The sequence below is a fragment of the Quercus lobata genome, chromosome 7 (genome assembly GCF_001633185.2).
Source record: "Quercus lobata isolate SW786 chromosome 7, ValleyOak3.0 Primary Assembly, whole genome shotgun sequence".
NCBI classification, from domain to species: domain Eukaryota; kingdom Viridiplantae; phylum Streptophyta; class Magnoliopsida; order Fagales; family Fagaceae; genus Quercus; species Quercus lobata.
Genome location: NC_044910.1, coordinates 20,706,792 through 20,778,880, shown reverse-complemented (window position 1 = coordinate 20,778,880; position 72,089 = coordinate 20,706,792). Strand labels below are relative to the sequence as shown.

The following is a 72,089-nucleotide window of genomic DNA, read 5'->3' as shown; positions in this document are numbered from 1 at the left end:
TGAATAGTAAGGGACATGTCTAACTTTGTGGATTTAATTATCAAGTTAGGGTGAATGTTTTGAGCTATAATTTAATATGCTTATCTTTTGGTATGTTTCGATCATAGATTAATTTTGTGTAACTTGTTTTGAGGTTTAGTACCCAAAGGAAGGGGTTCTAAACCATGAGATGGTTGTATGTATGAAGCTGTTTTGCTCGACGTGTTGTATGTTATCATATGAATCTATATAGTTACATGATCATGCTTAAAAGATTTTATATTTATGCATGCATTATTGCCCTAACCTTAAAGCACCTTTTGAAATAAAGTTGGCTCTTTTAGAGATATGGGATTTATATAAGAATGTTGGTTTCTCTATGATTTTGTACTTGTTGTTGATGAATGTATTTTTGTTTGTGGGAACCTCGTTGAGGTGGGATTAGGACTTCCTTGATTCTAAGAGATAGGCTTTGAGATGAATGTGAAATTTATGATAAGGAATTATGGATAGTAATAAGTTTTGAATTATGGTTTAGGTGTTAGTATCCAAGTCTAAGCTCCTTCGACTTTAGGCTCTCGGTTCCTCTGCTCTCAGGTAAGGGATAAGTTATATGGGCATTTGGTAAGTCATGAGGTTATTTAAAGTATGTTATGCATTAAAATGTTTTTGATTAGAGATATGGCATGTAATCATTATTCTGACAAAGACATGTTCGTGAGCTTTCAAAACTTTATGTATATGATTCAGCATATTGATGCTATTACTGATTCCACGAACATGATGTTTAAAGAAAAGAATGGAAATGTTTTGAATTATGGTTTAGGTGTTACCAGTATCCAAGTCTAAGCTCCTTCGACTTTAGGCTCTCGGTTCCTCTGCTCTCAGGTAAGGGATAAGTTATATGGGCATTTGGTAAGTCATGAGGTTATTTTAAAGTATGTTATGCATTAAAATGTTTTTGATTAGAGATATGGCATGTAATCATTATTCTGACAAAGACATGTTCGTGAGCTTTCGAAACTTTATGTATATGATTCAGCATATTGATGCTATTACTGATTCCACGAACATGATGTTTAAAGAAAAGAATGGAAATGTTATTATTATGAAATGTTATGCAAAATAAGAAATTTCAGTATGATGTAAAGTATGAAATGTTTTCGGGTTATGTCCTCTGATAATTTGAACTCAGCCAGTAGGGGTTAATTATTGGCTTTCCATGGAAAAATGTTATCTGTTTGGCCATTTAAAGTAGAGGAAATGGGGCTGCCCGTAACTCTAGGCCATTTAAAGTAGAGGAAATGGGGTTGCCCGTAAATCTAACCTGACTAAGGCCTTCTCCCCAATGTGTACGGACGGCGGGGAGGAACAAAACCTAGAGGGGATATGCCATCAGGCCTCCCAAAGGGGACAATATCATACACACGGGGGCACCCAAATGTGATGAGGCGTTTTCTGTATAGCTTATCAGACATGGACTAATCAATATGATATGAACAGCTATGTTATGTTATTAATCATGAGAGAATTATTTTTGTTTAAATGCATTATGAAAAGTTAAAAGCTCTCATGAAAATAAGAAGTTTCTAATGAAAAGAAAGCTGTTCATTAAAGATTAAAGTTTCTGAAGTTCTATTGTGGTATAAAGATAAAGTTTCTGATGAAAGTACAAGTTTATGTTTAAAGGTTATCAGATATCTGTTTTTATGAAACGTTAAGTTTTATGATCATGAAAGTTATAGTATTCTATGAGAAGAAGTTTATAACGTAAAGTTTTCTTATTAGTCAAGATGTTTCTAGTTTAATACAAAGTTGCCGATTATCTGATTTGAGTTAAAATAATTATTTTTTAACGAGAATATATATATGGCGACTTTGTAAGAAATGAAAGAACTTTAATCCGAAAGGTTTTGGTAATATTAAACCGATAAGAAAAAGGAGAACAATTATTTTCTATAATGAGCGTATAAGCTGTTATTATGAATAGTATAAAATACTATGCATGAAAAGATGTTCTCCTGTTCGAATATTCATAGAATGAAATGATTTTGTTACATGCATCCTTATTAAATTCTCATATATCTTACCTTTACTGAGCTGTGTAACTCACCCCTTCCACTCTTTCAGTTAGCAGGTTTTATTTTGGAGCAGAGAGAGTCTTAGTCGAGTTTTGGAAGGAACTGGTTTAGTTTTATATGTATAGATCCTAAACTAGCAATTTTATGTTTAGCTTTGTAGTATCGTGTATTTTAGGATCTAAAGAAAGTTGTGTATCTTAAAGTATTAATAGATGTATTATGTGAAAGTGTGGAAATTAAATGATTGGTGGATTATGTTATATTTTGAGTACAGTATAGATGCTCTGACTATCAAGTGAAAAGTGATATCAAGAAGTAAAGAAACAACAAAATTATTCTGAAAATAAAAAGAGAAGCTTTTGGAAAAGTTTTTTTTTTAAAGTTATGTTGGTTCTTGTTAATATTAGGTTTAGGCTTGATATTAGCATGCCGGTCATGGTCACAAATCCAAGTATCGAGTTTGGGGCGTGACAGTTATCTTCTACTACATCCTTTTTTTTTTTTTTCTTGTTATACTATTGAGTATATGTTTCATAATAATTTTGGATTTTTGTCTTAAAGGTATATGCATTTTAGACAAGCATTAGTACAGTATTATATACAATGAACATAAACTAGTGTGTGACTGTGTGTGTATATATATATTACATTAACATTTCTTGAGATTCATCGGAGTGACTTCCCTCCAAATGTACGACACTCCCCTTTGAGGTTTCTATAAATGCAATAGATTAGTTCTTTCTCAATCTTCCACACTATTACTACTTTATTATAATATTCTATCTTTTAAGAAAAGATTCTTACTCATTTGTCAAACCCCAAAAGTGGAATATCATTTATTCGAACCTTAAGATAGAAATATGTCATTTCGTCTATATTATTTTGGGTAGGACTTTTTTGTTTTTTAAAATGGAATATTATGTTAAAAAAATCATGATTTGACTAAATTGTTGCATTTATTGAAACCTTGAGGGGGTGTGTTGTTTATACCAACATTTAGGGGAGAGTCATTTCGATAAAGCTCAAGGGATGGTGACCTATAATTTACCCTATCTTTTTTTAATGGTAAATAACACACGCATATATATATATTAAGACACACATATATATATTAAGACATGCAGACCCATTCAAGCTTTTGTGGCTGCTTTTACTAATAATTATTCTCAAAAGAAGTACACCTTTTTTCTTGAGTCTGTGTATTGTTATCTTCTACTATATCCTTTTTTTTTTTTTTTTTCTTTTTATACTGTCGAGTACTAGTTTCATAATAATTTTGGATTTTTGTCTTACAGGTATAGGCATTTTAAACAAGCATTAGTACAGTATTTTATACAATGAACATAAACTAGTGTGTGTGTGTGTGTGTGTATATATTAAACTAACATTTCTTGAGATTCATCGGGGTGACTTCCCTCCAAATGTATGACACTCCCCTTTGAGGTTTCTATAAATGCAATTGATTAGTTGTTTAACAATCTTTCACACTATTACTACTTTATTATAATATTCTATTTTTTACGAAAAGATTCTTACTCATTTGTCAAACTCCAATAGTGGAATATCATTTATTCAAACCTTAAGATAGAAATATATCATTTCGTCTATAGTTTGGGTAGGACTTTTTTGTTTCTTAAAATGGACTATTATGTTAAAAAAATCATGATTGGACTTAATTGTTGCATTTATTGAAACCTTAAGGGGGTGTGTTGTTTATACCAACATTTAGGGGACAGTCATTTCGATAAAGCTCAAGGGATGGTGACCTATAATTTACCCTCTCTTTTTTTAATAGTAAATAACACACGCGTATCTATATTGAGACACACACATATATATATTAAGACATGCAGACCCATTCAAGTTTTTGTGGCTGCTTTTACTAATAATTATTCTCAAAAGAAGTATACCTTTTTTCTTGAGTCTGTGTATTGTTATCTTCTACTATATCCTTTTTTTTTTTTTTCTTGTTATACTGTCGAGTATTTGTTTCATAATAATTTTGGATTTTTGTCTTAAAGGTATAAGCATTTTAGACAAGTATTAGTACAACATTATATACAATGAACATAAACTAGTGTGTGTGTGTCCATATATATTAAACTAACATTCCTTGAGATTCATCGAAGTGACTTCCCTCCAAATGTATAACACTCCCCTTTGAGGTTTCTATAAATGCAATAGATTAGTTCTTTCTCAATCTCTCACACTATTACTACTTTATTATAATATTCTATTTTTTAAGAAAAGATTCTTACTCATTTGTCAAACCCCAATAGTGGAATATCATTTATTCAAACTTTAAGATAGAAATATATCATTTGGTCCAAAGTTTGGGTAGGACTGTTTTGTTTTTTAAAATGGAATATTATGTTAAAAAAATCATGATTCGACTTAATTGTTGCCTTTATTGAAACCTTAAGGGAGTGTGTTGTTTATACCAACATTTAGGGGACAGTCATTTCGATAAAGCTCAAGGGATGGTGACCTATAATTTACCCTCTCTCTTTTTTTAGTGGTAAATAACACATGCATATATATATTAAGACACACACATATATATATATTAAGACATGCAGACCCATTCAAGTTTTTGTGGCTGCTTTTACTAATAATTATTCTCAAAAGAAGTACACCTTTTTTCTTGAGTCTGTGTATTGTTATCTTCTACAATATCCTTTTTTTTTTCTTCTTATACTATCAAGTACTTGTTTCATAATAATTTTGGATTTTTGTCTTACAGGTATAGGCATTTTAGACAAGCATTAGTACAGTATTATATACAATGAACATAAACTAGTGTGTGTGTGTGTATATATATATTAAACTAACAATCCTTGAGATTCATCGGAGTCACTTCCCTCCAAATGTATGACACTCCCCTTTGAGGTTTCTATAAATGCAATTGATTAGTTCTTTAACAATCTCTCACATTATTACTATTTTATTATAATATTCTATTTTTTACGAAAAGATTCTTACACATTTGTCAAACCCCAATAGTGGAATATCATTTATTCAAACCTTAAGATAGAAATATATCATTTCGACTATAGTTTGGGTAGGAATTTTCTGTTTTTTAAAATGGAATATTATGTTAAAAAAATCATGATTGGACTTAATTGTTGAATTTATTGAAACCTTAAGGGGGTGTGTTGTTTATACCAACACTTAGGGGACAGTCATTTCGATAAAGCACAAGGGATGGTGACCTATAATTTACCCTCTCTCTTTTTTTAGTGGTAAATAACACACGCATATATATATTTAGACACACACATATATATATTAAGACATGCAGACCCATTCAAGCTTTTGTGGCAGCTTTTACTAATAATTATTCTCAAAAGAACTACACCTTTTTTCTTGAGTCTGTGTATTGTTATCTTCTACTATATCCTTTTTTTTTTTCTTGTTATACTATTGAGTACTTGTTTCATAATAATTTTGGATTTTTGACTTTCAGGTATAGTCATTTTAGACAAGCATTAGTACAGTATTATATACAATAAACATAAACTAGTGTGTGTGTGTATATATATATTAAACTAACATTCCTTGAGATTCATCGGAGTGACTTCCCTCCAAATGTATGACACTCCCCTTTGAGGTTTCTACAAATGCAATTGATTAGTTCTTTAACAATCTCTCACATTATTACTACTTTATTATAATATTCTACTTTTTAAGAAAAGATTCATACTCATTTGTCAAACACCAATAGTGGAATATCATTTATTCAAACCTTAAGATAGAAATATATCATTTCGCCTATAGTTTGGGTTGAACTTTTTTGTTTCTTAAAATGGAATCTTATGTTAAAAAAATCATGATTGGGCTTAATTGTTGCATTTATTGAAACCCTAAGGGGGTGTGTTGTTTATACCAACATTTGGGGGACAGTCATTTTGATAAAGCTAAAGGGATGGTGACCTATAATTTACCCTCTCTCTTTTTTTAATGGTAAATAACATACGCATATATATATATATATATTTATATATATTATGACACGCAAACCCATTCAAGCTTTCGTGGCTGCTTTTACTAATAATTATTCCCAAAAGAAGTACACCTTTTTTCTTGAGTCTGTGTATTGTTATCTTCTACTATATCTTTTGTTTTTTTTCTTGTTATACTATTGAGTATTTGTTTCATAATAATTTTGGATTTTTGTCTTAAAGGTATAAGCATTTTAGACAAGCATTAGTACAGTATTATATACAGTGAACATAAACTAGTGTGTGTGTGTATATATATATTAAATTAACATTCCTTGAGATTCATCGGAGTGACTTCCCTCCAAATGTATGACACTCCCCTTTGAGGTGTCTATAAATGTAATAGATTAGTTCTTTAACAATCTCTCACACTATTATTTAAGAAAAGATTCTTACTCATTTCTCAAACACCAATAGTGGAATATCATTTATTCAAACCTTAAGATTGAAATATATCATTTCGTCTATAGTTTGGGTAGGACTTTTTTGTTTTTTAAAATGGAATATTATGTTAAAAAAATCATATTTGGGCTTAATTGTTACATTTATTGAAACCTTAAGAGGCTGTGTTGTTTATACCAACATTTAGGGGAAAGTCATTTTGATAAAGCTCAAGGGATGGTGACCTATAATTTACCCTCTCTCTTTTTTTAATGGTAAATAACACACGCATATATATATTAAGACACACACATATATATATTAAGACATGCAAACCCATTCAAGCTTTTGTGGCTGCTTTTTCTTATAATTATTCTCAAAAGAAGTACACCTTTCTTCTTGAGTCTGTGTATTCTTATTTTCTACTATATCTTTTTTTCTTCTTGTTATACTATTGAGTACTTGTTTTATAATAATTTTGGATTTTTGTCTTACTGGTATAGGCATTTTAGCCAAGCAGTAGTACAGTATTATATACGATGAACATAAACTAGTGTGTGTGTGTGTGTGTATATTAAATTAACATTCCTTGAGATTCATCGGAGTGACTTCCCTCCAAATGTATGACACTCCCCTTTAAGGTTTCTATAAATGCAATAGATTAGTTCTTTCTCAATCTCTCACACTATTACTACTTTATTATAATATTCTATTTTTTACGAAAAGATTCTTACTCATTTGTCAAACCCCAATAGTGCAATATCATTTATTCAAACCTTAGGATAGAAATATGTCATTTCGTCTATAGTTTGGGTAGGAATTTTTTGTTTTTTAAAATGGAATATTATGTTAAAAAAATCATGATTGGACTTAATTGTTGCATTTATTGAAGCCTTAAAGGGGTGTGTTGTTTATACCAACATTTAGGGGACAGTCATTTCGAGAAAGCTCAAGGGATGGTGACCTATAATTTACCCTCTCTCTTTTTTTAGTGGTAAATAACACACTCATATATATATTAAGACACACACACACACACACACACACACACATATATATATATATATATATATATATTAAGACATGCAAACCCATTCAAGCTTTTGTGGCTGCTTTTACTAATAATTATTCTCAAAAGAAGTACACCTTTTTTCTTGAGTCTGTGTATTGTTATCTTCTACTATATCTTTTCTTTTTTCTTGTTATACTATTGAGTACTTGTTTCATAATAATTTTGGATTTTTGTCTTACAGGTATAGTCATTTTAGACAAGAATTAGTACAGTATTATATACAATAAACATAAACTAGTGTGTGTGTGTATATATATATTAAACTAACAATCCTTGAGATTCATCGGAGTGACTTCCCTCCAAATGTATGGCACTCCCCTTTGAGGTTTCTATAAATGCAATTGAATAGTTCTTTAACAATCTCTCACACTATTACTACTTTATTATAATATTCTATTTTTTACGAAAAGATTCTTACTCATTTGTCAAACCCCAATAGTGGAATATCATTTATTCAAACCTTAAGATAGAAATATATCATTTCGTCTATAGTTTGGGTAGGACTTTTTTGTTTTTTAAAATGGAATATTATGTTAAAAAAATCATGATTGGACTTAATTGTTGCATTTATTGAAACCTTAAGGGGGTGTGTTGTTTATACCAACATTTAGGGGACAGTCATTTCGATAAAGCTCAAGGGATGGTGACCTATAATTTACCCTCTCTCTTTTTTTAGTGGTAAATAACACACGCATATATATATTAAAACACACATATATATATATATTAAGACATGCAGACCCATTCAAGCTTTTGTGGCTACTTTTACTAATAATTATTCTCAAAAGAAGTACACCTTTTTTCTTGAGTCTGTGTATTGTTATCTTCTACTATATCCTTTTTTTTTTTCTTGTTATAGTATTGAGTACTTGTTTCATAATAATTTTGGATTTTTGTCTTACAGGTATAGGGCATTTTTGACAAGCATTAGTACAGTATTATATACAATGAACATAAACTAGTGTGTGTGTGTGTATATATATATTAAACTAACATTCCTTGAGATTCATCGGAGTGACTTCCCTCCAAATGTATGACACTCCCCTTTAAGGTTTCTATAAATGCAATAGATTAGTTCTTTCTCAATCTCTCACACTATTACTACTTTATTATAATATTCTATTTTTTACGAAAAGATTCTTACTCATTTGTCAAACCCCAATAGTGGAATATCATTTATTCAAACCTTAAGATAGAAATATATCATTTCGTCTATAGTTTGGGTAGGAATTTTTTGTTTTTTAAAATGGAATATTATGTTAAAAAAATCATGATTGGACTTAATTGTTGCATTTATTGAAACCTTAAGGGGGTGTGTTGTTTATACCAACATTTAGGGGACAGTCATTTCGATAAAGCTCAAGGGATGGTGACCTATAATTTACCCTCTCTCTTTTTTTAGTGGTAAATAACACACTCATATATATATTAAGACACACACATATATATATTAAGACATGCAAACCCATTCAAGCTTTTGTGGCTGCTTTTACTAATAATTATTCTCAAAAGAAGTACACCTTTTTTCTTGAGTCTGTGTATTGTTATCTTCTACTATATCTTTTCTTTTTTCTTGTTATACTATTGAGTACTTGTTTCATAATAATTTTGGATTTTTGTCTTACAGGTATAGTCATTTTAGACAAGAATTAGTACAGTATTATATACAATAAACATAAACTAGTGTGTGTGTGTATATATATATTAAACTAACAATCCTTGAGATTCATCGGAGTGACTTCCCTCCAAATGTATGACACTCCCCTTTGAGGTTTCTATAAATGCAATTGATTAGTTCTTTAACAATCTCTCACACTATTACTACTTTATTATAATATTCTATTTTTTAAGAAAAGATTCTTACTCATTTGTCAAACCCCAATAGTGGAATATCATTTATTCAAACCTTAAGATAGAAATATATCATTTCGTCTATAGTTTGGGTAGGAACTTTTTTGTTTCTTTAAAATCGAATATTATGTTAAAAAAATCATGATTGGACTTAATTGTTGCATTTATTGAAACCTTAAGGGGGTGTGTTGTTTATACCAACATTTAGGGGACAGTCATTTCGATAAAGCTCAAGGGATGGTGACCTATAATTTACCCTCTCTCTTTTTTTAGTGGTAAATAACACACGCATATATATATTAAAACACACATATATATATATATTAAGACATGCAGACCCATTCAAGCTTTTGTGGCTACTTTTACTAATAATTATTCTCAAAAGAAGTACACCTTTTTTCTTGAGTCTGTGTATTGTTATCTTCTACTATATCCTTTTTTTTTTTCTTGTTATAGTATTGAGTACTTGTTTCATAATAATTTTGGATTTTTGTCTTACAGGTATAGGGCATTTTTGACAAGCATTAGTACAGTATTATATACAATGAACATAAACTAGTGTGTGTGTGTGTGTGTATATTAAACTAACATTCCTTGAGATTCATCGGAGTGACTTCCCTCCAAATGTATGACACTCCCCTTTAAGGTTTCTATAAATGCAATAGATTAGTTCTTTCTCAATCTCTCACACTATTACTACTTTATTATAATATTCTATTTTTTACGAAAAGATTCTTACTCATTTGTCAAACCCCAATAGTGCAATATCATTTATTCAAACCTTAGGATAGAAATATGTCATTTCGTCTATAGTTTGGGTAGGAATTTTTTGTTTTTTAAAATGGAATATTATGTTAAAAAAATCATGATTGGACTTAATTGTTGCATTTATTGAAGCCTTAAAGGGGTGTGTTGTTTATACCAACATTTAGGGGACAGTCATTTCGAGAAAGCTCAAGGGATGGTGACCTATAATTTACCCTCTCTCTTTTTTTAGTGGTAAATAACACACTCATATATATATTAAGACACACACACACACACACACACACACACATATATATATATATATATATATATATTAAGACATGCAAACCCATTCAAGCTTTTGTGGCTGCTTTTACTAATAATTATTCTCAAAAGAAGTACACCTTTTTTCTTGAGTCTGTGTATTGTTATCTTCTACTATATCTTTTCTTTTTTCTTGTTATACTATTGAGTACTTGTTTCATAATAATTTTGGATTTTTGTCTTACAGGTATAGTCATTTTAGACAAGAATTAGTACAGTATTATATACAATAAACATACACTAGTGTGTGTGTGTATATATATATTAAACTAACAATCCTTGAGATTCATCGGAGTGACTTCCCTCCAAATGTATGGCACTCCCCTTTGAGGTTTCTATAAATGCAATTGAATAGTTCTTTAACAATCTCTCACACTATTACTACTTTATTATAATATTCTATTTTTTACGAAAAGATTCTTACTCATTTGTCAAACCCCAATAGTGGAATATCATTTATTCAATCCTTAAGATAGAAATATATCATTTCGTCTATAGTTTGGGTAGGAATTTTTTGTTTTTTAAAATCGAATATTATGTTAAAAAAATCATGATTGGACTTAATTGTTGCATTTATTGAAACCTTAAGGGGGTGTGTTGTTTATACCAACATTTAGGGGACAGTCATTTCGATAAAGCTCAAGGGATGGTGACCTATAATTTACCCTCTCTCTTTTTTTAGTGGTAAATAACACACGCATATATATATTAAAACACACATATATATATATATTAAGACATGCAGACCCATTCAAGCTTTTGTGGCTACTTTTACTAATAATTATTCTCAAAAGAAGTACACCTTTTTTCTTGAGTCTGTGTATTGTTATCTTCTACTATATCCTTTTTTTTTTTCTTGTTATAGTATTGAGTACTTGTTTCATAATAATTTTGGATTTTTGTCTTATAGGTATAGGGCATTTTTGACAAGCATTAGTACAGTATTATATACAATGAACATAAACTAGTGTGTGTGTGTGTATATATATTAAACTAACATTCCTTGAGATTCATCGGAGTGACTTCCCTCCAAATGTATGACACTCCCCTTTAAGGTTTCTATAAATGCAATTGATTAGTTCTTTAACAATCTCTCGCAATATTACTACTTTATTATAATATTCTACTTTTTAAGAAAAGATTCTTACTCATTTGTCAAACACCAAAAGTGGAATATCATTTATTCAAACCTTAAGATAGAAATATATCATTCCGCCTATAGTTTGGGTAGGACTTTTTTGTTTCTTAAAATGGAATCTTATGTTAAAAAAATCATGATTGGGCTTAATTGTTGCATTTATTGAAACCCTAAGGGGGTGTGTTGTTTATACCATCATTTAGGGGACAGTCATTTCGATAAAGCTCAAGGGATGGTGACCTATAATTTACCCTCTCTCTTTTTTTAATGGTAAATAACATACGCATATATATATATTAAGACACGCAGACCCATTCAAGCTTTTGTGGCTGCTTTTACTAATAATTATTCTCAAAAGAAGTACACCTTTTTTCTTGAGTCTATATATTGTTATCTTCTACTATATTCTTTTTTTTTTTTCCTTGTTATACTATTGAGTATTTGTTTCATAATAATTTTGGATTTTTGTCTTAAAGGTATAAGCATTTTAGACAAGCATTAGTACAGTATTATATACAATGAACATAAACTAGTGTGTGTGTGTATATATACATTAAACTAACATTCCTTGAGATTCATCGGAGTGACTTCCCTCCAAATGTATGACACTCCCCTTTGAGGTTTCTATAAATGCAATAGATTAGCTCTTTCTCAATCTATCACACTATTACTACTTTATTATTATATTCTATTTTTTAAGAAAAGATTCTTACTCATTTGTCAATCCGCAATAGTGGAATATCGTTTATTCAAACCTTAAGATAGAAATATATCATTTCGTCTATAGTTTGGGTAGGACTTTTTTGTTTCTCAAAATGGAATATTATGTTAAAAAAATCATGATTGGACTTAATTTTTGCATTTATTGAAACCTTAAGGGGGTGTGTTGTTTATACCAACATTTAGGGGATAGTCATTTCGATAAAGCTCAAGGGATGGTGACCTATAATTTACCCTCTCTCTTTTTTTAATGGTAAATAACAAATGCATATATATATTAAGACACACACATATATATATTAAGACATGCAGACCCATTCAAGCTTTTGTGGCTGCTTTTATTAATAATTATTCTCAAAAGAAGTACACCTTTTTTCTTGAGTCTGTATATTGTTATCTTCTACTATATCCTTCTTTTTTTTTCTTGTTATACTATTGAGTATTTGTTTCATAATAATTTTTTATTTTTGCCTTAATGGTATAAGCATTTTAGACAAGCATTAGTACAGTATTATATATAATGAACATAAACTAGTGTGTGTGTGTGTATATATATTAAACTAACAATCCTTGAGATTCATCGGAGTGACTTCCCTCCAAATGTGTGACACTCCCCTTTGAGGTTTCTATAAATGCAATAGATTAGTTCTTTCTCAATCTGTCACACTATTACTACTTTATTATAATATTCTATTTTTTAAGAAAAGATTCTTACTCATTTGTCAAACCCCAATAGTGGAATATCATTTACTCAAACCTTAAGATAGAAATATATCATTTCGTCTATAGTTTGGGTAGGACTTTTTTGTTTCTTAAATTGGAATATTATGATAAAAAAATCATGATTGGACTGAATTGTTGCATTAATTGAAACCTTAAGGGGGTCTGTTTTTTATACCAACATTTAGGGGACAGTCATTTCGATAAAGCTCAAGGGATGATGACCTATAATTTCCCCTCTCTCTTTTTTAATGGTAAATAACACACGCATATATATATATTAAGACACACACATATATATATTAAGACATGCAGACCCATTCAAGCTTTTGTTACTGCTTTTACTAATAATTATTCTCAAAAGAAGTACACCTTTTTTCTTGAGTCTGTGTATTGTTATCTTCTACTATATCCTTTTTTTTTCTTGTTATACTATTGAGTATTTGTTTCATAATAATTTTGGATTTTTGTCTTAAAGGTATAAGCATTTTAGACAAGCATTAGTACAGTGTTATATACAATGAACATAACCTACTGTGTGTGTGTGTATATATTAAACTAACATTTCTTGAGATTCATCAGAGTGACTTCCCCCCAAATGTATGACACTCCCCTTTGAGGTTTCTATAAATGCAATAGATTAGTTCTTTCTCAATCTCTCACATTATTACTACTTTATTATAATATTCCATTTTTTAAGAAAAGATTCTTACTCATTGGTCAAACCCAAATAGTGGAATATCATTTATTCAAACCTTAAGATAGAAATATGTCATTTCGTCTATAGTTTCGGTAGGACTTTTTTGTTTTTTAAAATGGAATATTATGTTAAAAAAATCATGATTGGACTTAATTGTTGCATTTATTGAAACCTTAAGGGGGGTGTGTTGTTTATACCAACATTTAGGGGACAGACATTTCCGTAAAGCTCAAGGGATGGTGACCTATAATTTACCCTCTCTCTTTTTTTAATGGTAAATAGCACACGCATATATATATTAAGACACACACATATATATATTAAGACATGCAGACCCATTCAAGCTTTTGTGGCTGCTTTTACTAATAATTATTCTCAAAAGAAGTACACCTTTTTTCTTGAGTCTGTGTATTGTTATCTTCTACTATATCTTTTTTTTTTTTTTTTTTCTTGTTATATTTGTTTCATAATAATTTCGGATTTTTGTCTTAAAGGTATAAGCATTTTAGACAAGCATTAGTACAGTATTATATACAATGAACATAAATTAGTGTGTGTGTGTGTGTATATATATTAAACTAACATTCCTTGAGATTCATCGGAGTGACTTCCCTCCAAATGTATGACACTCCCCTTTGAGGTTTCTATAAAGGCAATAGATTAGTTCTTTCTCAATCTCTCACACTATTACTACTTTATTATAATATTCTATTTTTTAAGAATAGATTCTTACTCATTTGTCAAACCCCAATAGTGGAATATCATTTATTCAAACCTTAAAATAGAAATATATCATTTCGTCTATAGTTTGGGTAGGACTTTTTTGTTTCTTAAAATGGGTTATTATGTTAGAAAAATCATGATTGGACTTAATTGTTGCCTTTATTGAAACCTTAAGGGGGTGTGTTGTTTATACCAACATTTAGGGGACAATCATTTCGATAAAGCTCAAGGGATGGTGACCTATTATTTACCCTCTCTCTTTTTTTAATGGTAAATAACACACCCATATATATATATTAGGACACACACATATATATATTAAGACATGCGGACCCATTCAAGCTTTTGTGGCTGCTTTTATTAATAATTATTCTCAAAAGAAGTACACCTTTTTTCTTGAGTCTGTGTATTGTTATCTTCTACTATATCCTTTTTTTTTTTTTTTCTTGTTATACTATTGAGTTTTTGTTTCATTATAATTTTGGATTTTTGTCTTAAATGTATAAGCATTTTCGACAAGCATTAGTACAGTATTATATATAATGAACATAAACTAGTGTGTGTGTGTGTGTGTGTGTATATATATTAAACTAACATTCCTTGAGATTCATCGGAGTGACTTCCCTCCAAATGTATGACACTGCCCTTTGAGGTTTCTATAAATGCAATAGATTAGTTCTTTCTCAATCTCTCACACTATTAGTACTTTAATATAATATTCTATTTTTTAAGAAAAGATTCTGACTCGTTTGTTTAACCCCAATAGTGGAATATAATTCAAATCTTAAGATAGAAATATATCATTTCGTCTATAGTTTGGGTCGGACTTTTTTGTTTCTTAAATTGGGATATTATGTTAAAAAAAATCATGATTGGACTTAATTGTTGCATTTATTGAAACCATAAGGGGGTGTGTTGTTTATACCAACATTTAGGGGACAGTCATTTCGATAAAGCTCAAGGGATGGTGACCTATAATTTACCCTCTCTCTTTTTTTAATGGTAAATAACACACGCACCTAATGAGTTTAGAGCCAATGATCTCACATTTCTCTCATTATTATCAAAGAAAGGGTATTTTAGCTAAAAGCTTAGTGGCAGATGAAAAGTAACTTAGATAATATAACAAATTAGGGTTTATTCCAAGGCCCTTTGATGTCATTGAAAAAGATTCTGTTCTTCTTTTCCTCAAGTATTTTGTCGTAATAGAAAGGAGAGTAGCCCGTGACTTTGGAATAGATTCAGATTAGGCGTAGCTCACTTTCTAATGTCCCAAATGGGAAAACTGATGCATTTAGCATTTGAAACTGGATAAGTACTTAGGTTAGGTGAACTACACGTGGAAAACTACGGGGGTCACAATCAAGAGCATTTTGCAGTTGGGTATTAGATAATAATGCGTGTTCTTCTATGTTAGTCATGCCTTTTGACTAGTCTAATATGTTTGTGCTTTCATCTTTTTCCCATGCTTAGTCAAATTTTCCTAACAAATTGAATGTGACACCAATGTCATCTTGGTTTAGGCTTCGAGTCCACGTTGCCTTTATGATGTTGGGGTGAAAAATGAGATCAGATGTGAGGTAATATCTATCAAAGCTCTGAACTTGTACCCGAAAAAACACAAAAGAAAATGAAGTGAAAAATATAACATGGAGTAGCTGAATGATTATAGAGATACTTTACTTTGTGTAGGTAGACTGGTTGGTTGGTTGGTTGGTTAGTTTTAGCAGTTAATGCTAGTTCTTGTGTTTCCCTGCCAAGCAGGCTATATTTTCTGTGTGGTTTGAATAACATTAATTTTAAGAAAAAAGAAGAAGAATAAGAGGGATCATAATTCATAAAGATGCTTTGGGGTGTTGATTTTCTCTTCTACCTTGTTGTTAGTCTAAAAGCATCTCCAATTATGAGAATGAAAAGTCAAGGCCTCACATGCCTAAGTGGAGATATGCTAGCTTTTGACCCTTTTATTGTCAGCTCGACACATGGACAACATTACACCCGAATTCTCTCACGATTGATTTGATATAACAAGCTTTCTCTTGGAGTGGAAATGAAACAGAAGGGTGATGTAGTACTTGGTCATGGGGCAGTAGTATAATAAAATATTTGATTATTCAAATTTCGACATGTGGGGTATTTGAATTTTAGATGAACAAGTTAACCCGAGAGAGCGAGTATATGTGGGAAAGCAAAGGAGGTGGAGGGAAGAACCTTTGCTTTGCTTTGCTTTGCTTTGCATGTCACAAATGCTTTGTTTTGCGTCACATATGACGTTTCACTCACGCTTTAATTCAACCGATATTTTGTGCATGAAAGTTAAAGTGAAGGCCATTGTGGTCAGAGTAGACCAAACAAAGTGATTTCGAAGTATAATAAAATATCCAAATTCTTTTCAAGTCTTAAAGGAGGAGTTGGGATAATCATCAGCTTTTGGTCTTACTCATTCTTATACTTCCAAGACCTAATTATCTTTACAACCATTTTGTCTTTTCTATCTTTTGTCCTAATCCAAGATTTCACCCATTGCTGAGCTACTTTATTTTCATTTTGCAAGTTTAGTAAATTTTTTTTTGTTTATTAATTATTTGGGAAAGCCATGCCGTGCTCAAAATGACTGCCAACAAGTGTTACAAGAGAAGAAAAGTTGACGGATACTTATATCCTTTTATATAAAGTTGACGGATACTTATATCCTTTTATATATATATATATATTTCCAGTGTCTTTCTTGGCTATTAGTTCAAACCATTTATGCTTTAATATTAATGCTGCTAAAACTTCAACCAAGTTATTTTTGACAATCCACAAACTACGCCATTGGCTGTTGTTTGAAATTGTCAAAGCCCTTTAGCAATAAAATATATATAATTATTGGTCAAAACCCAAAGATTGTATCATGGTAGGGAGGCAAATATGCATTACTGCTTGGTCTTTTTGGTTTGAGATGTTGGGACAAAACGCTGTGCACTAAGATAATAATACCGTGGTTTAGAATGAAGCCTCATAATTTATTGATTATTTGCAGCAAGATCTGGTGAGGGACGTGACTAATATATATATATATATATATATATATATATATTAATTTGTGGTTTAGAGGTTTGAAACTTGTCTTTGTGAGAAACGTTCTTTGTTTGGTGTCTGTTACTATGATGACCAAATCGGAAATGACAAAGTGCACTTTGCTGCTGCTCCTCCACATCCCACGTGTGTGTTTGTTAACATAAAATTAATCCGAGGATTTACTATTGTTATTGTTGTACTTTGTCCTGTTTTCTTCCTACAAGATCCATACGGTGAATGTTAGTTTACAAAGCAGATCATATATTAGTACTGATTAAATTAAATTAATGTAAAGAATGTATTATTCGTGCATGCTTGGAATATTTTGGTCAAAGTTGCAACAAGATAATACCTGCCACGCTTCAATCACTAATTAAGGTTTTAGGTGTGAAAGCTAAGCTGGCCAATTATAGCTTTGATTTCGTAGCTTAGTGCACCAAAACCAAAGAAAAATATCCACTTAATTCCAAAAAGCAACCTCAACGTAAATCTATTGGTTATGAACAACTATGGGATAAAATTTCATGTTTGAGTGGGTCCTAGATGACTTCATTGAGTTTGTGTTTTTCTGTTTTGTTTGTTTTTAAAATTAACCCATCTCCATAACATTAACACCTCAGCAAGAAGATCATAGGCTCGTCCCAAAGAATATGGGACTAAATTGTGAGTAGCAGTATTATATTAACATCCCGTTTTATTACATTGATATTCCAACAAGAAAAGGACTTTTATTTTGTGGACTTAATCAAAAGTAGCATGACATAATTGAGTCGGCAACACGGGAAGGAACATTGTTATTATTATTAGTAAGTGCCAACCATGCCAATTTTTTTTTTTTTTTTGCCAGTATGGTTTGGCAATTGGAACTTGGTAGTATCCTTTCCATACAAAAGTTTGGAATGGTGCACGAATCTCTCCCAGTGGAAAAAAGCATACTATGTTTCCTCTATATGCAAAATCAAACTCATATTATATGCTATCCACCTAATGTGACATGTAGCGGAAACACCTAGTATTGCCTTCTCGTTTATTTTTAAGTTCAAACTATGTATTAAAGATGACTCTTTTTTGTGTCCTACAAGATGGCTAATCAATCTCGACTCTTCTACTAGAGTATCGTGTGTTTTTTTGCTTTTCGCCCATTGATAGGGTGCATACAATAACTCTATATCATCAACAATTTTTACATCACTGCACATTCTTGGCACTATAGTCACTCTATAAATATAAGTTCTTGTGAGATGTAAGGGTCAAGAGCCGAAGTTTAAGTTTCCAGTAAGAAACTTCACACACATATACACTTAGATTATACTCTATAAAAATAAAAAGCAATTTTTACAAAACATTTTACAAACGTCAAGGCAGTGGTAAATTGTTAATAATAAATGATAAATTGATATTAGTGGTGCATTTAAATGAGAAACAATTAACCACGTACTAAGATAAGCAAGGTCAACCCTAGGCCATGGCTTAGGCTTCTTACTAGAGATAGGCCCCAAAATGTGAGGGCCAATAAGAGATTTTTTTTTTTTTTTTTTTAATATGAGCCATACAACTTTTTTTTCCTCCACTTTTTAAGAGGCTCAAAGAATTGATTGATCCTAGAAATATCACAAATTTTATTATATGTCTTACGAATTGTTGTCACTAAGAAGTAATTTAAATAATCATTTATTATCTTGTCGAAGTGTCACTAATGACCAACAACATTCTTTTCCACATCATTTTGTAAATTTTTTGTAATAAAATTTGAAGTAGCTTAGTATTTCCTAAAAATTAATAGAAATCCAACCAAATCACAATTTAAGTAAATGAAAAATGCTTAACCACGTTTCTCAAAAAAAAAAAAAAAAATGCTTTACTACTATAAATTTCACTACAATATACTTACAAATTGATGTGGCAAGAATAGACTGGTGCCACTTAAACAACATAATAAATCAATGTTTGAATCAATTTTTTTTCTAATTGGTGATACTTCGATTTGTAAGACTTATGTGATAAAAATTTTAGCATCTCCAGTATTGCTTGAGTGAATTAGTCATATAAAAAGGTAAGAAGAGTAGATTTAAAAATTTAAAAAAAAAAAATTATAGTACACATAATTAACTAAATTGATGATTAATAAACTAAATATTATTTAAGTGATATTTAAATACACAAAAGATCATTTAAAGTTTTCAGCTGAGAGCCTCAGATTGTATTGGGTCGGCCTTAAAGGCAAAAACCTGAGTATGTGATTGAAGGTGATTAAATACCCGGGGGAAGCCAATTACTAAGAATATGGAAACTAGAAATTGGAAGATAGATGACCCAAAGTGGGTTCAGTAGTGTTTGGTTAAATGGTTCAACTCACATGGATAACTTGTTTTAATTTTTAAAAGCAATATGCCGTGAGGACCCCACGTGGATTGGAATATTCCAAAACATGAATGAAGTGAGTTGAATGATGATCTCAACTCACTAAGTCTCAAAATTTCTAGGATCACGACTTAATCCAAATTTTTGCCACAACCAATTACATAGCAAAATTGTGAGTCGTGAAAAAAAGAAAAAAAAGAAAAAAAAAAAGAAAAAAGAAAGAGTAAGTTTACTACCATAACAATTTTTATAATTTTGGTTATAAATTTTTTATGTTAAGTTGTAATTGGTAGAAAAAAATGATGAATCCATAATTCTACTACTCATAAGTCACCATGTGGATCAATTGTGGCAAAACTGTGAAAATTATTGTAATACTAGATTTATTAGAAAAATATATATATCAAGTTTATGTAAAAATGATAAATAATCTATCACAATTTGTCATATATATAATATAATAACTGTGGCAAAAATTATGACAGTACGCTCACTAAACCTTGTTTCTTGGAGAAAGTTGGGCCCATAGCCATACAGCTTCTGACACACTCTAATCCGGTTGAGTTACACCATCCTTGGTTTCTCCTTTAATTTTATTTTTTGGGGTTTCTCCTTCTCCTTGAGTCCTTGTTGTTGCTTCTCTTCAGTGTCCGCATAAGTAACGCAAATGCTATAACTATTATGGTCATGAGCTCATTGCCGAATGGTAGTAAAATATTTTGTCTATGGTATACTTAACAAGAAAATTGGGCATTTCTCAAATTATTAAAGACAAAGACAAAGATCGTGGACTTGTACTTTATAAATTTTGAAAGAGTTTTTTTTTAGCAAAGAAAGTGGGGTTTACTATTGAATTTTGAAGAGGGTTTTAACCATAAATTTCACATCTCCTAAGTTAACAGTTTATCATTAATTTTCATATGAACCTATCATTGACACTATTATATTAACTATCTCTAGATTTATTGTCTAATTAATAATAAACTGTTAACCTATCATATGAGTGTGAAATTTATTGTCAATTTTAATGTATCTCTAAATTTATTGTTGTATTTGAAAAATCTTATCTTATTTTTTAATAAAATATTATATAAAATAAATAATTTGATATAGAATTTAAAAAAAAAATAAGTATGTAAAATAAAAATAATAAACTCGATCTTACGCTAAAATAGAAAAAAAAAAATAGTTGTATAATATCCCAAGGCTCAAATAGTGTTAAAACCATATAGATCTATCCTTAGACTCTACGGCTCCTATATTAACCTCTAGGTTTCGTCACACAGTAAAGATGTCATCTTCTAAGACTTTAGACTTTAGAGTTTAGACTTTATATTGTGAACATGCATGATGCATCAAACTGAACCGACGTTACCACAAGTAAAGCACTAAAAATAAAATAAATAAAAAAATCAATAACGGTTGTCAAACATAAACTGAGGACACGATGATGATGAGGACGAGGACGAGGACGAGGACTAGAACAGTAGTACAGTAGCACGCATGCGCTTTGCCAAAAACTAGGTTTGTGGGGGCCCACTGCCGAGAGTAGGTGTCATGTTTTCATACGAAGAAGATGAATAAATTAACCCTCATTTCATCATCAACCAACTTTTTGTGTTGTCCTCAGCCGCCATATCTTTCTTTTCCATACTAATCTACTCCTAATACGTGAACGTGAACAACAATAAATAATAATGCAAAATAAACGACAAAGGAGTTGGACTCAATTTAAACCAATGGCTTAGCATTAGCCAGCAGACTAAACTCTTCCTTACTTCTCTTCCTTCCTCAAACTCGTTAATAAGGCATTCACATTTTTTTTCTTTCCTTTATTCAAACTGGTTATTAAGGCATCAATTTATACAAAAAAAATCATGTCTATTTTTGTATAAAACAAGAGTGTACAGAAAACCCATCGACCCGTCAAACCCGACTCAATCCAACCCGACCTGTCGGGTTGGGTCGGTTTTTAAGACTTGGTGGGTTGGGTTGGGTTACAAAAAAAAATTTTATGGTGGGTTGGGTTGGGTTTGTGTCATAAAATTACAAACCCGCCAAACCCAACCCGACCCACCCATATTTAATATATATTTAAAATATATTTTTATATTTAATAATTTTTTTAAAATCAATTGTAGCACTTATATATATAAATATATATTATATATTTAATAATTTAAAAAAAAAAAACAGTTGTAGAGCAGCATTTCCTCAATTCCACCTACTAATACTAATTATATATATATAATATATTATATAATTAATAATTTTTTTTAAATAGCTAGTTCTTCCTATCCTATATAAAAACCAATTAATTCACACAAATCCTAATAAATTACTATTGTTGTTTAGTCATTAGTATTGTTTGCCTTTAAGGAGTTATATTGATACTAATCTTTAAGTTTTTTTTAATATATTAATATTTTTTTTACTCAATTTAATAATAATAATAAAAAATTTCAAACCCATGGGTTCAACCCGACCCATGTGGGTTGAGTTGGGTTGGGTTGGGTTGAACTTTTTTTTACCCACCATGGTGGGTTGGGTCAAAAAATCTCCTCAACCCGACCCAACCCGACCCATGCACACCCCTACTATAAGATAATTTTTTTTTTTTAATTTACACAATCACTTTTCAAAAATACTCACATTAAATTATCTATTCTATATATATACTATTTTATTTAAATGACTTATTTTCATTTTTTTATTATTATCTTCATAACAAGAAAAAAAGTGAGATAGAAAATCTAATGAAAGCAAGAGGTGAGAGGAAAAAAATTTAAAATAATAACTTACAAAACTGTAATAATTATGGATATTGGTTAATGTAGGAGGATTAGGTAAAATGTGGGTTTTATTTATTTATTTATTTTATATAAAATGTTGTTAATCAAACGAGCGTGCGTTAAAACTAAAAACTAAAAAGATGTGTAGTGAGTGTAGTGGTACCCTAGGCTTAGAGTCTCCAGCTGGCAAATTTAAAGGCATACAAAAAACAAACAAAGGCGGGCCCAGGTTGCTTATAAAGTAGTGGGGCCCATTCTGAAAATGCAACTGATCCATATTCCTAACATGACTGACTACATCCCCCCTGGCTTTGGCTTTGGCCTAATCTCTTTTCCACATACCGACAAATTCCCACAACCATAAAACCCCTTCCCCATCTTCACCTCCCAAAAATTTCAATTCTCCTCTCTTTCCCTTCTTTAGAGTTTTGCATAGGCATACTCAATTGTTAACTTACTTGCCTACCCTGCCTTTGGCCTGTTTTTGAGTACTCTCTTTTTTTGTTTCTATTTAATTGTTTGAGTTTTTAATATCACCATAGCATTCAAAGTCCCATTTGGCCTAAACAGAACCATGAAGAACCCACAAACACCTCTGCCACCAGGCTTTAGGTTCCACCCAACAGATGAAGAGCTCATTCTTCATTACCTAAGAAAAAGAGTGGCTTCCACACCCTTGCCAGTCTCCATCATCGCTGAGGTTGATATCTACAAGTTTGATCCATGGGAGTTGCCAGGTATATATTATATTCACCCTTTTCCTTAAATTCATGTTGTAAAATACATCAACTGACACCTTCTAATATTTTCAACGAAACAAAGAAGTTTAGAGTTTAAATTCTTCATCCTCATGTCAAAGTGATAATCTTAATATATATATATATATACACACACTAACATAGAAGGGTCTTGTTTATGTGTTTTTTTTAATCAGAAAAAGCTGCGTTTGGTGACAAAGAGTGGTACTTCTTTAGTCCAAGAGACCGCAAGTACCCAAATGGTGCCAGGCCAAACAGGGCAGCCGCTTCTGGGTATTGGAAAGCAACTGGTACAGATAAAACCATATTAACATCAACAGCAACAGCAACAGCAACAGCTGCAAGAGGAGGAGGAGGAGGGAACCTGCAAAACATTGGTGTGAAGAAGGCCCTTGTGTTCTACAAAGGAAGACCACCAAAGGGAATCAAGACTAACTGGATCATGCATGAATATCGCCTTGCTGAACTCCCCAACTACACTCCCAACAAACCTATCAAGCTCAAAGATACATCCATGAGGGTGAGCTACCCTACTAAATTATTATATATGAAATATATCTTTATTCTCTATAATCATTCAAGCCAGTTTTGGGGCATTCCAGGATGTTCCATCTATTTAAAAAAGATTCTGTTATCTTGATTCGTCACGCTGTAGTTAAGCAAACTCATCTACACATACGACAAAGCACCCGAGCCGCAAAGTTTTATCTCTATCCTTAACTTTGAAAATTTTGATAATACACATAAGCAAAGGTGGCGATAAACTTTACAATATAAGATTTTTTTTTTTTTTTTTTTTGTGATTTCATAATTATTTATATTAAAGTCGTGTGTAAAAAACCCAAAAAGAATAACAGAGAAAATATGAAACTAACGCAAACAAAAGAATCTTACTAATGATGTGATATATCATATATAGCGTGCAGACAAAGTAGTTTTTTTTCTTTTTTTTAAGAGTCTTGAGGGAATGGTAGATGCTAAAGAAAGAGTAGGTTTAAAACAATAGATTCTACATCATCCAATATGGAAATTTTTTACTATTTTGTTAGGTTTGTCCTGTTGAGTTTAGAAATAGTTACATCCTTTCCAATCCTTCCAAATATGAACTCAGTGTTCGGTCTAATATTTCTTGTTGGCTAGTTCTATATATAGGCCTAGCTAGCTAGCCCAGGTGTGAGGCTACAAATGCACCCAATCTGATAAAGCGTGTGGTCTCACCACCAACCAGTTTGAATGAACACGGGACCATTGGCTACATGCAAGTAGTTCTAATTTGAATGGTGACCCTAAGGCCTAATTAATTATAATGGAGTGCATAATTGTGAGGTTTTACTAAGCAGTTTCTAACTATTAAAGTTTGTACTGCAACTAATAAAACTGTTTCATTTGAGGCCTTTCGCAGTTAGACGATTGGGTTCTTTGCCGGATCTACAGGAAGTCCAATGCTTTACCTCCAATGACAGCAGCAGCAAGTGATCAAGATCAAGAAGAAGATGAACAAGAACATGTTATCCAAGATACCACTTTACCAAGCTTGAAAAGTCCTGTTGGTCACAACAGTACTCTCATGCCCCAGAAATCTTCTTCTTTCTCAAACTTATTGGATGCCATGGACTACTCCTTACTAAGTAGTTTATTATCAGACAACCATTGCTGGAACACAACTGGATTCGAATCAACATTCAACAATGGGAGTCTAGACCAGCCTTTCTTCAATAACTCCATAGCATCTGGTAGCAGCAGTGAAAACTATATGTTTCAAAAACTACCTCAACTGAACTCTTTGGCTCCAAACATGGAAAACCAGCTCAAACGCCAGCATTCCAACTTAGATCATGAGGATATGTTATACCCATCAAAAAAATTCATGAGTTCTTGCAGTTTCAGTAACAGCACCAATCAATCCGACATCGCTCAGTACAACATACTCAACCAGTCATTATTCAATCAGCAGTTACTTTTGAGTCCTCATCTCCAATTTCAAAAATAAGGGGGAAAAAGTAATAAACTGGATAGAAGGATGCCAATTGGGTATGGAATCAAAAGAAGAAAAAAGATACATTCTTAAATCTTAAGTCAAAAGATTGTTAAAAACAATTTCAAAGAAGTTATGAAATCATACATGATTTTTGTAGAGGATGTAATGCTTTGATTGGTAGCACGTACGAGTCATACCTGTAATTGTAAATAAGGTATTTGGTTTGATTTTCCATAATTAATATGATTATTTTCTTCTCTCTTTTTTTTGGGACTTTTTCATTATTATCATTATCATTAATAAGTGTAGTGATACAATTTTTCTTGAAGAAAAAAAGTTTAGAGATACAAAAGTCTTACAACTTTAGTGCATAATTAAAATCAAGTTGGTAGTGGATTTAATTGAAATGTACCGCTCTAATAACAACTTGTTAATTTAATAAGTTGTTAAGAACTTGACACTTCTTGGTGTTTATAATATAGAGATTCAGATTCAAATTCCCACAGCACCAACTATCGATTTATCAAAAAAAAAAAAAAAAATTATGAAAAAATTTTATGTTCCCTAACATTGCTTTTTTAGAGTTTCATTGAGCACACATTGGCATATCCGGCTCTAGGCCTAAGCCTCAAATGCCACACTCGCATTACAAAAATACATGTTTTAAAAATAAAAATAAAAGGGTTTTTTGGTATTTTTCTCAACTTCCAGAAGACGTCCAAAATATGAGACAAATATAAAACCAAACTTGATTAAAAACTAAAATATTTGACAAAACAAAAAGTTTTATAAATGTCGAATCATCAGTAATGAATAAATTCCCGTAATATTGTAGCTTTAATTTTATTAACCAATGCCCTAAATGGTAAATTGCTAACGTTAGCCACTTAATTACATACATGATCACATACCAAACAATCTCTATCTTTGTCTCTCAACACCAAAATCATTATTAAAAATTTAGATTACAACTTACTTAATCATGTATCACCTTATCCAAGATAAAATAGACCTTCTTAAAAAATAATAATAATAATAAACTTGCTTCTTCTTTTCTTTTTTTTGGTTAAATTTTATACTTAAACCATGATATTGGAGTCTCTGTATAAAATTACTTAATTTAGTTAGTATTAAATCATCAAATTATTCTTGATTTAGTTAACATTAAATAAATTTATTTAATTGATATATATATATATATATATATATATATATATATTTTAAGTTCTATGTAAAATTCTACCCTTTGGTTCTAACTAATTCAAGTTGACAGTAATTATTGTTCCACTTCAATCGACTAATAGCTTGTTTGGATGGAGGGGGAGTAAAGTAGAGGGAGGGAGAGTAAGTTAAATTATTTTATTTGGATTTTTTTACAGGAGGAGGGAGAGGAGTTTGAAGGGTTCTAACTATTTCTAACCTCTCATTTTTAATTCCCCCAAATTGGAGAGATTTAGAGAGAGAGTGGAGCATAGAAATGCTTAAAAAAATGAATTACCAAATTTACCCTTTTCATATTAACAAAATGACAAACTATGAAAATACTAATTATTCTCTTCCCCCTTATTTAATTTTAAAAATATCAAATAAGGTGTAAGATAACCATTCTCCTCTCCTCTCCTCTACTCCCCTCTACTTTCCTTTCCCTCCAAACTTCCAAACATAGCATAAAAGTTTTGAGTACTAATGATTATTGATATCATTTTAAACTTCGGTTTAATTAAGAAGTTTCAATCTTGACTTTGAATCTTGAAATCATTTGGTGATTTTTCTTTCAGTTATACACTTTACAACCTTTCTCTTCATTATTATTATTATTATTATTATTATTATTATTATTATTATTATTATTATTATTATTATTATTATTTACAACACTCTTAATAATAAGAACAATTATATAATCTCTCCATAATGTGAGGGTGGTTTTAAATTGAATTTTCTATTTTTAAAATATTTAAATAAAATTCTAAACTTTTTAATTGATTGTTTCAATTCGCCTCCTTAATTATTCACTATTAAAATAAATTTATCAAAGTTCAAGTAAACTGTACTTGAAACTTATATTGGGGCTAAGACTTAAGAGATCTGTCACATGATCAATAGGTGAGATATATATATATATATATATATATATATTTTCATGTGAAAGACAACTTCCTAGTAGATATATATATATATATATATATATATATATATATATATATTATATTTTCATGTGAAAGACAACTTCCTAGTAGATATATATATATTTTCATGTGAAAGACAACTTCCTAGTTCTACCTACAAGCACAAATGGATGAGTTTTTACTTTTTAGTTTTAATTAATTCTCCTCGATACTTTTTATATCTTCTTTACTTCTTTTATTTTCAAGCACCGTACATCTCTTTGGCTGGGAAGTATGAACACACACATGGCTACGAATACGACATATTAGGACTCAACATTGTTTGAAAAAAAAGAAGACATAAATAACGGGACACATCTATTAGATATATTTAATTTATATTTTCTAAATATTACTAAGTATTTATTTTAATATAATGTTAATTATATATCAATTTAAAAGCAATAATGGATAATAAAGTGAATTCATAACTATTAAATAATGATTGGAAATTACAATACTTATCTAGAATAAAAATATTTATTAATTTTCAAATGCATTTTTACCATTAGAGTATGAATGTTCTCTTTGTTTTATGAAAGGGTATTCGATTCCTCTTGCTCCTGCGTCCTAACCATGTGCTGCAATTTTTTTTTTAAAGGACATAGCCGAGACATGCATGCAGAAGTATCTTAGGCATATCATGTGTCCGACATGAGTACAACACCCCTAATCAAGGACAGACACAAAATTTTAAGTTAGCGAGGACCAAAGTATAAAGGAAAAAAAAAAAAACTCCAAATAGGTATCCATATAGTATTGAAAAATTATAAAAATTCAAAATCATTGTTTCTAAATATATTAAGATACAATCATTTACTAACAAAGACAAAAAATAAAAAATAATGTCTTTTTTTAATACTAAGCTGGCTAGGATTTATTATTATTATTATTATTATTGAAGAGCATTCATATTGATGGTGCTAAAAATTTTAGCATTTAGTAACTTAAAAAGTTACTTTATCTTTTTTACCACATCACTTTACGATACGTTCAATATCAAATGTTTTTTTTTTTTTTTATAACTTCTTTTAAAATAATACAAACAGTTCATTAAAATAATAATGGAAATGAGAGAATTTGAGTTTTTTTAATGTGGTGCTAAAAATTTTAGCATTTAGCAACTCAAAAAGTTACTTTATCTTTTTTACTACATCACTTTACGATACATCCAATATCAAATGTTCTATTTTTTTTTAATAACTTCATTTAAAATAATACAAACAGTTCATTAAAATAATAAAGGAAATGAGAGAATTTGAGTTTTTTAATTGAAGGAAGAGATATAATTTTAATAAAATAAAATATTTTATTTTTGTAAGGACTCAATTCGTAACGACCCCAAAATGATGTTGGGTTCGTACATTAAAAGGCCCAAACAATAAAATTTGTAGAGCGTGGGCTTGAAAGGCTAGGCCTTGGTCACCGGACGATGGTTGGTCGTGGTGTTCATATGAAAATAAATTACGTTCGCTCGAGAAGTCTCTTTCCTCGGTACGGCCTGAAAGGCTCTGGTTCTTAGCCTTTTTTTCCCAGTCCCTTTCTCTGAATTGCTTACTTCTCCTTTTATATTAGCCTGTACCCCTCATCCAACATCTACGTGTAGGTTCGACTTTCCAAGACTGATACTTGTCCCATCAGCCCATACCCAAAATAGTTGGGGTGGTTGTAAAAACTGAAGAGCATGGTCCTGTCAGGTGCAGAGTGCTTTATTGCAGTATTGGCAGCCTTTTACTTGGGCTACTCCTGCACTGTGCTCGCCCTTTCTTTTAGGGGCACTATGGGATGCCGAGCACAAGATCGTCCTCGGCCATATCCTTAAGCCGTTCTGGACTTCCATTATGCGTCCTCGGCAATATCTCTCCTCAGCCCAGGCCTTGGGCCTTAATATAAAATGGGCCGGGGTCATAAATTATTTGACCCTACAATAGCCCCTCAAAATTCTACTGTCCGACTTCTTGGTCGGAGAGGAGGGTGTTGGTGATGCTAGGCCTTTATCACAGTTTGTCTAGCTTTGCCCTTCATTAATGTCGGTGTCTCTTCATCTGCCTAGGAAATGCGCCAGGTTACGAGACATTCTTTTAGATTTATTCACGATGCGCTCCTGTCGTTTCAGTGTACGAGGAGCGTTTTTAATAAGTTCCCTTCACGAGGCCACTAAAATCCAACGGTTATAGACGGCGTTGGGAGTTGAGTGGATACTATCTCGTTTGCAGCTCCTCTTGGAAATCTGTATAGATTAAATGCCACCAAACCTGCCTTCCATATAAGAAGCAAGGCAGGAGGTCACTTCATTTACGTACAGACCCTTCAGTCTTTCTAAAGTCCTAAACCTTCAATTACGCTCAAAGTTTTCCTTATCAGCATAATCAAACCTTAGAGTGTGATATGTTTGAGGCTAAAGCGAGGGTGAAGAAACCACATCCTTTCCAAAAGCATCGAGTCCCTCCGAAACTTAAGATGGCTCGGTCAGGGCAGGGTAGGCAGAGACTCAAGATATTTTTCCCCTTCCCTCAGCCAAAATTCGAAGCAGGTGTTAATCGCATCAAATTTTTGGTGCAATGGAGCTGGGGTTGCTCATCATCAGTACCATCCGCTCTCTTTCGAGCATAGCTAATATGGCACCTGCGTGATAGGAATTAGGGCTAACGCAGGGATTAAGTATCCCTGATTCTTCCTCTCTTCCTTCACTGGTGCCTTCTTTTGCCTCCCCTTCTTCTTCTTTCCCATCACCGGATCCATCCTGGTACTTTTACTTCTTCCTCTTCTTCTCCTCTTCCATCAAAGGGGGTCACCCTCTCATACATAACCACTACTGGAGCAGAGTTTAGAAAGATTTGTCGTTTCCTTATATCTTTTTATTTTTGCTTTTGTAATTAACTTCCTGTATAGGCTTGTTTAAGCCCCTCATTGTACGCTGTACTACTTCTTTAAATTAATAAAAGTCGACATTATTTTATTCTATGTATTCTTTCTTTTCTGCAATAATTATGCTGTGAATGGATGGGCTATTATATGACCTTTTTTCTTTTTTTTTTCTTTTTTTTTTTTTTTTTTTTTTTTTTTTTTTTTTTTTTTTTTTTTTTTTTTTTTTTTTTTTTTTCTGATCGATACTTAGGGCCGAAACCCTTGTTAAGAAAAAGATATTATTCTGAGCTTGTTGAAACTATTCGGCACAATAATGCCAACATGAAAAAGATTACATACCCCAGACTAACCGAGATGACAGCTGAATGCTCGATACTGTGTAGGAGGTAATCATCCGAGGATGGGTAACCCAAAATGAACTGCCCATGCGGGTCGCCAAGTACTAGGGTGCTTTGCCACCTTCCTACTAACCTTCATAGCCTTAGCCATTTTTGGCATCCGGTCCGAGGACCGAGGTACGACCGTACCGAACTTAAACGCTCGTTTGCCTCAGTTCCCTTAGAACTGAAGATCTGAGGACAGGTCGGGATCTTCATTCCGTCTAGGACTTAATCCGACTTTTAGTAAATAATCTTCCCGTAGGTCTGAGCAATCTAGAATTCTCTTTAAGTGGTTGGCTTCCCTATAGGTTTGAGTCCGAGGACCATGTAATATCTTGGTTTTGTCCAAAACTTGGCTCTTTTAGTAGTTGGTTTCCCCATAGGATTGAGTCTGAGGACCATGCAATACCTTGGTTCTGTCCAAAACTTGGCTTTTTTAGTAGTTGGTTTCCCCATAGGTTTGAGTCCAAGGACCATGCAATACCTTGGTTTTGTCCAAAACTTGGCTTTTTTAGTAGTTGGTTTCCCCATAGGTTTGAGTCCGAGGACCACGCAATACCTTGGTTCTGTCCAAAACTTGGCGTTTTTAGTAGTTGGTTTCCCCATAGGTTTGAGTCCGAGGACCATGCAATACCTTGGTTCTGTCCAAAACTTGGCTTTTTTAGTAGTTGGTTTCCCCATAGGATTGAGTCCGAGAACCATGCAATACCTTGGTTCTGTCCAAAACTTGGCTTTTTTAGTAGTTGGTTTCCCCATAGGTTTGAGTCCGAGGACCATGCAATACCTTGGTTCTGTCCAAAACTTGGCTTTTTTAGTAGTTGGTTTCCCCATAGGTTTGAGTCCGAGAACCACGCAATACCTTGGTTCTGTCCAAAACTTGGCTTTTTTAGTAGTTGGTTTCCCCATAGGTTTGAGTCCGAGGACTATGCAATACCTTGGTTCTGTCCAAAATTTGGCTTTTTTAGTAGTTGGTTTCCCCATAGGTTTGAGTCCGAGGACATGCAATACCTTGGTTCTGTCCAAAACTTAGCTTTTTTAAGTAGTTGGTTTCCTCATAGGTTTAAATCCGAGGACCATACAATACCTTGGTTTTGTCCAAAACTTGGCTTTTTTAAGTAGTTGGTTTCCCCATAGGTTTGAATCCGAGAACCATACAATATCTTGGTTCTGTCCAAAACTTGGCTTTTTTAGTAGTTGGTTTTCCCATAGGTTTGAGTCCGAGGACATGCAATACCTTGGTTTTATCCAAAACTTGGCTTTTTTAGTAGTTGGTTTCCCCATAGGTTTGAGTCCGAGGACCATACAATACTTTGGTTCTGTCCAAAACTTGGCTTTTTTAGTAGTTGGTTTCCCCATAAGTTTGAGTCCGAGGACCATGCAATACCTTGGTTCTATCCAAAACTTAACTTTTTTAGTAGTTGGTTTCCCCATAGGTTTGAGTCCAAGGACCATGCAATACCTTGGTTCTGTCCAAAACTTGGTTTTTTTAGTAGTTGGTTTTTCAATAGGTTTGAGTCCGAGGACCATGCAATACCTTGGTTCTGTCCAAAACTTGGCTTTTTTAGTAGTTGGTTTCCCTATAGGTTTGAGTCCAAGGACCATGCAATACCTTGGTTCTGTCCAAAACTTAGCTTTTTTAGTAGTTGGTTTCCCCATAAGTTTGAGTCCGAGGACCATGCAATACCTTGGTTCTGTCCAAAACTTAGCTTTTTTAAGTAGTTGGTTTCTCCATAGGTTTGAGTCCGAGGACCATACAATACCTTAGTTCTGTCCAAAACTTAGCTTTTTTAAGCAGTTGGGGGGATTAGGCCCCCGGCTAAGGCGTGGGACACTGGTTTGAGGGGATTAGCCCCTCGGCCGAGCCCCTAGAACCATCCGCGCTACTGACACTTCGAAGCGTAGCCCCTAATGGAAAAGCTAGCCTCTAATGGAACTTTATGTTAGGGCACTGCAACGGGCTGTTGGAAGTGATGGGGGGACTTTCTCAACCCACCGCCTGTGCCAACACACAAGCCTTCCCACAGACGGCGCTAATTGTAAGGACTCAATTCGTAAAGACCCCAAAATGATGTTGGGTTTGTACGTTAAAAGGCCCAAATAATAAAATTTGTTGAGCGTGGGCTTGAAAGGCTAGGCCTTGGTCACCGGACGATAGTTGGTTGTGGTGTTCATACGAAAATAAATTACGTTCGCTCGAGAAGTCTCTTTCCTCGATACGGCCTGAGAGGCTCTGGTTCTTAGCCTTTTTTTCCCAGCCCCTTTTTTTGGATTGCTTACTTCTCCTTTTATATTAGCCTATACCCCTCATCCAACGTCCACGTGTAGGTTCGACTTTCCAGGACTGATACTTGTCCCATCAGCCCATACCCAAAGTGGTTGGGGGTGGTTGTAAATGCTGAAGAGCATGGTCCTGTCAGGTGCAGAGTGCTTTGCTGCAGTATTGGCAGCCTTTTACTTGGGCCGCTCCTGCACTGTGCTCGCCTTTTCTTTTAGGGGCACTATGGGATGCCGAGCACAAGATTGTTCTCGGCCATATCCTTAGGCCGTTCTGGACTTCCATTGTGCATCCTCGACAATATCTCTCTTCGGCCCATGCCTTGGGCCTTAATATAAAATGGGCCGGAGTCATAAATTCTCTGACCCCACAATTTTATTTTTAACAACTTACTACAGTCAAATGGTATTTATATCAGTTTACTGTAGTTGCAAAAAAATTAGCTTTAGCTTCTCCAATAACACATAACTTTTTAGTTCTTTAATGGTAAAATAAATTTTTTTTTTTTGCTAAAATACAATCACCATTATGAATATTTTTATTGTTTTTGTTAAATTTTTTGGTTGAATAGTTGCTATTTAGGTAAAGCAAATTAGACTTATTGTGAAAAAAGAGGACATAAAATTTTGGAAATGAACCTAACTACCAAAATAAAAAATATTATAAATAAATAAAAATTGGACCCGGAAGAGGCCCGGGCCCCCTTAGCCCCACCGCCCCGGGGTCCGTCCTTGCCCCAATAAAGTGTCTGCTTCATAGTCCTTTGGTGAGAACGTGGTGATGGACGCCACCATGATATATTATGTTTATTACAATTTTAGATTAATATTTATAAAATGAAAATATGTTACTCCAGTAAAACAATAATATTAATTATATAATTTTTAAAAAATTATACTTGAAAGAATGTTAAAAAAAGTTCTCAAAAAGTGTAAAATATGTAACATTAAATATATATATATATATATATATATATTTATATAACTTTAAAAAAAATATATTGTAGGGGCCAGTTAGTCAGGAGGTATTATTAAAACTGTACGAATTGGGCCTGTGGCCCAATCCGAAGATATTAACTAATTCGAGAATGGCTAAGTGAGGTTATAATGGGAATGGTACAAAGAGAAAAATGAAGATAATACGAGATAAGTCTAACACACGTTCGAGAAGAAAAGCCATCTCGGAAACAATGATCCGAGGTAAGTAAGAGTGTCATATCACCTTAGACCTTCTTCAAAGTTACATCACAACTAGGAGTTGGACATTGGACAAAGGGTAAGTAAAGGGAGGCAACAAATATCCTCAAAAGCTGTTACCTTCACATTAAATGTCTCTCAACTAACTCTCTGGCCACATTAATGTGGAGGTGATACCTGAACAGTGACCAAGCAGCCTTACATCTACTATTTGATAGTTCTGGGAGGTGTTGGATGGGACAAGAAGGAGCTCCTAAAATCCAACCTACACGTATATGGTAGGGATAACACAAGGATTGTAATATATAGCACAGGAAAGATGACACACATAAATCGAGAAAAAATCATAAAATCTAGACAATAACATTGTGGATTCTTGTAACTGTGTTCATCATCAAGATATTATAAGATAAGTTTCTCAGGCTGTGTCGAGGACAGAATTTCTTACTTTACTTGTACTTAACAACCTTAATTCAGCAACTTTTATGATCCATCTTTTAGAGTAGAACTAGTTCTTTTACCCACGCTCTATAAATTAATTGTTTGGGCTTGTTGGGATTAAACCCAAGCCCATACTGGTTCTAATCCAAATACTGTCCTTACAATTGGCGCCGTCTGTGGAGAGAGCTTGATCTATTCTGAAAGAGATTTGAGTGCGTAGTCTAAGATGGAAGAAGCAGGTCCACAACAGGCGGCGACAGGTCCACATCAGGTGGATGCTAATTTATACTAGGCAGAATCAAGGGGATCCCAACATGGCAATCCACGTAGGAGTCTCGAACAGAGAGGAGGTCGTGAGGGAAGTGTGCACACAACTCATACCAATAAAAATCAATCTCGAGGGAAGAGCCATGTTTCCCATGCAAAGGATAATAGAGATATGCAACGTGAAATCGATGAATTGAAGAGGGAGTTGTGTCACGCTCGGCGAAGACATTCGTTGCCCTAGCTCCGAGCCGTCCTCTGAGGAGACAGATGGTGCTAGTTATAGACGGAGGTCCAGAACTCCGCCTAGCGATACTTTCTTCTGTGACGAGGAGTGCCACCACAGACGTAGATACAAGAGCCCGCCTTGCAAAGGCTTGGGGAACGATACCATGAACAAGGCGCTGAGTCAAGTTTCTAAATCACCCTTCACACGAAACATAGAAGGTGCAAGTCTTCCTCAGTGATTCCATCAACCCACGTTCACCATTTATAATGGTCGAACAGATCCGGTAGAACATGTCAACCATTTCAGTCAAATGATGGTCGTTCACTCCAAAGATGAGGCCTTAATGTGTAAGGCCTTTTCATCTAGCTTGGGCCTAATGGCGATGAGGTGGTTCAACGGTTTAAAAGCGAACTCTATTAACTCCTTTAAAAAACTCACCCGGGCCTTTGGTGCTCGCTTTATTACTTGTAGTAGGGTTTCTCGGCCTTTGAGATCCTTATTATCTATGTCCATGCGGGAGAGTGAGACTCTGAAGGCTTACTCAGATAGATACTGGGAGATGTTTAACGAAATAGAAGGAGAGTATGATGATGTGGCCATTAGCACTTTTAAGGCTGGTCTTCCAGCCAAGCATGATTTGAGGAAATCTCTAACTAGTAAACTTGTTACCAGTGTACGTCAACTGATGGATCGGATTGACAAGTACAGAAGGGTAGAAGAAGACCAATAACAGGGAAAAGTAAAGACTAAGGTAATCCCTTAAGAGATGAGAGATTTTATGTCGGACCGGTACAATAATAACCGACCTCGAAAAGACTTTGTTGGGTAGCCAGGATCTGCTAACACCCAGGTGGTTAATGTTGTGTTTCGAGAGCTAGTGCAGCAGGTGTTGGAGAAGATTAAGAATGAGTTGTTCTTCAAATGGCCAAATAAGATGGCAGGAGATCCTATGAGACGCAACCGGAACCTTTATTACCAATATCATCAGGACCATGAGCATACCATCGAAGATTGTAGAAACTTGTGGGACCATTTAGACTAGTTGGTCCAGGAAGGAAAATTGAAGCAACTCCTGCATCATTCCAGTGGACGGGGAAGCCAAACAGGTTCAGAATTTCAAGGAGATGTTTCTTCAAGACTTCCTCTCGGCATAATAAATGTCATATTTGTTGCCCCAGGGAGAACCAGATCATATCCCTCCAGGATAATGTCGGTATCCCGTTACCCAGCCGAGGAGTCTAGTTCAATGCCGAAGAGAATCAAGATGGGTACCCCATTGGTGTTAGGTTTTTCAGATGAGGACAAAATTAGAACCATACAGCCACATGATGATACTTTAGTGGTCACACTCAGGATTGGTGGGTACGATGTGAAAAAAGTGATGATTGACCAAGGCAGCAGAGCTGAGATAATGTATTCCGACCTATATAACGGGCTAAATCTGAAACTTGAAAACTTGTCAGCCGACAGTTCTCCTTTAGTGAGTTTTGAAGGAAAAATGGTCATTCCGAAAGGTCAGATCAGATTACCCGTGCAAACCGGCCCAGATGTGGTAGAGGTGGATTTCATTGTTGTAAATGCTTTCTCTACCTACACGGCCATTATGGGCAGACCCTGGCTTCATACCCTAGGGGCTGTCTCATCTACTCTTCACCAGAAGATGAAGTACCCATCTAGAGGCCAGGTTTTGGAGATAGTAGGAAATCAATCTACCGTCAGACAATGCCTGGTAGTGGATCCAACATCGGCCTGAGGTTGAAATCTCGACCACTGCTGATAACGACTTATAGCAATCAGAAACTTCAGCGTTGTCCATCAATGGACCAGCTGACGAAGCGAAATGTGAAGATCTAGAGAAGGTAGTTGTTGGCGAAGATCTGTAGAGGTTCTTTAAGGTTGGAGCTCAACTGTCTATGCAAGAGAATGATAACTTGGTTGAATTCTTTAGGAAAAATGTTGATGTGTTTGCATGGAGCGCGTATGAAGCCCCGCGTGTAGATCCAAGTTTCATTTGTCATCATCTGAATGTTAACCCTTCTATTACCCCAAAGATACAGCCACCTCGACGTCCATCAAAAGAGCATGTCAAGGCTATCAGAAATGAAGTAACCAAGCTCAAACAAGTAGAGGCTATCAAGGAAGTTTTCTATCTTCAATGGTTAACTAACACAGTGGTGGTGAAAAAGAAAACTGGGAAATGGCGTGTGTGTGTGGATTTCACGGATTTTAATAAGGCTTGTCTCAAAAATTCTTTCCCTATGCCTCGAATAGATTAGTTGGTGGATGCGACGGTAAGTCATCCTCGGATGAGCTTTTTGGATGCCTTTCAAGGATATCACCAAATACTATTAGCGTTGAACGATCAGGAAAAGACAGCTTTTGTCACTCTCATTGGAAACTATCAGTACAAAGTGATGCCCTTTGGTTTGAAAAATACAGGGTCTACTTATCAACGGATGATGACTAAAATGTTTGAACCACAGTTAGGCAGGAGCATCGAAGTCTATATCAATAATATGGTTGTAAAGAGCAAGGTAGCATCAGGGCACGTGGAAGACCTCACAAATGTCTTTGAAGTTCTGAGGAAGCATAAATTACGCCTAAATGCATCCAAGTGTTCGTTTGGTGTAGGTTCAGGAAAGTTTTTGGGTTACATGGTGACTCCCAGGGGAATTGAAGTAAATCCATATCAGATTAAGGCCATTAATGGCTTACGAGCACCTCAGAATCTCAAGGAGGTCCAGAAACTGATCGGGATGACTGCTACTTTGAATCGATTTATATCCAAGTCAGCAGATAGGTGCAGACCCTTTTTCCTTTTACTGCATAATTGGAAAGGATTTAAATGGACCGAGGAGTGTGCTCTAGCCTTTCAACAGCTTAAAGAGTACCTATCTCGGCCACCCATCATATCCAGTCCCGAGGTGGACAAGGTTCTGTTTGCTTACCTGGCGGTAGCCCCTCACACGGTAAGTTTTGTTTTGATATGAGTAGATGGTGTTATCCAAAGACCAGTCTATTACGTAAGTAAGTCGCTTCATGAAGCCGAGGTTCAGTATTTATCACTGGAGAAGGCCATTTTGGCAATAGTACATGTTACACGAAAACTCCCCCATTATTTTGAGGTGCACGCCGTGGCTGTTCCAACTTAATTACTGCTCAAATCAATACCGAGAGGATTGCTAAATGGGGCACGATTCTAGGAGATTTTGACATCAAGTACATGTTTCGTACCTCTGTAAAAGGCCAAGTCCTCGCCGATTTAGTAGCCGAGTTTGCTGAATTTCCTGAAGAAATAGATGCGAAGTAGCATGGAATGGATGAAAAATCAGTTGGTTTAATCTCCGCCCAATACCCCTCACCCTGGAAAGTATATGTGGATGGAGTAGCAAACCAACGAGGATCAGGAGTGGGGTTAGTTCTGGTATCCCCTAAAAAGATCACCATTGAAAATTCCTTGAGGTTGGGATTCTCAACTACAAACAATGAAGCGGAATATGAAGCTTTGTTGATGGGAATGGCGATGGTCTAGAAAATTGGTGGAAAGGCAGTGGAAATGTTTTCAGATTCAAGACTGGTCGTAGGCCAAGTAAAAGAGGAACTGAAAGCCCGGGATACAAGAATGCAAGAATATTTGGGTCAAGTTAGGCGTATACAAACGAAATTTGAATTCTTTGACTTATTGTATGTCCCCAGAAATGGAAATACCCATGCAAACTCTTTGGCTACCCTTGCCACTTCCTTGGCACAGAATTTGCCCCGAGTGATACTTGTCGACTTATGCACCCTTACCCCAACAAAGAAAGATTTGCTCCAGATCCATCAAATCAAGCTAGGGCCGAGCTGGATGGATCCTATATTGCTGTTCCTTGAAAGGGATATATTGCCTGAAGAAAAGTCAGAAGCTGAGAAAATAAGAAGGAAAGCTCCTCGGTTTTGGTTGTCCGAGGATAAAAAGCTGTATAAACGTTCTTTTTCTAGACCATATTTGCTTTGCGTACATCGAGAGGCATCAGATTCACTCTTAGAAGAACTACATGAAGGAATATGCGGAAATCACACAGGGGGAAGATCCTTATCTCATCGAGCCATTTCTCAAGGATACTGGTGGCCAAGCATGCAAAAGGAGGCACAAGAGTATGTTAAAAAGTGTGATCAATATCAGAGATTCGCTCCAAACATCCATCAGCCAGGAGGAGTTCTTAACCCTCTTTCCAACCCTTGGCCGTTTGCTTAGTGGGGTTTGGATATTGTAGATCATTTCCCTAAGACACTAGGAAATAAAAAATATCTGCTGGTCGGCACATACTATTTCACCAAGTGGGTCGAAGCTGAACCTTTAGCTAATATTAGAGACGTGGATGTCAAAAGGTTTATCTGGAAGAATATCGTTACTCGATTTGGGGTTCCCCATACCCTCATCTCGGATAATGGCCTTTAATTTGATAACAAATTCTTCAAGCAGTACTGTTCTGATTTGGGGATAAATAATAAATATTCCACTCCAGCCTATCCACAAGGAAATGGGCAAGCTGAAGTTGTCAACAAGGTTATGGTGAATGGACTTAAAAAGAGGTTGGACGATGCAAAGAGAAAATGGTTGGTGGAATTACCACATGTCCTTTGGACGTATCGAACAACGCCTCAACGGTCAACAGGAGAGACCCCTTTCTCAATGACATATGGAGCCGAGGATGTAATCCCTCTGGAAACGGGTTTCCCGACTTTGAGAACAAATGCATTTACCCCGGACGGTAATGATAGCTTGCTGGAAAAAGGTTTGGACTTGATCAAAGAGCGAAGGGAGAATGCAATGGTCCAATTGGCCTACTACTAACATAAGTTCAAGCAAGGTTACAATACCAATGTAAAGCTGAGGCCGTTGGCCATAGGAAATCTGGTATTGAGGAAAGTTTTGGGAGCCACCAAGAATCCAGCCTGAGGAAAATTGGGGCCTTATTGGAAAGGACCATATTGAATAACTTCGGTGGCAGGAATAGGTGCATATATTTGGAGGATCTAGATGAAAAAACTGTACTCCATCCTTGGAATGTTAACAATCTAAAGAGGTATTATTATTAATAAAAATAGTCCTATTTAGTTTCTCTTTAATTTATTCCAATCATGTATCATGTGTTTCCCCATCTATTGAAGTATTAAACAGAAACTAAGTTATGTCAGGTTTCTCAGACCACAAACTTAGTGGAAATTAATGCCCTTGACATCTATTGAAGCATTAAATAGAAACTAAGTTATGTCAGGTTCCTCGAACCACAAATTTAGTGGAAACTAATGCCCTTTGACATCTATTGAAGTATTAAACAGAAACTAAGTTATGTCAGGTTCCTTGGACCACAAACTTAGTGGAAATTAATGCCCTTTGACATCTATTGAAGTATTAAACAGAAAATAAGTTATGTCAGGTTCTTCAGACCACAAACTTAGTGGAAATTAATGCCCTTTGATATCTATTGAAGTATTAAACAGAAATTAAGTTATGTCAGGTTTCTCGAACCACAAATTTAGTGGAAATTAATACCCTTTGACATCTATTGAAGTATTAAACAGAAACTAAGTTATGTCAGGTTCCTTGGACCACAAACTTAGTGGAAATTAATGCCCTTTGACATCTATTGAAGTATTAAATAGAAACTAAGTTATGTCAGGTTCCTCGGACCACAAACTTAGTGAAAATTAATGCCATTTGACATCTATTGAAGTATTAAATAGAGATTAAGTTATGTCAGGTTTCTCGGATCACAAACTTAGTGGAAATTAATACCCCTTGAACTGAGTTATGACCAAATTTATAAGCCAAAGTAAAATCCATGAGCATCACTTAAAGCATTTTAAGGTATCCTGGACTTGCCTTTTATTTGAACGTTTGGATATTTTCTCAGAGTTGGAAACTTACTAGAATTGATAAATTAGAAGCATGTCTTGACAGTGCTGTGGCTTTTACAGTCATAATCTACTCAGATTCTTAGTAAAAATATGTAAAACTGTATTTTCCTTCATATCAGCAAACTTCGCTTTTCTATGGCATATGGTTATGTATGAACAAAGAACAGTCAGAATGAAAATGGCATAAATAAAAGATAAGATAATAATAACCCATGTGAATTTGGAAAGGTAGAGTGTACATCTCATTAAAACTTGTCTTAAAAAAAAAAAAAAAAAAAAAAGGAGAATTTCATTTCATTAATTGTAACTACCCTATATAAAAATAAAGAGTTATGGTTTTAACTTTATTTGGAGCTTATTCTTGGAGGCTTTGTCAGCTACTTCAAGAGGAACCACTTTTTCTTTTTCCTTAGGGACTTCTCCAGCAGGTATGGTGGTTGAAGTTAGAGCCTGCTCAAAACTTTGGGAAGCTGCCCCATCTTGAGGAACCTCTATGGCCTTTTCTGATGAGGTATCTTTAGGAGTTTCAAACTCTTTAGACTGCTCCTGCTGACTAGGAGGAAGAGGACCCGAGTCTGGACTTCCTCGGTGGGGTCAGCAACTATAAAGGCCGCCTCCTCTTGGTTAGAAGGAAGGTCCGAGGCTCGTATGGCTGGAGGGAAATAGACGTTTTCTGGCCTTCTCAGCTAAGAAGAAGCCTCAACCCCAGCTCGGTTGAGAGCTTCTTCCCAATTCTGAGCATAGTAGGCTCAGCATACGGCAGGGACCTCTGCCCGAAGGGTATCCTTGGTCTCGGCTACGCCGATGTCGTAGCCATGTTGTTCAGCCTCATCCCTTGCCTTCTCGGCCTCTATTTTTGCCTTCTCTACCTCGATTTTTGCTTTTTCGGCCTGATCTTTGAACCTCTGGGCTTCTTCCAATTGTTTCCTAAGAGTTGCCATTTGTTCCCTAGAAGCAGCCAACTAATCATTGGCCTCACGCAGGCGTTTCCTTTGATCCTCGGCTTGTCTTTGTGTGCTCTCCAAAGCCGAATCAGCACTCTTATAGGCATGCTCCTCATCAGCCAGCTTTTTCCTCAACTCTACATTGCTTTGATTAGCAATGTTGAGCTTTTACCCGCCTTTTTCTCTCATCTTCCAGTTGCTGGTAGCAAGAGTTGATTATCTCCTCAAGCCTGAAAGTGGCTTGGACAGCCTAAAAGAAAAAGGTCAATAACATAATAGATAAAAAAAAATATATATTTATAACAATTATAAGTAAAAAAAAAAAAAAAAAAAAAAAAAGGTTAGCATCATACCATGCCTAAATATCTCTTAGCATTGAGGAAAACCTCGTTCTTCCCAATATTCCGCAGCTCGGCCATATCCTTTGGAAGTAACAAAGCTTCCTCCAAGGCCGAAGCAACATGGCACCCAATACCCCCGTTGAAGTCCCTGAGTGATGCATCATCTCTCAAGGGTTCATCACCGGGCATGGGTGCTGGGAGCCAAGCTTGAGACTCCGGAGGCTGAGTATCCACCCTCTCCATGTCTCGTTGTGACGCATGGCTAACTTTTTGCTGCTTCGTAGCTCGTTGAGCCTCGTCTTCACGAGTAGTACGAGATCTCCCGGTCTCCATCACCTCTTTACCTTTCTGCTCCCTCTTCCTCTTCGGATCAGCAGGTTCAGGCTTGAAAGGCAGAGATGGTTAAGGAGGAGGGAGAGGAGATTTGGGAGGAGGAGGAGGAAGTTTGGGCTGAGCGGACTTCCCCGATGCGCCTCTCCCGGGTTGATCTTCTATCAATTCCATCAAACTCCTCTGGGATTTCTTCTAGATACCCATTTCATCTGATATACTCTCGGGGGATAAAGGCTGGTTGAACACTTGAATTCGTCCAAGGAGTCTGACACGTCAATGATCCCCTCTGAATCTTCTTTTTCTTTTTCTTCTTCCTCTTCTTCAAGAACGAGTTGGGATGAGGATGCTCCTACTAAAGGGGTGGCAACAAATAGTGGTTGAGTGCAGGGAGTGCCTTCAGGAAGTGGAATACCCTCTGGAACAATGAACCCTTGGTAGGCAACATTGATACGGTGGAGCCGAGGATCGTTGGCTTTTATCACATACTTTGGGGCTTGGAAGGCAAGAGAAAGGGGTGTATACCCGAGAATCAGGTGTGCTGCTCGCAGTTGACCGTCAGCTTTGTTTACATACACTTCGGCCTGCAAAATCCTATCTAAACTCTCCTTGTTAACTAAACTGAGCTTGGGTTTAGTAGAACTCTTATCTGCAAAATCATTGAATTAGAGTAAAATTTCATCAGAGACAGGGATGTTGGGAAACAAAAGAAAAATGCAAACCAAGACACATGAATCTACGGTTATACCCCCACCTGGTTTTCCCTCCTTAGTTGGACAGGGTAGGCCATCGTGCCATTCCCCAGAAAAGATTAAGAAATCCTCCTTTAAGTTTTTGTTTGAAGTGGGGAGGCATTGGATTAACCTTACTTCGGAATGCCTCGACTTAAGGTAGTATCTCTATCCCTTCAGATGGTGTAAGTTGTATACCCAATTCACGTCGTGGTGGGTCAAATTTAGGTTCATTATCTTGTTTAGAGCTTCTGTACTCCCTAATACCCTAAACATATTTGGTACACACTGGGTGGGAGATAGTCTAAAGAACCTAAGATAGTTCCTAGTAATAGGGCCCATAGGAATGGTCATCCCTCCCTCTATGAAGGCGATCATGGGTATAACCACCTCTCCTATTTTCCTAGCATCTACCCATTTCCCTTGGGCGGCATATCTCATGCCCACTATTGGTGGGATCCTATACTTAGCCCTAAAACTTTCCATACTCTCCTCGAAGTCAACTAAACGTTTGAACGTATCCATTTTTCTAAGAGGTTTTTGAAGAAAAATTAACAAGTTTAAAACGAAAACTAAAAGGGTTTAAGAAAACTTACAGGTTTAAAAAAGGGGTCCTCGGACAAATTTCTAGTATTTGTAGACGCATAGGGAGATGAGAGAGAAAGACAGGTTCAGTGTATGAGCTCTAGGACTGTGTGATTGTTGAAAGTAGGAAAAGGAATTGATTTGAAAAGCTATTTATAGTGGCGCAGAAGTTACAAGCGGGAAAGTTCCCGCTCATAAAACTAGAAAATCCTCCACCGTTCGATTTACATCCTACCGTTGAACATGGGGGACAAGGGTGCTGCCAAAATTTAATGATGGCACGCTCTGGACGCCGAAGTGTCAGGAGCGTATCTTGAGCAAGTAAAAAGGCATTTAGGAAATCAGGAATACAGAATAAAACCATAAACAGGATGGGCTGAGGACGTCAAAATCATCATTTACTCTCAAGGAATCGAAAAGCAAGATTTTGAGGGGTTATTGTGGGGGCCAGTTAGTCAGGAGGTATTATTAAGGCTGTACGAATTGGGCCTGTGGCCCAATCCGAGGACATTAACTAATCCGAGAATGGCCAAGTGAGGTTATAATGGGAATGGTATAAAGAGAAAAATGAAGATAGTACGAGAGAAGTCCAACACACATCCGAGGAGAAAAGCCATCTTGGGAACAATGATCTGAGGTCAGTAAGAGTGTCATATCACCCTAGACCTTCTTCAAAGTTACATTACAACTAGGAGTTGGACGTTGGACAAAGGGTAAGTAAAGGGAGGCAACAAATATCCTCAAAAGCTGCTACTTCCACATTAAATGCCTCACAACTAACTCTCTGGTCGTATTAATGTGGAGGTGATACATAAACAGTGACCAAGCAACCTTACAGCTACTATTTAATAGTTCTGGGATGTGTTAGATGGGACAAGAAGGAGCTCCTAGAACCCAACCTACATGTGTATGGTAAGGATGACACCAAGATTGTAATATATAGCACAGGAAGGATGACACGCATAAATCGAGAAAAAATCATAAAATCTAAGCAATAACATTGTGGATTCTTGTAACTGTGTTCATCATCAAGATATTATAAGATAAGTTTCTCAAGTTGTGCCGAGGACAGAATTTCTTACTTTACTTGTGCTTAACAACCTTAATTCAGCAACTTTTATGGTCTATCTTTTAGAGTATAACTAGTTCTTTCACCCACGCTTTATAAATTCATTGTTTGGGCTTGTTGGGCTTAAACTCAATCTCATACTGGGTCTATTCCAAATATTGTCCTTACATATATATTTTAGGAAATTTGACTAAAATATGATGTCATTCTACAACCTTATCATGTGTTGCCACCAAACAAATAAAAATAAATAACTATTCCATTCTAGCTTATTGTATTCTTTTCAATACTTATTCCTATTACACTATAATCACTACATGCCCTTAGTATAAAAAAAATTGCAAAATTATTGTTTCTTCATTAAAATTGTGTTTACCTATTAGAGTGTATTTTTTTTTTTTTAGTAATCTGGAAAATTATACATATTAATGCCAAATATATCACATGCCAATGAAAAGATTTTTTATTTATTTTTTTTATTTTTTTTAAGAAGGCTTGATTGTAACAATTTTAATGTCATAGGGTTGAGATTGATGCAATTTAAATTTAATATTTTAATTTGAAATAGAGGTAAAATATTGTGAGTTCTTTTTAATGTAATTACCTCAAATAAAAATAAAAATAAGAATAAAGTATATCAACCTCTCTCTTTATGCTTCACAAATGGCATTCCTCCCAAAACTATTGACAAAATGACTCTTTTTTGAGTTTGTATAAATTAATACAAAAAATAAGTATTTATCCTTTCATATAATGACTATCTTTACAGAATATTTCATTTGAAAAAGATAGGGTTATTCCATCAACATTTTGTAAGATTTGGGCTAATGTTTAATTAGATCCAAAATTTTTAAATATGACCAATTTAGTCCCTAAATCCAACTTAAAGCAATCGCACCAGTCCGTGTAAAATATTTTGTCTATTTTAGTATAAGAACCTACTTTTTCTATTTTACACAGCTACTTTTCCAAAACACCCACATTAATTTATCTATTTTAGAAGATATTTCAATAAAATATTCATTCTTCATTAATTTTTTTATTATTTTTTCTAATTGCCATACTTTTTTAATTGAAACCTTTTTTTTAGAAGATTTTTTTTTTAATTGAAACTTATATTTAATTTGAGCCTTCATTGTAATTTGAAATTTGCTAAGTTTAATATAGAGTAAAATTTCCAAATTGCATTCCTTTTCAGTAGCCATATGTCATAATAACAATTATTTTTTGGGAAATATCCTTTACACACTTATTTTAGGGGTTTTCAGCAAAAAAAGAAGGGTTATAACAGTTAAATTTAAGTGTATTAGAGTGCAGGAAGTGGAACTCTAGATGATTTTATGAATTGCTTTCAGCTTTCTGAATACTACCTTCGAGAATCTGCACTTCTTGGGCAAATTAAAAGTAAAACTACAGGCAACAAATGCAGCACTCATTGAGGATTGTATTGTCTGCCCAAATCGAAGGAAGGTACATGTAAGATAATATTAAAAGAAGATTTGCAAAAGCTATATGCACGGTTATTGTAGCAAATGTGGATATATGCAAAGTTATGCAAGCATTGATGCAGGTCTATTTTATGCTATATTGTGTAAATTTTTACACATTTTGCATTTTATACCTACTGATGCAATTGCTCTAAGACAGTTAATAAAATTGTCTAAAAAGCCTAACAGCGTTTAATTAGGGACTAAGTTGGGTTTTGGGAAAAAAAATTTTTATTTTGAAAAATCTTGGTCCTAGTTAATATTAGCCCAAATCTCAGAGTACGTTAATAGAATTTACCCTAAAAAATATGTCTACTCATTTATACAAATTTTTAGCAAGGGTCTTGTTTGTCCACAAAACACAAGGCCACAAAGAGAGTTTCACTGTGAATACGCTGCGTAGAACATAAATATCATTGCTTCAAATTAGGGGTTTGATGTGTTATTTTAGAGATAAAAACTTTATATTCAAATCTTATATAATTTCCCTCAAAATAGTAAAATCATTACAACTCTATGGATATAGGTAAATTACCAAATCACATAATTTCTTATGTCGTAATATTGCATTTATTTTTATGTTATTTTTCTTCTGTCTTTTGCATCTTACATATATGAGAATTCATATATATTATTATTCCCAACAATTTCTGCCCATCACAATTAGTTATAAGGACCATGATGTGATGGTCCGGTAGATGTAGCAGCTAATTAACTCATAAATTATACAACCAAAAATCGTCATAGAGCCTTTTGCCTTGGCTTTTGTTTAAGATGCAAGCCTCCGCTGGAAAAAAAAAAAAGAAAAAAAAAAGAAAAAGAAAAAGAAAAAAGATGCCAGATATTTTGTTTAGACTCCACGGTGGACCCTAGATTTCGTGAGTTCTGTTCACATCGCAACAGCCAAAATTCACTCCGTTGAATCCATCATGGGGGAGTGAATATAAAACGTTCGATTTTAAAACATGAACACTTTACCGTTTTCCTATTTGGAAAAATAGTAACGGTAACGAGTGAGAAAAATCTTTCTAAAGTCCAAACATCTTGCGATCAATTTTAAAATAAATAAATAAAAGTCTAAACATGTTAATATGTTAGATCCTGTCCATTTCAAACCCATCTAGATTTTCCGGATTTCATTTTAGTGATGTCATATGCGTTACAGCTTTTACACTAAATTAAAGAATAATAATCCTTATAAAAAAAATAATCATTAAATCTCCCATAAAAAAAATTATCACTAAATACATAATATAATTTATATATATATGGCTTCAAAAAATATATATATATATATATTGTAAGGTCACGTTTTTCAAGCCAAGCCTAAAATGAATGGGACTTTAGACCTATGAGCCCGGTACAATGAATTTGTAGAGAGTGGGCAAAAGAGTTAGGTTTTAGTGTATGAACAACGGTCATCATGGTACTCTTTACGATCAGGTTAAGGCGGACCGAATTCATCAGAGAGGATCGGTCCTTGCCACGGTCTGGGGAGCCTTTTCTTTTCGGTGCCTCTGGTGTGTTGGGGGGTCTCCCCCCTCCCCCCCCTTCTGTCTCACTTTACTCCATTTTTATAGTAGTTTCCTTCCTCCTGAATAGGGCCCCTAGGGTAGGTACTTGTCCCATCAACCCTTCCTTCCAGTTGTTGGGAGTGGTTGTAAGGACAGAGAGGTATGGCCGTGTCAGTCACAAGGCACCGAATGTGATAATGACAGCCTTTCCTTTTAACACTTTCATTGTCCTTTTCTGCTTTAGTACTTTTCCCGCTCCGTGAGATGATAGGGAGTGTCACTACTGGTGGCAGCTTACCTCCTCTATCCTCGACTACATTATGCCGAGGAGGACTCTCCCCGCGGCCGAGGAGAGATTTTTCCCTTGGGCTGGACCTTTGGCCCAATGTAGTCATCGACATGGGCCTACTGGTCTTTTACCCCACACAATAGCCCTTCAAAATCCTGTTGTCCGGCTCTTCGGGCGAAGAGGAGGGTTTTGGTGATATTAGGCCTCTATTTCGGCTTGCCACGTCAGGCCCTCCATTAAAGGCCAGAGCCTCTTCGTTTGCCCAAGGCGTGCTCCCGGCTGCGAGACATTCTTTTAATCTATCCAAGCCGCGTCCCTGTTGCTTCGGTATACGAGGCGTGCTTTAATGAGGGTTCCTTCACAAGGTAACATAAATTCAACGGTTGAAGATCACTTTGGAAATTAAGCGAGATTTATTTCGCTTGTAATTTCTTTTTGGAGATTTGGGGGAATTGATTGCCACCAAATTTGCCTCCCATATAAGAAGCATGGTGGGAGATCATACCCTTTATTTGCAGACCCTTTAAGTTTTTCAAATTCCTAACTCTCCAATTGTGCCCAAAGTCCTCATTACCAGTGTGACTGAGCCTTAGGAGGTGAAATGGTCAAGGCTAGGGTGAGGGTGAAGGAACCATACCCTCTTCAGAAGCCTTGGTTATCCTCAAGATTCAGAATGGCCCGGTCAGGGCAAGGGAGACAAAGGTTCAAGACATTTTTTCTCCTCAACAAGGCAAGAAAGGAGCCTTTTCTTCCTTCAGCCAAAATCCGAAGCGGGTGGGGGTCGTATCAGATTTTTGGTGCGACAGCACTAGGACCTCCATCCGGTGCCGTATGTTATGCAAGTGAGGGCTTGGATTTCCCATCATCGGTACCATCCGTGCTTGCTCGATTGCTACTAGAACGATACTTGCTCAGTTGCTGCTAGAGCAAGTATGGGGATTGGGCATCCCCGCTTCTTCCTTTCTTCCATCATTGGTGCCACCTAGGCTTGCCTAGTCACTGCTAAAGTAAGGTTGCGGACCAGGTGCCTCTGCCTCTTCTTCTCTTCCCTCACTGGTGCCATCCAGACTTGCCTAGTCGCTGCTAAAGCAAGATTGTGGACCAGGTGCCTCTGCTTCTTCTTCTCTTCCACCACTGGTGCCATCCAGACTTGCTTAGTCGTTGTTAGAGCAAAATTGAAGGATTTATCGTATCCGTGTATTCCTTTTTTTTTTTTTTCTTAGTTAGCTTATGATTATAGGCTTGTCTAAGCCCTTTTATGTATTTTGTACTATCTCTTTATCTAATAAAAGATGATTTTATCGTATTTTATGTATCCTTTCTTTTTTGCAATAATCAGTTTGTGAATGAATGTGCTGGTGTCTTTTCTTTTGAACCGCACTTAGAACCGATGCCCTTATCGGTAAAGAGTTATTACTTTAAACTTATCGGAACCCACGGGCACAACAATGCCGACTTTAAATAGGTTAACTATATAAGATTAACCGAGATAACAACCGTACATTCTGTATTGCGAACGAGGTGACTACCTGAGGACGTGTAATCTAAAATAAACTGTCCGAAGGGATCGCTGGGTTCTAGGGTTCTTTCCCGCTTTTCCAATGATATCCGTAGCTTTAACTCGTTTTTGGTTTCTGGTCCGAGGATCGAGGCATGACTGTACCTAGTCTAAACACTCAGAAAGGCACCCCCGTGTGTTAGCCTTCACAAGGCCAAGGGGCTGAGGACCACATGAGACCTCCATTCCACCTAGGACTTAGGCCTTTCTTGAAGTTGCTAGTTTCCCGTAGGTTTGAGTCCGAGGACCATGCAAGACCTTGTTTCTGTCTAGTACTTAGGCTCTTAGAGTGTCTAGTTTCCCCATAGGTTTGAGTCCGAAAACCATGCAAGACCTTAGTTCCATCTAGCACTTAGACTCTTGGAGTGTCTAGTTTCCCCATAGGTTTGAGTCTGATGACCATGCAAGACCTTGGTTCTGACTAGCACTTAGGCTCTTGGAGTGTCTAGTTTCCCCATAGGTTTGAGTCTGATGACCATGTAAGGCCTTAGTTCTGTCTAGCACTTAGGCTCTTGGAGTGTCTAGTTTCCCTATAGGTTTGAGTCCGAGGACCATGCAAGACCTTGTTTCTGTCTAGCACTTAGACTCTTGGAGTGTCTAGTTTCCCCATAGGTTTGAGTCTGAGGACCATGCAAGACCTTGTTTCTGTCTAGCACTTAGGCTCTTGGAGTGTCTAGTTTCCTCATAGGTTTGAGTCTGAGGACCATGCAAGATCTTGATTCTATCTAGCACCTAGGCTCTTGGAGTGTCTAGTTTCCCCATAGGTTTGAGTCCGAGGACCATGTAAGACCTTAGTTTTGTCTAGCACCTAGGCTCTTGGAGTGTCTAGTTTCCCCATAGGTTTGAGTCTGAGGACCATGCAAGACCTTGGTTTTGTCTAACACTTAGGCTCTTGGAGTGTCTAGTTTCCCCATAGGTTTGAGTCCGAGGACCATGCAAGACCTTGGTTCTGTCTAGCACCTAGGCTCTTGGAGTGTCTAGTTTCCCTATAGGTTTGAGTCCGAGGACCATGCAAGACCTTGGTTTTGTCTAGCACTTAGGCTCTTGGAGTGTCTAGTTTCCCCATAGGTTTAAGTCCGAAGACCATGCAAGACCTTGGTTCTTCAAGAGATTCCGATTTAGCCCTCGGTTCCCTTGTCTGTAGGGGATTCAACGGACCGGAATATTATGAGTCTCAAGAGCTAGCCCCTTAACAAGTGCATGGGGGCGCATATCTGATGTCCAAAGCCCCTTGAACTGCGCTGTCTAGTGATCCTCCCCTCATAATGAATCATTTCAAAGCGTGACCCAAAATGGAGGTTGAGCTATGATGATGGCGGTGTGTTCTTGGAAATGATGAGGGGCTTCAGTGCAGCTCACACCACTGCCAAAACTGTCCTCCCGAGGGATTTTTGTAGTTTGACCATGACTAACCGTTATATTCGCCAACGCACAAGCTTCCCTACAAACGGCACCAATTGTAGGGCCACATTTTTCAGGCAAAGCCTAAAATGAATGGGACTTTAAACCTGTGAGCCCGGTACAATAAATTTGTAGAGAGTGGGCCAACAAGCTAGGCTTTAGCGTATAAATAACGGTCATCATGGTACTCTTTACAATCAGGTTGAGGTGGACCAGATTCATCAAAGAGGATCGGTCCTTGTCACGGTCTGGGGAGCCTTTTCTTTTCGGTGCCGCCCCCCCCCCCCCCTTTCTGTCTCACTTTACTTCCTTTTTATAATAGTTTCCTTCCTCCTAAATGGGGCCCCTAGGGTAGGTACTTATCCCATCAGCCCTTCCTTCCAGTTGTTGGGAGTGGTTGTAAGGACAGAGAGGTATGGCCGTGTAAGGCACAAGGCACCGAATGTGATAATGGTAGCCTTTCCTTTCAACACTTTGATTGTCCTTTTCTGCTTTAGTATTTTTCCCGCTCCGTGAGATGATAGGGAGTGTCACTACCGGTGGCAGGTTACCTCCTCCATCCTCGGCTACATTGTGCCGAGGAGGACTCTCCCCACAGCCGAGGAGAGATTTTTCCCTTGGGCTGGGCCTTTGGCCCAATGTAGTCATCAACATGGGCCTACTGGTCTTTTACCCCACATATATATATATATATATATTAATAGTTGGGTGGAAGGATTTGAAACTTAGATGTCTTCGTTGAAAACACCATAAGATACCATGAGCAACAAGACTCTTAGCAATAAGAAAAATTAAATTATGTATACCATGTTGTCACTTTGTTTTAACATTATTTAAACACTTAATGAATGAATAATTGGTATGATCGCACCTAATTATTCAATTATTTATTGAGAAATGTTACGTCCACAATATTTTCACAATATTTTTACAATAAATCTTAGGTGACACAAATTGTAACTAGCTATTATCGTTGAGTAAGAAAGTAATTTTAATGGTGGATTCAAATTAAATACCTACAATAATTTGTCATTTACGATTTGTAGTGAAAATGTTGTGGATGTAGGACTTCTCTTATTCATTTTTCAGCATCTTGGAGCCACCCCGTGGGATTCCTCCCTGTAATAACCAAATGCGTGTGGAATAGAGGGACTGCATACACCCAAGAGAATAGTCAAATACTCAAAAATGTCTGGATACCCTCATTTGTTAAAAAAAAAAAAAAAGAATAATTGGTAAATGATCCTAAGCAAAAAATAAAGAGAAATAAAGGTAAATTATAAATTTTAAATTAAATTTTCTATTTTTGAAATCCTTGAATAAACTTTTTAAATTGCTTCAATTCGTCTCCTCAATTATTCACTACTAAAATGTAGCTCATCTTTTCGCACGAGAATGATGAATTGTAATGGTACTATTGATGTTAGTTTGTGTTATTTAACATATAAGACATAGTTCGACTAGGACACTTGGAGGTACAAAAATAGTTTTTCTTTGCAATTTTCATGATATTGGTTATGCCAAGTTTATCATTATATTGATATTACGTATATAATTTTGAAAATCACTATTGGATACTACATATACAATATCAATTTGCAATTATTGTCCATGAAATTCTACTAAATACAACACAAAATAAATAATAAATTGGTCAAATAGTATTTCCTAAATTAAATGAGGATAGGTGCATGGGAACGTTCAACTCAATTACAATATGTTCATTCAATATCTTCGCATACAATATATATGAATAGAAACAATATAAAAAAAAATGCTCATTAGTTCAAAGAAAAAATAACAACAAAAATCGAAACAATTTAATTTGTATGAAAAGTTAACAAAAGCAAAATCCAATTTTGATTCTAATTGAATTTTCTCTAAACTTTGGTTTAAAAAAGCAAATATATATATATATATATATATATATATAGTTAGTAATGGACGGTACATAATCATGGTATATTACATAAATAACTTATAAATTTGAATTGTTTCTGGCTATACATAAAAATAAAAATAAAAACAAAAAAAAAGCTCATAAATATAAAATCATTCAAAATATCTCTTCCTCTAATTTTATATATAGAGTTAGATATATGATTAGGTCTTTTATGGTTTATTTATATTGGACTCTTCGTTTTCTACACTTTTTTTTTTTAGAAACAAGCCAAAAAACAGGCCCAATTATTTTATTGCTAGGAAATCCAAAACAAAAACCTTATAAATGTCAGGAGGAATAACTCCATCCAAATTATAACAGGAAAAAAAAGTCTCGCTCTCCGGGTTAGAGCATGTACCAGAGCGTTGCCTTGCCGACATGTATGAGAGAAAGAGAAATACTGGAAAGAATTCACTGAAGACATGATGTCTTTTATTAAATGGCCCATAGTTGGGTGATGAAAACACTGATTTTTAATCACCAAAATCGATGTTTCTAAATCTCCTTCCAAAGTTGCACCATGCAGGTTGAGTTCTTGGAGGAAAAGGACTGCCCTTCGAGCTGCAATAGTTTCCAAAGCCACTATGGAGGATGGCATAGGAATGATCTCGGATAGGGCTACTAGAACTTCACCGGAGGAATAACGAACCACAACACCAATGCCTGCTGCTCCCAAACCTTCAAAAACAGCACCATCGAAGTTAGTTTTCAAGGTACCAGCATCAGGTGATACAAAAATTAACTCATTTGGCACAAAATTTTAAAAACTTAGATTAAATGGGACACGTGGCACAAAATTAAACTCAAATTGAAATCCAATTTTTACACTAAATTAACGCAATTGATACAAAAATTTAAAAACTAAGATTAGATGGGACACGTGGCACAAAATTAGACTCTAATTAAATTTCAATTTGAAATCTAATTGGATTTTCTCTCAACTTTCTCTATTAATATATATATGTTGAGTTCAAGTTACACTTGATGTAATTTTAAGTATTGTTACATGACTCAATATTTTTTAATTGAATATGAATTTTAACAATTCAACCGTTGTATTATATTATCTTTGTGCATTATTCATACTTGCAAAATTTCAAAATGATTAACGTAGGGTCACAATTCAGGGCCCAGGCCCAACAGGTATGGGGTTCTGGCCCAAGGAGCCCGAAACAATGAATTTATATAGAGTGGGCTACAGAACTAGGTCATAACAAAGTGTATTCTAGCTAAACTTGGGCCATGCAACAATTGAAAGTAAGAAAATCCCCTTCACGTCTGTTAGATATTCAGTCCGAGGAGACGTGGAGGATGTATACCGATCCCTGCTTATAGGCTATGGTTCTTGCACCGTTCTTCTGTTCTAAGTTCCTTTTTTCTCCATCCCCTTCTTCATGGGGACTCCCCTTTCTTATATAGCCTTTTTGAGGTCATCAGGGCCTTACACTTGTTGATCATCTCAATCTTCACTTAAGTACCTGTCCCATCGGACATTCCCCCCATCTTTCTGTGAGTTGTGGTAGCCAAGGCAACATTGTTCATAAGTCCTCTCCACATTAATGTGGCCAGAAAAGTAGCTGCCATGCATTTAATGTGGCAGTTGCAGCCTCACCCTTTGCATCCTACACTTTCTTCCTTCTTACGAGCTTGTGGGACTCATCCTTGTTACTAATGCTCGTTGGGGTGGGTCCTTCTAGCAGGCAGAGTGCATGTTTGAATCATATTTGGTACGTCCAAGGAGACATTTCTCCTCAGACCGCCTTTTAAACATCTTCAGGCCCACAAGAATTGGGCCGGGAGCCCTTTTGGCACCCACGTCTTCTCCTCGGACATGGTCGAATTTCCCATACAGGATCCAAGGCCCATTGTATGATCTTGGGCCTTTGCCCCTACAATAGCCCCTCAAAATTCCGAGTTTTCCCTCTTATCCGAGGAGAAAAGGTGGGATTTTGATATTTATGGGATAACTTATTATAATTTCTCGACTCATGCGTGTGGAAGTACAGCTTCACATGCCTCATTATTGCTACTGGCGTTTTGTAACCCACAAGGCGCTATTAATTGCGCCAGGCGGCTTTATGTCCCCCGCATCCAACGGTGGGGCGCCTAATCAACGGTTGATATTTCCCCAATTCTTTGGACGGGAGTAATCCGGTTCAGTTTCTCCTTTCTATATAAGGCTTCTGAGGGGAATTACTTCCTCTTTTTAGAAAAAGCACTCAAACTCCCCAGAGCATTCCAGTATTTCCTCTTGCAAAACATTCAAAAGTCCATAGCCACTTCTGTGAGGATTTCCGGTGAGTTCTTCGAAAGCTCGAGAGGTTTAGGATCTTCGCTCCTGTAAGTGTTCATTTCCCGGTATTCCTTAGTTTTTCTTCTCTGTTGTTCTTCTCAGCTTCCTTCTCTTAGTGAACCTTCTTCGTACCACCTAGGGTTAGTAAGATGGGTAAGTTCCAGAAAATGGTAGATTCTCCGGTCGGTATGGAAGGTTTCAGGGCCAAATACCGTATCTCGCCAGGAGTGGGTCTAGAATACTGCTCCTCGGACCAAATCTTAACCAAGAGAGGGACGGGACAGGTCGCCATTCCTATGATTGCTTTCATAGAAGGAGGAATGACGATCCCTATAGGAAGGATAACTAGGGATTATTTGCACGGTTATAGGCTGGCCTCCCACCAGTGCGCCGCTAACATGTTCTGGATCCTAGGGTGCGTAGACGCTCTAAAAGAACAGATGAACCTCGACCTCTCATGGCACAATGTAGTTCACTTGTACGAGTGTCATTGCCTCAATGAGTCGTATTACCTGAAATCCAGGTCCAACGAGGTGAGGCTGATATCCTACCTTCCCAAGTCCAACAAAGGCTTGAAGGACGACCATTTGATTGTCTCTAGAGCATGGCACGACGGTCTTCACTGCCTAGTTAGGGTAGGAACACCAGGTGGGGCACTATAAGGTCAGATCCCCCGGTGGGGATCTTAGTTTTAAGCTTTCCTTTCACTTATTTCGGTTTTGGTTCTAATTATTTGCCTTCTCGGACTGACATAACCCTCCCTTTGGGTATTTTGCAAACAAAGAACAAACAACTCCGAGGATAAGTTTGGTCAACGTCCAAGCCCTCAACTACCTTCTAAGGTCCGAGATCTTTGTGAGCGAGGATGGGTAACTACGTGCCGCTCCCCTTATCTTAGACTACGAGCCCCTTTCTCGCACTTTTGTGGACGTGGGTCAAGCAATAAGGGCCGGAAGTCCCTGATTAGCCTGTATCAACGTCTCCAAACCAGGGTTCCTTGCTCGAAGAGACCTACCACCAGTCTAACTGCCCATTCAATGCGTTCTCCAAGAGGTAGCCGTCCCGGGAGAGGGAGTTGACTCCTCGCATTCATCTCTCGAGGCTGAAATCGACCAATTCCATTTCTCCGAGAAGGGCGAGGTGTCAACTAGGCCTGTGGAGCTCTCAAATTCCGACTCGGATCTTGACCGCTTCTAGGCGGCTCACTCCCCTAGTCTAGTAATTGCTTGGATTGACTCGAGCCAAGAAGGTGAGGAGGAAGATATGGACTTGAAGCCCAGGTCCGATCTGAGGGGGCTCTTGTCCAATAGGAACAAGGGGCAGTCTTCCAAAGATGCCCCCAAAGAGCAAGTTCCAACTAAGCTTCCCCATCCTCTTCCTCCTTCCACTGACCCCGCATTACAACCCCTTCCTAATTTGAGGCAGAAGAGGCCAGTGGAAGAGTTGGAAGAAGGTGAGGTCGGCCTTGAAAAGGCTAAACAACAGAAGAAGGACAAAGAGCCCAAGGACAAAAGGACAAGGTCCATTGATAGCCGAGAGGAGGCGGCTATTAGGAGGGAGCAGCACACCTAGTCCCCTCACCTAGAGTTGGAAGGCGCCCCTATTTTGTGGGACGCTACTCTTTGGGAGTCCCAATGAGGACAGGTGTCTTATCTCGCCAAGGCCCTGCAGCAGCCCCTCCTTCTGCCTCGTGACATGGAGGGGCTCCAAGCTACCCGGCAACTGGATCTCTTCATGTCGTTGAAGAGAGATCTGGCCATGGTAAAACGAAGACTCTTCCTTGTTCAGTTCCTTTATTATGCCTGTCTATTCGTCGTTTTCCTTTTAATGATTCTTCTGTTACTCCTATGCAGGTCACCCAACAAATCTTCGTGGCTGAGGAATGGGCGAAGAAATCTCGGGAAGATCTAAACACTGAGGTTCAGTCCTGTCTTGCCGCGGAGAAGGCTGTGGGTGCTCTTAGATTGGAAAAAGAGTACTTGAGCAAGGAGATAAAGGAGGCATTTAAGGCCCGAGACAATGCTGAGGCGGGCCTTAAGACTACCACGAAACAGGCCGAGGACATGCGCCAACAGCTTCATCTATCAGAAATAAACCTTGCGACCGAGAAGCAAATGGTATCGGACCTCAAGGCACAGCTGCAACAAACAAAAGAGGCGGCTCGCTTGTCCAGGGAGGCGGCTGAGGCTGCGGTGGCAACCTCCTATAAGTGCGAAATGGCGGATACTGAGGTCAGGCTGACCGATGAGGTGGCTGTGGTCTGTAAGGACTACATCACCATGTCCTGGGGAGTAGACTTGGACCAGGTGGCAATTCCTGCAGACTCCGACCTTAGGAAGATTGAGAATATCTTCTTCCCTGAAGATATTCGTGAGATTCCGGGTTCGGTTCCTCCTGAGGAGCCCCTTTCTGCTCCGAGCACTACTCCAGATTCCTTCATACTTGAAGAAAAGGGGAGGAGCGAGGAGGTTCAGCCACTAGCTAAGGACAAGCCGCCTGAGGACTCCCTCACTATAAGGGACGTTGTCGCGCAAGCCAAAGAGGTTGGACCCAAGCCCACGGCAGGAAGTGATCACCATGAGACAGAGGTCCCTGCTAAGAGCTCAGCCTAAGATAAAGCTTAGGACATTAGTGTAGGGCTTTTCTTGTGGTTGTTTTGTTCTGTCTTTCATTTCCTTAGTTTTTATTAACGCTTGTAAGATGACAAATCTTGGAACTTAATGAATGATATAATTTCTTTTTGAATTTTGCTTTATTGCTTCTGTTTTTGCCTTCATTATGAATGAACCTCGACTATGTTACTAGATTTCTGAGGACAAACCATTACTCCTTGCTTAAGCAATACAGCTAAGTATGAACGAAAAAATGATAGTTAATTTCCCCCAAGCCTGTGGTCCGAGGAGCTAGGCAGGACTTGGGCTCTGTTTAACACTTAGATAAAAACTCCGTAGTGGTTAATTTCCCCAAAGCCTGTGGTTTGAGGAGCCACGCAGAACTTGGGTTCTGTTTAACGCTTAGATAAAAACTGCGTAGTGGTTAATTTCCCCCAAGCCTGTGGTCCGAGGAGCCACGTAGGACTTGGGTTTTGTTTAACGCTTAAATAAGAACGGAGTAGTAATTAATTTCCCCCAAGCCTGTGGTCCGAGGAGCCACGCAGGACTTAGGTTATATTTAACGCTTAAATAAAAACTATGTAGTGGTTAATTTCCCTCAAGCCTGTGGTCCGAGGAGCCACGTAGGACTTGAGTTCTGTTTAACACTTAGATAAGAACTACATAGTGGTTAATTTCCCCTAAGCCTGTGGTCCGAAGAGCCACGCAGGACTTGGGTTCTGTTTAACGCTTAGATAAGAATTGCGTAGTGGTTAATTTCCCCCAAGCCTGTGATCCGAGGAGCCATGCAGGACTTGGGTTCTATTTAACACTTAGATAAAAACTGCGTAGTGGTTAATTTCCCCCAAGCCTGTGGTCCAAGGAGCCACGCAGGACTTGGGTTCTATTTAATGCTTAGATAAGAACTGCGTAGTGGTTAATTTCCCCCAAGCCTGTGGTCTGAGGAACCACGCAGGATTTGGGTTCTATTTAACCCTTAGATAAAAATGCACAGTAGGTAGCACCATGAATATGAACTTTCATTAATAATAGTACCTTTTTAGGTTATTTACATTTCAAGGACGTGGAACTACATGTTCATCCAAATCTTCTAAAAAGTAGGCCCCTATGCCGACCACCAAGGTGATACGATATGATCCTTCCCAATTTGGTCCGAGCTTTCCCCACGCGAGATTTCTCGCAGTGCCCAGGACTTTTCTTAATACCAGGTCCCCAAGTGCTAGTGGTCTCAGCTTCACCTTGGCATCATAACCTTATTTAAGTTTGTGTTGGTAGTAGGCGAGTTGGACCATTGCTCTTTCCCTTCTTTCCTCAATGAGGTCTAAGCTTTTTTTTAACAGCTCGTTGTTAACATTAGGACAAAATGTGCTGGTCTTCAGCATTGGAAAGTTTGTTTCTAGAGGGATGACAGCCTCGGCTCCATAGGTCATCGAAAAGGGGGTCTTCCCTGTAGATCTGCACAGCGTGGTGCGGTACGTCCACAGGACATGGGGCAATTCTTCTACCCATCTCCCTTTCGCGTCATTTAACCTCTTTTTTAACCCATTTACTATGACTTTGTTGACGGTTTCGGCCTGCCCATTCCCCTGTGGGTAAACCGGTGTGGAGTATCTATTCGCAATTCCCAACTCGATGCAATACCTTTTGAAAGCCTTGCTATCGAATTGGAGACCGTTGTCCGAGATTAGGGTGTGAGGGACTCCGAACCTGGTGACGATATTCTTCCAAATAAACTTCTTGGCATCTACATCTCTAATGTTTGCTAGTGGCTCGGCTTTAACCCATTTTGTGACATAATCAGTGCTGACAAGAAGGAACCTTTTGTTCCCCACTGCTTTGGGAAATGGTCCTAGGATATCCAGGCCCCATTGTACGAACAGCCAAGGGCTGGACAGCGGATTGAGGGTCCCGCCTGGTTGATGTATATTTAGGGCGAACCTCTGGCATTGGTCGCACTTCTTCACGTATTCGTGCGCCTCTTTCTGCATGCTCAGCCACCAATAACCTTGGGTTATGGCTTTATGGGACAAGGATCTACCCCCGGTATGGCTCCCACAAATTCCTTCATGCAATTCCTCTAGGATAAGCTCCGTAGTATCTGGGTGTACACATAGCAAGTACGGTCCTGAAAATGAGCGCTTATACAGTTTCAAGTCCTCGGACAGCCAGAATCGAGAAGCCTTTCTTCTAATCTTATCGGCCTCGCTCTTCTCTTCGGGTAAGGTATCCTCCTTTAAAAACAGTATTAAAGGATCCATCCAGCTAAGCCTTGCCCTGACGCTATGAACATGCATCATCTCGGCTTTCACCACCGAGGGTCTGTATAGATCTTCCACTAGTATAACCCGAGGTAAGCATTGCGCCGAGGAGGTGGCTAACGTGGCAAGAGAATCAGCATGGGTGTTTTCGCTCCTGGATACATGCATTAGGCTGAAAAAGTTAAAACGAGTCCGCAAGCGCTTAGCTTGGACTAGGTACTCTTGCATTCTTTCATCCCTTGCCTCCAATTCCCCATTTAGTTGTCCTACAACAAGTCTTGAGTCTGAGAACACGTTTATGGATTTCCCGCCCAGTTTCTCGACCATAGATATTCCTTCCAACAGGGCCTCATATTCTAATTCGTTATTCGTGGCCGAGAAGCCCAGTCTTCGCGATTCGATGGTAACCCCTCAGGGAAATCAGGACGAACACCACCCCAGAGCCCCTTTGATTGGCCGCGCCGTCAACGTATGCTTTCCAACAAGTGGGCTCTTGTTGAGAGACTATGCCAACCAGTTTTTCATATGTACTCAGTGCCCCCTCTTCTTTTAGTGAGGGTTCGGTAAACTCAGCTACCAGATCCGCGAGGACTTGGCCCTTCACAACGGTGCGGGGCATGTACCTAATGTCGAAGGCGCCAAGAATGGTCCCCCACTTAGCTATTCTCCCTGTGTAATCGGCACTCCGGAGTATTGATCTGAGTGGGAGTTGGGTTAATACAACAACGGTGTGTGCTTGGAAATAGTGGGGGAGCTTTTGCGTGGCTTGTACGATTGGCAGGATGGCCTTTTCCAGGGGGAGGTAATGGATCTCTGTTTTATGCAACGACTTGCTCACGTAGTAGACAAGCCGTTGTGTGCCATTATCCTCCCGGATCAGCTCCAAGCTCATTGCGTGAGGGGCCACAGTAATGTAGGCGAATAGAACCTCGTCGGCTTCTGGACTGGACATGATTGGCGGCCGAGACAGATACTCCTTAAGCTGCTAGAAGGCTAAGGCGTATTCTTCAGTCCACTCCAACCCTTTCCACTTGTTCAATAAGAGGAAGAAAGGCCTACACCTGTCCGCCAAGCGAAAGATAAAACGGTTCAAGGCGGCAATCATGCCGGTGAGCTTTTGGACTTCTTTGGGGTTCCGAGGAGGCTGCATGTTGTTAATAGCTCTAATCTGGTCGGGGCTGACTTCAATACCTCTATGGGTCACCATATAACCCAAGAATTTCCCTGATCCAACTCCGAACGAACATTTAGATGCGTTCAGGCGCAGCCTGTATTTTCTCAGAATTTCAAAGATATCGACGAGGTCTCCCACGGGATCAGACACTAACTTGCTCTTCACCACCATGTCCTCTATATAGACTTCGATGCTCTTGCCCATTTGTAGTTCAAACATCCTGGTCATCATCCTCTGATAGGTCAACCTGGCGTTCTTCAAGCCAAAGGACATTACCTTATAGTGGTAGTTTCCAACGGGGGTGACAAAAACTGTTTTTTCTTGGTCATCGGCAGCTAGGGGTATTTAATGGTATCCTTGAAAAGCGTCTAAGAAGCTTATTCGAGAGTGTCCCACGGTTGAATCCACCAATCGATCTATCCAAGGCATAGGGAAAGAATCCTTTGGGCAGACCTTATTCAAGTCTGTGAAGTCCACGCAGACTCGCCACTTCCCACTCTTCTTCTTCACCATGACTGTATTGGCCAGCCACTCGGGGTAAAAAACTTCTTTGATAGCCCCTGCTTTCTTTAATTTCATCACCTCCTCTCTCACCGCATCCACATGCTCTTTTGACGATCGCCGAGAAGGTTGTTTCTTAGGTGTCATGGCCGGACTAACATTAAGATGGTGGCAAATGAAATTTAGATCGACCCCCGGAGCCTCGTAGGCATCCCATGCAAACACGTCCACATTTTTTCTGAGAAAATCCACCAGCTTTTCCTTCTCTTGGGGTGGCAGTTCCGAGCCGACCTAAAAAAATCTTTCCAGATCAGAGTCCACAAGAACTTTTTCCAAATCCTCACAACTTGCCTCCTCGGCGAGTCCCCCACTACCCAAGGCCAGGGCCGGGGTTGTTAATTGCTATAAGCCATTCTCGGTAGAGGTAGAGGGCTCAGTACTCGGTCGTCGCGAGATGGCGGACACCATGCATTGCCGAGCCATGGCTTGGTCCCCTATCACTTCTTTGACCTGACCCTCCGACGGGTACTTCACCTTTTGGTGTAGGGTTGATGATGCAACTCCTAGGGCATGAAGCCACGGTCTGGCTACAATGGCGATGTAAGGCGAATATGCGTCCACCACTATGAAGTCCACCTCCACTATATCCGAGCCTGTTTATATAGGCAGCCTAATCTGGCCTTTCGGAGTAATAGTTTTCCCTTCGAAACTCACCAAAGGGGAGTCATATGCTGTCAGGTCTTTTGGTCACAGCTTCAGCCCTTTATACAAGTCGGGGTACATTACCTCCACGGCACTGCCCTGATCGACTAGCACCCTCCTCACGTCATATCCCCCAATCCTGCGTGTGATGACTAGAGCATTGTCGTGGGGCTGGATGGTTCCAACTTTATCCTCATTCAAGAATCTGAGTATGGGCGAGGCTATCCCTTTAGCCCTCTTAGACTCCCAGTCGTCAACTTCAACGGGGAGTCGGGCCACCAACATCACTCTGAAAGGATGGGAGTCGGTTCTTCCTAGATTGGCAAGAATGACATTTATCGTGCTAATGGGCAGTCTCAATGTGCTTTGCCCTGCCTCGACACTCGTCTGCTCTTGTCGTCCAACAGGATGATGCAAGAGGTGTCTCAGCTTTTCCTCTTGGACCAGCCGATCTAAGTGGTTTTTCAGATTTCTGCAATCATCGGTGGTGTGGCCCGGTTCTTGGTGATATTCGCAATATAGGTTTTGGTTACGTTTCGCAGGGTTGCCTGCCATCCTACTTGGCCATTGAAAGAACAATTCGTTCTTCACTTTCTCTAGGATCTTATGTAATGGTTCTCGGAACACAGCATGGACTGCCTGTGCCCCGATGGATCCAGACTGCTCCGAGTAATCCCTTCTTGGCTGGTTACTGTTGTTAAAGCGGTCCGACCTGAAGTCCCTCCTCTCCTGAGGGACAACCTTCGCTTTGCCCTTTCTCGTCTGTTGGTCCTCTTTGACTTTCTTGTACTTGTCGATTCGGTCCATGAGTTGGCGCACGCTGGTAACCAGTTTCCCAGTCAGGGACTTTCTTAAACCGTGCTTTGTTGGCAGGTCTCTCTTGAATGTGCTGATGGCGACGTCATCGTAATTTCCCTCTATCTCGTTATTCATTTCCCAATACCTGTCCGAGTAGGCCTTCAGGGTCTCTCCTTCTCGCATGGACAAGGATAGGAGGGAATCTAAGGGCCGAGGAACCCTATTGCTCGTTATGAAGCGAGAACCGAAAGCCTGTGTTAGCTGCTTAAAAGAATTTATGGAGTTTGGATTGAGGCTGTCAAACCATCTCATCGCCATAGGTCCCAAACTGGACGGAAACACTTTGTACATCAATGCCTCGTCCTTGGAATGGACGGTCATCCTCTAGTTAAACTGGCTTACGTGCTCTACGGGGTCCGTCCGACCATTATATATGGCAAAAGTGGGTTGGTGGAACAGCCGAGAAAGCTCAGCCCCCTTTATCCTGCACATGAATGGTGACTGAGAGATGCGGTCCAGGGCCTTACTCATGGTGTCGTTTGCTAGGCCCTTGTAAGACGGGCTTTTGTGGCCACGTTTGTGAGGTTGCTCTTCCTCATAGGAGAAGGTTTCACTTGGTGGGGTTCTCGATCTTCACCTGTACTCATTATCCTCTTCATCGTTGGTGTTCGGACTGGGGGGAGGACGCCTTCGCTGCGCTCGGCGTAACTTCTTCTTCAAGTCGTCAATTTCTTGCTGTAGAGCCCTATTATCATCCCGCTTTTGGGATGCGTGACCTTTCCCTTTCAAGCGACTTCTGCTCATGTGGGAGGTATTTACGCTACCTTCTCGTTGCTTGTCTTGATCTCTTTCCCGTTCGAGGTTCAAAAAGTTGTCCTGCCGTTGGGAGTTTGCGTGTCCCGTTTGGCGCAGACCTGATCCTTCCATCTCTAACGGTCTCACTTGCTGAGGCACAAGTTCTTCCCACAGACGGCGCCAATTGTAGGGTCACAATTTAGGGCCTAGGCTCAAAAGGTATGGGGTTCTGGCCCAAGGAGCCCGAAACAATGAATTTATAGAGAGTGGGCTACAGAACTAGACCTTAACAAAGTGTATTCTAGCTAAACTTGGGCCATGCAACAATTGAAAGTAAGAAAATCCCCTTCACGTCTGTTAGATATTCAGTCCAAGGAGACGTGGAGGATGTATACCGGTCCCTGCTCATAGGCTATGGTTTTTGCACCGTTCTTCTGTTCTAAGTTCCTTTTTTCTCCGTCCCCTTCTTCATGGGGACTCCCCTTTCTTATATAGCCTTCTTGAGGTCATCAGGGCCTTACACTTATTGATCATCTAGACCTTCACTTGAGTGCCTGTCCCATCGGACATCCCCCCATCTTTCTTTGAGTTGTGGTAGCCAAGGCAACATTGTTCACAAGTCCTCTCCACATTAATGCGGCCAGAAAAGTAGTTGCCATGCATTTAATGTAGCAGCTGTAGCCTCACCCTTGGCATCCTACGCTTTCTTCCTTCTTACGGGCTTGTGGGACTCATCCTTGTTACTAATGGTCGTTGGGGTGGGTCCTTCTAGCAGGCAGAGTGCATGTTTGAGCCATATTTGGTACGTATGAGGAGACATTTCTCCTCGGACCGCCTTTTAAACATCTTCAGGCCCACAAGAATTGGACCGAGAGCCCTTTTGGCACTCACGTCTTCTCCTCGGACATGGTCGAATTTCCCATACAGGACCCAAGGCCCATTGTATGATCTTGGGCCTTTGCCCCTACAATTAAATATTAATAGTCATTTTATCAATCAATTATCTAAATTCAAGTTTTTATAGTTTAAAATAATATATAAAAAATGAGTTTATGGATTAAATGATAAATAACAACTTATTAACATGAATATTGTATTTGATGCAAATCTTAAGGAAGAGTATTTTTTTTTTTTTGAATGGCGTATTCTATTATTTTATATATATATATATATATATATATATTAAAAAGGAGAAGGTTACTTTTTGAAACATATGGGGCAGTATCACTTGGTGAAATCAAGTGGTAGTTAGTGCTATGGAATTGGGTGCTATACCCTAGGTATTGCACCATTACACCCACTAACTCTCACATTAATTTTTACAATCTTATTTTTTAACTTTAACTTTTTAACAATTTTTTTTTATATTTTTTTAATTCAATAATTGAGATTAAAAATTGAAAAAGTTGTCATTTTTCAAATTTCAATCTCAGTCATCCAATACTATTGGATAAGATGCAATACCCTTTCAATCCTTATTACTATAGTCATTTTTTTTTATATAACCTATTATTATTATTTTTTTGCTAAACTTATATAACCTATTATTTATTTATAATGATAAGAAACCTTTTAGTAATTGTCAGACTATAGTAATTTAATTTTTTTCCTAATGAGTAATTATGTTGTTTATTTAATAATAGTATTTGGTATCCAATTCCAATCACTTCTGACTAAAATCGGGTCCCAGTTTTTATTTTCCACTTAAGAAATTAGATGGATGAAAGAAAGGTCGTTTCCTTATTAGTTTGTTTTTATCCTTGTCCTTAAGAGCTAAGAATTTGAGAGATATCGAATCGATATATAAAAACACAAAGCTGTTCGAAGTTGGCGAAGACAACAATACATCAGATCAGATCATGGAGTTCCCACCCGGTCATCACTCCCACTCTCACTCCCATCACCACAAACAGAGAGATGATGATGATGATGATAATTATGAAGAAAAAAGAGAAGATAACTACAATTACCCACCTCCTGGAAGAACCACCATACCTGGCTTCGATGACCAACCACCACCACCACCACCACCACCACACTCTTATTACCAAGAAGATGAACTTCCACCACCACCTCGACCACACTCCTATTACCAAGAAGATGAACAGCCACCACCACCTCGACCACACTCCTATTACCAAGAAGATGAAATGCCACCTCCACCACCAACTCACCTTTCCCACACCTACCACGCGCCACCACCTCCCCAAGAATATGGCTACTCTGCTTATCCATCAGAATCAGCACCACCACCTCCAATTTATTCCTCTTCTACTCATGTGGAACATGTTGCCTATGATGTGAACCCCTCTGAAGTTGAATCTGAAACCCACCATTCCCATCGTCCACATTTACCTTCCTTCCTTCACCATCAAACCCCACAAAATCCCACCTCTGATCTTTACAACAAACCCACTTACAAGATCTTCTCTAAGGCTGAACCCAATTTCTCACTCACAAACAGAGATGGCCATGTCATTCTTACCCCATCTGATCCATCCGATGAATTCCAGGTTTTTTTTTTTTTTTTTTTTTTTTTTATAACTTTGATCCGGTTGTTTTTCTTTACTTTTTTTTCCATGTGGGTTTGTTGTTTATTATGTGTTTCTGTGAGTGTTTCGTTTACAGCACTGGTACAAAGATGAAAAGTACAGCACAAGAGTGAAGGATGAAGAGGGGTTTCCGTGCTTTGCTTTGGTTAACAAGGCCACTGGTCAGGCTATTAAGCACTCTATTGGAGCTTCTCATCCTGTAAGATTTCATTGTAATTGAAATTCAAGTAGTTGTTGACTTCTTGTACTTTTCCTTTGTAGATAGATATGGTTTTTGCTTTCTTTACCTAAATTTGGTGACACTAGATATATGCCAAAGTTTGGTTACATGTATTTGAAAAACAAAATGCATTTGCTTTTTTGCATCTTCAATATTAGATCAAACTGTCTACTATGCTAATTGTCAAAATAGAGCATCATTGGCTTTTTTTTTCTATTTTATGCTCATGTTGTCAGAAGAAAAGGTATGGTCTGTGTATGAAAATTAAAAAGAAAAGAGGTTGATGGTGCATGAATAAACATGATTTAGGCTAGTACCATTTTTGAAGCTGAAATTTATGTTGATTTTTTTTATTATCAATCCAAACTGAGAATCTATAATCTGTGCTCATCTTGCATTTTTTGGTCTTTCAGTTGTGTGCAATAAAAGACTTTAGGGAGTGAGGTTCTTTGTTTCATGTCCCTTTAGATTTTAAGAGTGGATGGGTGTGGGGGTGAATTAGTTTTAAACAGATAAGCAGTTTCCTCTTTCAATGTTGGATGAAGATTTAGATATTCTTTTTCAAAGTTTTTGCATTTTTGGTTCAAGAGCCTACTACTCTTTCCAGTCTGTGGTGTTCTTCTCATTTTATTCTATTTTGTGTAAATGGTCCTAATGGTTTCTTCTCCTTATGATATATCATCTTCTTTAGAAAAAAGTTGTTAACTTCACATTCTGAGAATCAAGAAACATTGTGTTTGTATTCAATATCAATTTCTGTGAAGTAGTACTTGGTTATGGAAGTTTGAGACTCTATGTATAGCACAATATAGTATGGTTTAACTCTGTTTTTAGTATTATTTAAAAGTGTTTAATAGTGCCACGTCAGTTAAAAAAGACCTGATTATTTATTCATCCTTCCATTCAACATGCTGTTAGCCATGGATGTGAAGATTTGATTGAAGAACTAAATTGTTATCTTCTAAATGTTTGGGGACCAAAGTTGTGACATATTTATTATATATTTTAAACCTTTTGATGCTGTTTTGATCCAGTAAATTGATTTTATCTGATTTATATACAATATATGTTTATTTATTTATTAATCAATTTAAGTGTCCCTGGTAGTGTATGCTAATTTTTTGAGAATTGTTGTATAACCATGTTTGTGTATATCATATGTGTCTTCTATTGGTTTCAGAAATTCTTATACTTCTATAATTGTTGTGTCACCATGTTTGTATATATCATGTGTCCCGTGTTGGTTTCGGCAATTCTTATACTTCTATAATTGTTGTATCTCCATGGTTGTATATATCATATGCTCCCTTTGTTTGTCGTGTCAGTTCATGTACTTCTATAACTGAAGCTCACGACCATAAGCACATACACAGCGGCCATGAGGACATGCTTATTCATGAGTTCTCTGGCATGCTTATGCACCCAATTTGTCTGTTGGGTTCAGCTGCCACCCCCTATTTGTAAAATTTGGCTCAAATATAAAATAACGTTCATTGATTTTTAACTTTCATCTGATTAACTACCTCCTTAGCTTTAAATTTTATGTGTGAGAACTATTAATTGGAGATTCAACTTTAAAGTAATGCATTTGGGATTTACAGATGAGTCCCTACATATAATGGGATGTGTTCCTTGACATGAGCATCACAAGTAGACAATTTCAGGATTGAGCTTATGGATTAAAAAAAAAAAAAAAAACCCTTATGATATTCTCTTCCATTTTCTGCTTGTATTTGTTCATGTTCAAATTGTGGTATTACTTTTTTTTTTCCTCAATGTCAATTTTGTCCTAATCTGTTTGCAGGTGCAACTGATACCTTATAATGCTGATGCTCTTGATGAGTCTATCCTGTGGACTCAGGGCAAGGACTTGGGTGATGGTTTCAGAACTGTAAGAATGGTGAATAACATTCGTCTTAATGTGGATGCTTTTCATGGAGATAAGAAATCTGGAGGTGTGCATGATGGTACCACTATAGTACTGTGGGAATGGAACAAAGGGGATAACCAGCGATGGAAGATCATCCCCTACTGTAAGTTTCTTTAGTCTTAACGGATTAAAAGCTAGGAAAATGACATTCGTTCCGGTTGTGTTTTCTTCCATCTTGTGAAACTTTAATTGCTTCTATAATCTTGCTTGAATCTCTAGTATTATCTACAATGTCAAGAAATTCTAATAACAAAAGACCCTCCCCAAATGTTTGTAGTTTGAGAAATTGAGCCTTATCTATTCTGCTTCATGTGTCTCATCGGCTGGGAAGTCTTATTCTCTTCTTCATTGTTTTTACTATTCCAATTTCTAATTATTTTTTTTCCCGCTTTGGTGCTAAATGCAGGATTTGCTTGCAGTGCTGTTGCCCATGCCCTTGAAGCTGTATTGTGATTATAAGAATATGAGTTTGGAATCTGCTGCTTTTGGTTGCGAGTGTGTGTTTGTGTTGCTATTGTTCACTATGTGTGAAACTATGTACTACTGCTGTTACTTTATATTCATAAATTATTATTAATATCGATCATTATGAGTATGATAACTACTCCAATATATAGAAAACATCTGCTTCAAGTTCCTGCTCTAATTTATACTATCTTACGTAATCACGTAGAAAGCTAAAACCAAAGAATTAAGTCCAATTAATTTATGTTGATGTCATGATTTCCTATGTCACCTACCTTTTGTTTTTCTTCTAGAAAGCAATTTTTTTGTTCAATTTATAATTCTTGAGGATTAACTGCATGGAAAAGGATTATTAAGGAAGAAATTATAACGAACTTTTCATTTGTTTAATTTAGCGTTCTGGGTTAAGAATGTACTTTTTCTCTAACTTGTGTTAAAAAATTTATATATATATATATATATATAAATCATCCTTAGGCTTTGTTTGGATGAGCGGTAGAATAGAATTAAGCTATTTATTCAGCTTATTTAATTTATATATAATTTTTTTTAAAACTTTACTTCTTCCAAGTTCCAATATAAATGAACTTTTATCCATTTTATTTTCAATAAACTAATGACAACAATTTCTTCTAAATTAGTACTTAGAGAATTAGCAGGGCCAGCCCATGAGAGTTAGTATTTTCTTTATTTGAAATGGATCTAGTTATTGGTTTAGATTAAAGGATTTTGATAGATTAAATATCAGTACAAGTCAAAAGTTGCATGTAATGTCATAATTTAAAATTTTAAATGACATATTGTACAGCGTAACATCCAAAAAAATAAAACCTTTTACCATGAAATACTCATTTCATTTTAAGCAAAAAAACCCATTGTAAACCTATTCACCTGACTTGTACGAAGTTAGTAACGTAAAATTATCTTTTTCCTTTTTTTTAAGTTGAACTGAGATAAATACTATTATTAACATTAAATAATTACAAAATTGGGCCACCAGGCCCACCACGAAGGGTGGGAATTTCCAACACATCCCATCCTATGACCAAAAAAAGCAAACAAAAACAATGCCGAAGTTCATAAACTATAACCCCAATATTGCTGGATTGCTCCCACATTAGCCAACTTGTTTAGTGCATAAAAAGGGTGTGCCACTGCCAACAAGTCTTTTAAGTATACGAATTAAATTTCGCACAATATCTTGTTGGAGCAAGTGACAGATCAAGAGAAGTTTCAACCCGCCAGACAAGTTGCAATGCCTGAGAGAGAAAGATCAAAGAACAATTGTGGTCAATCATGAGTTCATGACCATAGTCACTATCAACTATGCCTTCTTAATACAGTTTATCATTTCAAATTTGTTAGATATAACATCTCCACTATGAAAAATTACCCACTTTGTCTCCGGACACCAAAACCTATATCCTTTCACACCCGAACTAAAAGCCCAATAAACTAGTTTTTTAATCTTTTGGCTCTATGATCTAATTTCGAATCATTCACACGATAATATGAAATGCAACTAAATATGAAAATGAGACTTACAATTCACATGTTTGTGTGTATATTGAAGTCGTGTTTGAATTGAAGCAACCTCCCAATTTTAGCAATAACTATGGCTACTCTACCTGTTAATGTACTTCATTTAAGGAAATAAAAGTTACTTTGACATGTGGCCCTCGTCACTACCAAATTACCAATACACTTAGTGTGAGTTTGGAAAGCGCGTTTTCCAATGGATGTGTTTTTTTAGTGGGTCTCGTGCACTGCTCACGGGATCCGCAAATACTTTTTTAACAAAAACAACTTTAAAATTGGGTCCACGGCACTATTCACACATTTAAAAATTATTTTGCTACAATATTTTTAGTTTTCAGTTTTCAACGATAAATGGTATCCAAACAAACCCCTAATATTACTTTTTATAGTCCCATTTTCCATAACAACATTGAAGCACTTGGAAACTAAAAACTCGTTAAGATGAAATTCTTCGTCAAGTTTGGTACATATTGCAATCTCAATTCCTTCACTCTCAAGCCAGAGCCTAGCCCTTTGTTGAAATGCTTCAAGGATAGTTCTCTCAGACGGTGAATGAGAAATTCAATGAGAGAACGAATCACCCCATCTTGCAATTTCAACTTGGTTTTACCTATCTCAAAAATATTACAGGTTTTATCATGACCCATGTAGACTAAACCACCATGAAACTTCTTGAAGTTGTAAAGTCATTCCATATTTGGACACATATGGTAGATATAAGTTATAATTTACTTATTTGAATGACCAACAAAATTGTGAACCATTCAATACTAAGTTAGAATCACTATCACTACTTTGTGCTACATTTGCCTTGGAGTCCTCCTTATTTTTCGAAACAATACAATCTTTCTTTCAAGGCGACTTCTTGTGACAATAGACACACTTATCTTCTCCAACTTTCTAATTTGTGACTACTCTTGATTTAGATAAAAATATGATTCTCCT

At 36.8% G+C, this 72,089-nt stretch overlaps 4 protein-coding genes and 1 long non-coding RNA gene across 5 annotated transcripts in view; 4 read left to right on the top strand and 1 right to left on the bottom strand.

The window, feature by feature from the left end:
- Positions 1 to 2,427, top strand: part of LOC115952889 — a 3,465-nt gene extending 1,038 nt beyond the window's left edge. The window contains exons 2-3 of the long non-coding RNA XR_004083587.1: positions 518 to 603; positions 2,110 to 2,427. This is a non-coding gene — a long non-coding RNA (uncharacterized LOC115952889). The remainder of the gene's footprint in view (positions 1 to 517; positions 604 to 2,109) is intronic.
- A 20,607-nt stretch (positions 2,428 to 23,034) lies between these two features.
- LOC115952209 (NAC domain-containing protein 2-like) lies at positions 23,035 to 25,652 on the top strand. Its single transcript, XM_031069289.1, has 3 exons — positions 23,035 to 23,390; positions 23,588 to 23,931; positions 24,814 to 25,652. The coding sequence occupies exons 1-3, from the start codon at positions 23,228 to 23,230 to the stop codon at positions 25,399 to 25,401; spliced, it is 1,095 nt and encodes a 364-aa protein (XP_030925149.1). The 5' UTR covers positions 23,035 to 23,227; the 3' UTR covers positions 25,402 to 25,652.
- Positions 25,653 to 36,417: 10,765 nt separating this feature from the next.
- On the top strand, positions 36,418 to 36,963 carry LOC115951741. The gene has a single exon (XM_031068893.1). It carries the CDS (start codon positions 36,418 to 36,420, stop codon positions 36,961 to 36,963), a length of 546 nt encoding a protein of 181 aa, XP_030924753.1.
- A 25,927-nt stretch (positions 36,964 to 62,890) lies between these two features.
- LOC115951740 lies at positions 62,891 to 63,961 on the bottom strand. The gene has a single exon (XM_031068892.1). It carries the CDS (start codon positions 63,959 to 63,961, stop codon positions 62,891 to 62,893), a length of 1,071 nt encoding a protein of 356 aa, XP_030924752.1.
- A 2,218-nt stretch (positions 63,962 to 66,179) lies between these two features.
- On the top strand, positions 66,180 to 69,777 carry LOC115953792 (ricin B-like lectin EULS3). The gene is made up of 4 exons (XM_031071588.1): positions 66,180 to 66,951; positions 67,067 to 67,189; positions 69,015 to 69,243; positions 69,547 to 69,777. Coding segments are annotated over exons 1-4 (1,008 nt in total). The 5' UTR covers positions 66,180 to 66,297; the 3' UTR covers positions 69,549 to 69,777.
- The last annotated feature ends 2,312 nt before the right edge of the window (positions 69,778 to 72,089 follow it).

Coding starts and splice junctions, on each gene's coding strand:
- LOC115952209 (XM_031069289.1), top strand. CDS start 23,228: ATGAAGAACCCACAAACACCTCTGCCACCAGGCTTTAGGTTCCACCCA. Junction 23,391..23,587: donor TGATCCATGGGAGTTGCCAG/GTATATATTATA, acceptor TTTTTTAATCAG/AAAAAGCTGCGTTTGGTGAC. Junction 23,932..24,813: donor TCAAAGATACATCCATGAGG/GTGAGCTACCCT, acceptor GGCCTTTCGCAG/TTAGACGATTGGGTTCTTTG.
- LOC115951741 (XM_031068893.1), top strand. CDS start 36,418: ATGTCGGTATCCCGTTACCCAGCCGAGGAGTCTAGTTCAATGCCGAAG.
- LOC115951740 (XM_031068892.1), bottom strand. CDS start 63,961: ATGGCGATGAGATGGTTTGACAGCCTCAATCCAAACTCCATAAATTCT.
- LOC115953792 (XM_031071588.1), top strand. CDS start 66,298: ATGGAGTTCCCACCCGGTCATCACTCCCACTCTCACTCCCATCACCAC. Junction 66,952..67,066: donor ATCCATCCGATGAATTCCAG/GTTTTTTTTTTT, acceptor TTTCGTTTACAG/CACTGGTACAAAGATGAAAA. Junction 67,190..69,014: donor CTATTGGAGCTTCTCATCCT/GTAAGATTTCAT, acceptor ATCTGTTTGCAG/GTGCAACTGATACCTTATAA.